At 39.4% G+C, this 72,089-nt stretch overlaps 1 protein-coding gene across 1 annotated transcript; it reads left to right on the top strand.

Moving 5' to 3' along the window:
* The first annotated feature begins 35,028 nt into the window (after positions 1-35,028).
* Positions 35,029-60,488, top strand: LOC147218800 (uncharacterized). Its single transcript, XM_086172761.1, has 41 exons — positions 35,029-35,114; positions 35,268-35,320; positions 35,410-35,484; positions 36,078-36,298; positions 36,408-36,492; positions 37,243-37,637; positions 38,122-38,686; positions 38,910-39,106; positions 39,206-39,595; positions 39,979-40,271; positions 41,003-41,268; positions 41,598-41,651; positions 41,783-41,920; positions 42,007-42,263; positions 42,354-42,438; positions 42,571-42,642; positions 45,234-45,368; positions 45,511-45,767; positions 45,880-45,964; positions 46,100-46,198; positions 46,488-46,622; positions 46,738-46,994; positions 47,107-47,191; positions 47,327-47,425; positions 47,716-47,850; positions 47,966-48,222; positions 48,335-48,419; positions 48,555-48,653; positions 48,943-49,077; positions 49,193-49,449; positions 49,562-49,646; positions 49,782-49,880; positions 50,171-50,305; positions 50,421-50,677; positions 50,795-50,879; positions 51,016-53,178; positions 55,996-56,204; positions 56,349-56,505; positions 56,599-57,020; positions 57,615-57,744; positions 59,065-60,488. Exons 1-41 carry the CDS (start codon positions 35,044-35,046, stop codon positions 59,205-59,207), a joined length of 9,222 nt encoding a protein of 3,073 aa, XP_086028887.1. The 5' UTR covers positions 35,029-35,043; the 3' UTR covers positions 59,208-60,488.
* The last annotated feature ends 11,601 nt before the right edge of the window (positions 60,489-72,089 follow it).

The following is a 72,089-nucleotide window of genomic DNA, read 5'->3' as shown; positions in this document are numbered from 1 at the left end:
TGGTTTGTTTTTTGTGAAACAGGAAAATCTCATTGTCCCTGAAGTCATTGCTGGGATGGCACCGAATAATGGCCGGTGAAATATTGAAACTGTCTGGAACAATATTATGTATTTCATTTCATTAAACATTTCAGTTTAATGTTGCTATAAGGATCCTCCATTTAAGCCCTAAAACCGTCTCGTAAACAAACCTTCACATTTAATCAGCAGAATTTATTCCAGCTCAGTTCAGTTCTGTTTCATTTCAGCTCAGTTCATTTCACCTCAGTTCAGTTTGTTCGGTTAATAAATATTCTTTGAATATTTCCATCAAATTTAAAGAAACTCCCTGACTGTGCTAAAAAATAGGGATTGTGTCAAAAAGAGTGGGAGGATCAGACAGACATCATAAAAACAGAAAAAAAGAAATGAAACTTTAGAAAACAGTTTATATGGCAAGTTACTTGCACAGATAAAATAGAACCCTCTCCAGCATATGAAAGAAATTGAAATAATAACTATGCTTATATTTCTTCAAGGGCATATTGCCACTGCTGGGTGAATGTTGGGGAATTGTCTGTGTGTCTTAGTGCATAATGATAGCTTCTTGTTGGTTGACAGCACAGCATATGTTTCTACAAATCTGATATCATACTGTTTCAATCAGAGATGCTTGAAGACATCTCTAAATATGAAGTCACAGACATTCACATACGGATAAAAACAAAAATGCACTCAAGCAGTGCGTAACCTGTTTCTTTTCTTTACTTATTCTGATATTTCTTTCTGCCATGACCCCTATCACAGACAGACCATTGGCAAGGAAATTATATACACAATATGTATCAGCAAAATATAAAATGTCATAAAACAGTCACAATTCACTACATTTCTCCTTTCTGAAGCTTTCAAAATTCATTGTCCCCGTACATCGAAACATAATAATCAGGTAACTAACCTTCCACTTAATTGTTTACCTTCACTTGACCAAAATTAATCCACTAATCAACAGTGGTCCTCGGAAAATCAGTCTGGCTGTTCAGAGGAGTTGTGTATGGTTGGGTAATTGATAAAAACTGTTGCTACTGTTTCACTTATACATTATCAGAGTACTACATTGTATATCACACTTTTCAAGCATGTAAAAGATGACCACTGGGGCTAGTCATTGCTTTAAGTCCTGTGGTGCTTGTGCATTAAGATGGGAAAAGAATATTAAAAAAGGACACGCAAAATGAAATGAAAAAAAAAAACAGGTTGGAAGCCAAGTCATTTATGTAAAGCAGTACAAGTTTTTCATTTCAACTGTGCCCTGTCGCAATTCTAATTGAGATGAACTTAAACGGCTGATTAAAATGTCAAGGAATTTACACTTCTATGCCTTGTGCTTAATTAAGATGGCAACGGTTCTTGAGATGCAGCCTTTGTAATGGAATTACATCTCAGCAGAGAAGGAAAGAAAGAAAAACATGTGCAGCATATATATTTTATGGTAGGTTTGAATATAGAAAATCTAGTTCATTCATAAGTAGCAGGAATCTGTCAAAGCTCCCACAGGTGAGGTATAATTCCATACACAGACCATGCAAAAGCTCACAATTAAAATATTAGAATGTTAAAATATGTTTCTAAGAGTTTTGACCTGCTTTATGAACCTACAAATTCATTTGAGGGTACGCCTGATGCAAATTCTGATGGTCAATGCGCAAGAATTTATTCAGAAAACAACTTGGAACAAAAAAATACGGAATGATAACAATAAGCCTGACAACACCTCATTGTAAGACCAACACACTCATCATCAGCAGTACAACAAGCACATAAACGCTAGTTGAGAAAAAGATAAGAATAACCCCTGAACGGCTTTGCATTAGGCAGAAGACAGGGTCCATCATCATCGGTGTCAAACCACCTTTCATTCTCTTCTCCCCAACCGCTCATTTCTTTACAGATGGATATAAGGCCAAAGACAAAATGGGTGATGCTTGCAAATTTCATGAAAACCGGTGGGGTGCATGAAAAAGCGTTCGGCTGCCAAAGAGCACACCAGCAGGGGAGAGTCAAGAAAAGATACAAAAGACTGAAGGAACTGGAATAATGTTCTACATTGAATATCATAAAGAACAGAATGTCTCGAATGGTGTAAAACATAAAATTAAATTGTTAATTCCGAACATGTGCCAAGCAGGAAAAATAGGTTAAGAATGACAGTAATGACAATGAGCTTGAGTTGTCAGACTTTAAAGTTTATTGTTAGAATTAAAATCAGCTGTAATGTATATAAGGTGTATTTAAGCATCATATGACATTCTCAACAAAAACAGACAGATTCTTTAATTCAGTTTAGTTAAAGGAAGTAACTGGAAGTGTGACTTCCTAATAAAAAAGACTTAAAAGGATTTCAGAAATTCAAATCATGCTTAGATACTCAATCTGTATTTGTGTTTTGGCTGTAGGGCAGTATTACATAGTTTTTTTTATGAAATTATCATAGGTCTTAGTCATTATTATGTTGATGGAATTCCATATAAGAAAACAAAGGGGTTACACCATTTGTTCTTTTCCTTTTGGCTGCCTCCTTGAGGAATCACCACAGTGAATCAACCTGCCCCATCTAACCATATTCTCGCATCTTGCTCCCTCAGACCAACTAACTTTGTGTCCTCTTTCACTCCATCCATTAATCCTCTCTTTGGACTTCCTCTCTGCTTCCTGATTTTTGCGGTTTAAACCTAAGCATCCCTCTATCAATGTTCTATTAATGTTCTATTAATTAATTATCCGTCTTCTATACATGTCCAAACCATCTCAGTCGGGCCTCTCTGAACTTACAGTCTAACATGTGATGTCTCTTTGATTCTGAGGATGGATAGGCTCATTCCTGAACCTATCCATCCTTGTCACTCCCAAAGAGAACCTCAACATTTTCATTTCTGCCTCCAGCTCTGCTTGCTTTTTCTTGAGCCCTCCTTGAGTCTCACTATTGTCTTGCACACCTTCCCTTTCATTCTAGTTGATACTCGTTTATCACAGATTACCCTTGACATTTTTCAACACTCATCCAACCAGATTGCACATGTTTCTCCACCCCTTTTCCACACTCTCTGTTGCTCTGGACTGTTGACCCCAAGCACTTTAAGTCCTCCACCTTCTTTACCTCCACACCTCGTAGCCTCATCGCTCCACATGGTTGCCTCTCATTCACACACGTATTCTGTTTGGCTGTAGGTACCCTTCATTCATCTCCTCTCCAGGGCTCCCTCCTCTCACTACAGATCACAATGTCATCTGTAAACATCAGGGTCTATGGAGATTCCTGTCCAGCCTCATCTGTAAGGCTGTCAATCATCTCTGCAAACAACAAGGGGCTCCGAGCTGATCCCTGATGTAGTCCAATCTCCACATTGAACTTCTTTGTCATACCTACAGCACACCTCGTCACTGTCTCACAGATGTCATACATGTCCTGCATAAGTCTAACATATTTCTATGCCACTCCAGATTTCCTTATTCAGTACCATCAGTACCATAGTTCCTCTCCTGACACTCATATGCCTTTTCTAGATCTACAAAGATGCGACACGGCCCCCTCTGAGCTCTCTACCAGCATTCTTAAAGCGAATGCTCCATCTGTCCGACTCTTTCTAGGCATGAAGCCATACTGCTGCTCACAAATGCTGACTCCTGCTCTCGGCTTAGTTTCCACTCCTCTTTCCCATAACTTCCTTTTTTTGGCTCATCAACTTTATTCCTCAATGGTTACTGCATTTTTTTCATATTTCCCTTATTCTTAAAAATGGGCACCGTCACAGTTCTTCTCCATTTCTCAGGCACTCTCTCACTCTCTAAGAATCTGTTAAATAATCTGTCCAGAAACTCTGTTGCTTTGTCTCCTAAACACTTCTATACTTCCACAGTTGTATCAGGACCAACTACCTTTACACGCTTCATCCTATTCAATACCCCCTCACTTCACCTGTACTAATCTCTGCTACTTTGTGGTCCATAATAGTCATCTTTTGTACCCGTTGTTCCATTTCATTTTTCTCATTCATCAGTTCTTCAAAGTCTTTTCATTTTCCCATTAGTATTCTGGTAACCATTTCCCTCGCTATCCGTAATCACATAAACCTGCTGCATGTCCTTCCCATCTCTCTCTCTGTTTTGCAAACCTGTATAAATACCTGCATAGCCACGAACATTGAGCATCCCAATTTAAATTTCTATCTCCTTGCATTACCCCATATGTCCGATGTAAGCCAAATAAAAGTGTATGTGAATCTTTCTTGGGGTCTCTCGCACACTATAAAAAATGTAATTGTGTGCTGGAACCACTGCATTTTAATAGTCTCACTAAAATAGTTCTTACATAAAGCTGAGAGGCCAGCAGCAAATCTTGACAGGAGAGCCTGCAGTTTTAAACGCGTGCAAAAAGAGCAAGGAGTACTGACTCAGTGTCAAAGTGTCTCCAGGACTCTTAAGTGGGATCCTTTCCTCACATTCCTCGGATGTCCCTGAATTTCCTTTTATCCATGAGGCAGTGGAGGCTAGGAAGTGAGAGATCACTGTAAATGGTACAAAGGCTTTGAATACAATGCTGAAATCAAAAGGTTTACCTTAAGGTAATAGATGTCAATATCTCAACCCTGTCACCATAAGACTAAGAAAGTAATGCCAAATTTTACAAGGTTGGAAGAACAAAATGTTGATTCCAAGGCAGTGAACGATGAGCCTTGATGTTCATGAGCCTTGAATCTGCATGTTGATGTACTCAAACATGCATACAAAAAAAAATGTGACCGAGGAGCAATTTGGTTGAACAATGCAACCAACAGAATAGTATTTCTCCGTCTTTTATGAATTAGAATGCAGCTTTGTGAAACTTATGAGTGCATTCAGGGATGACTATTCAATTTGAGATGACTGAAAAAAAGCAGAGAAAAAGATTAAATGAAAGCTTGAAAATCAGCAGCCTGTGACAGCTGTGTCCACAGCTCAAGACACATTTGAGGCGATACTTCAGCGCGACTTCAGCAGTTGATCATACCAGAGGCTGCCGAGTGTCACTGCAGCTCTTTTATCATGAAATAATGCCATACAACAAAAAGACAGGTTAGAGACCCATTTTGCCGCTTCCTGACAGGGCACATCAGTGTTAGCGGAGTGAAGTAGCATTCAAGCAGAAAGACTATGCAGTCACACAGAGCTACAAATAACAGTGATGATTAATCAGAATGCACAATATCATAAAAAGAGAGAATGTTGAGCTACCATATGTATTATGGCATACACAGAATATTTACTGATGCAGAGCGAATTGTAAATATATATGTAACACAGGAGTGAGTAGAGAGGTTAGAAAGAGAAAACTGGCACCACTTGTTATATCTTCACATCAGTTTACAATTACCTTAAAGGAAAGAAAATAAAACCCCAATAACGTTCCTTTCCATGGCTATCTGATGTGTTTAACAGATGGATTGAATGACTAATGTGTTAGGGGGGGGAGACAACACAAACCAGCCATTGTCTCCACAATATTTTGCCTGTTGAATGAAAATTCGACTTTTGAGAATGTCTGGGTATTCGAAGGTGACAATATTTGCATTACTACATGATAATCTTCAGGATGGCTTGTGCATTAGCTGATAATTTGAGCTAATTTTTGATAAACCCATTAGTCAGCATTGTGCTAATTGGGAAGTGAAAATTTGTTTGAGTTCATCAACCTTATTGACAATCACATCAAACAATAAGAAATTGCATTCATGCTTATTGCTTTCACTGCAATTTCCTTAGTGAAACTTAAGCTGCACATCCATAGGAACAAAAGTTGTACTTTACTAAGTGACCGCAGATAAAAGAGGACTGTTTGGGGAATCAATGTGCCATTTTAACTTCAGAATTTTTCACATTTCCGTCTCTTGGAAGATTTATGGATTATCATAAAATTTTAATTTTTTAAAGTTACCAGTGATGCATCAGGTGTTGAAGATTAAATAACATAAGTGGGTTGAGCTCTTGAGACTGACATTTGCAGACAACACTTTGGAATGTAAACAGCGTGATTTGTAATGGTGCTATTTTACTTAGATAAAGTACCTACTTATTTCATAATACCCTTTTATTACTGAAAATATATAGAAATAGAAGTCTGGCCGCTGCTCAGAACCTCCACGTGAACAGAAGGGTTAAGCAAGCTTCAGCAGTCACAGAACGATGCTGCACATCAACTTTGAGCCTGGAATTAAAATACCGCAAAGGAGAAGCACCACCAGTTAGGTAAACATGAGCAAATTAGCTCCACTATTATTAAATATGCCAGGGAAAGTGGTCATCAAATGCATTGTTTCTTCAAGCACTGCAAGTTTCTAAAGGGTCTTTAAATGTATGGAGCCACTCCTTCATTTGGAATACAAGACAATGGGATTGTGTGCTAAAGTCAAAGTCAAAGTCAACTTTATTGTCATTACTGCCATACGTTCACATATACAGAGCATTGAAATAGCATTACTCTAAGACCCACAGTGCAAAAGTACAAAAAAATTATAAATAATCTGTCACAGAGAACAACACACAGTTATGCTGAAGTAGATATGGTTAGACTGCTATTTTTTATTTTGTTTTGAAAGTGACTTAAAAACACTGACCACAAATAATGGGAGCTGAAAACTTCTGAATACATTAGTTTTTGTTCATTCATTCATTCTCCATATGGCTTCTGACCTGGGGAAGACGCAAGGTCCGCTCCGAATTGGTCACAAATTGATTATGGAGCCAAATATAACAGACATAAAAACCATTCACTCTTTCATTCATATCCATGAACAATTTAGAAACTTAGTTTACCTATATAGGCATGAGAGGAACATGTAAACACCATTTAGAAAGGGCCCTGTCCAGATTTAATATAAAAGAGCATGCAAATGGCATAATTTATGGTTAGATTAAAACTACATCGAAATGTGTGATAGGCAATATACAACCAAAAGATTAGTTTACTGTCTCTTTGTACTGGGACTACTCCCAGCTTGTGGAGAAAAAGAGGTCAGAGTCACCATTATCCGGGTGGCAAAACTGATCAGCAACCTACCGACATAAGTCATGTTGACAACAGAGAACTAAGACGTATGGAGGATCTGTGAATCAGCCATGATTGAACTGCAAGTATTTATTGCTTCAGCCAAAATTAGTTATTTGGCTTAAACTATAAGATGGCCAATAGCACAGATCATTTAATTCAAATGACTTGCACTGTGTAAGAAATCCACAAATAAAATTTAGACAATTTCCTCAGTGTTATGTGTAAGAAAATTAAAACAGCAGAAAAGAGCCATTGAAGTTGTATTTTACATTTCTTCAATGCAGGATGTAAAACAGTGCCTATGCTCCTATCCATCATCTGCTGCTTATCCTGCTCTCAGGGAGCTTGTCCCAGCTGTCATTAGGAGAGAGGTAGGGTACACCCTGGACTGGTCAATCGCAGGGCCTTATATACAGACAGGAAACCATTTACTCACTCACTCTGGGCAATTTTCCCAATTAACCTGCTGCATGTTTTGGGGACTGTGGGAGGAAACCAGAGAACCCGGAGGAAACCTACGCAGCCATGGGGAGAACATGTAAACACAGAAAGGTTCCCTTGTCAGAATTGAACCAGGGTCCTTCATGCTGTGAGGCGGAAGCACTAACCGCTGCATGACCGTGCCACAGCCTATGCTCCTGTTTGGATGAATATACCTGACACTACTGAAATGTTGTAGAATGACTCTGCCAACTACTTTGTAGTTGGCAGAGTCATTCTACAACATTTCAGTAGAAAAACAAGAAAACAAGTATTTGATACACTACTGATTTTTCAGCTTTTCCCGCAAAGCATGTAGAGGTCTGCAATTTTTATCATAGGTAGTCTTCAACTCTGAGCGATGGAATCTAAAATAAAAATCCAGAGAAAAAGCATTGTATGGTTTTTAAGTGATTTATTTGTTTTTTATTGCATGACATAGGTATTTGAAATATCAGAAAAACAGAACTTAATATTCGGTATAGAAACCTTTATTGGAAGTTACAGAGATCAGATGTTTCCTGTAGTTCTTGACAAGGTTAGCATACACTGCAGCAGGGATTTTGGCCCACTCCTCCATACAGATCTTCTCCAGATCCTTCAGGTTTCGGCAGAGTCGCTGGGCAATGTAGACTTTCAGGTCCCTCCAAAGATTAACTTTTGGGTTCAGGTCTGGACAGTGGCTAGGCCACTCCAGGACCTTGAGATGCTTCTTATAGAGCCACTCCTTAGTTGCCCTGGCTGTGTGTTTCGGGTCTTTGTCATGCTGGTAGACCCAGCTACGACCCTTCAGGGCTCTAACTGAGGGAAGGAGGTCCTTGGCCAAGATCTTGCGATACATGGCCCCATCCATTCTCCCCTCGATACAGCGCACTCGTCCTGTCCCCTTTGCAGAAAAGCATTCCAGAAGAATGATGTTTCCACCTCCATGCTTCACACTTGGGATGGTGTTCTTGGGGTTGTATTCCTCCTTCTTCTTCCTCCAAACACAGTTAGTGGAATTTAGATCAAAAAGCTCTATTTTTGTCTCATCAGACCACATGGCCTTCTTCCATTCCTCCTCTGGATCATCTAGATGGTCATTGGCAAACTTCAGACAGGCCTGGACATGTGCTGGCTTGAGCAAGGGGACCTTGCGCGCGCTGCAGGATTTTAATCCATGACAGCACAGTGTGTTACTAATGGTTTTCTTTGAGACTGTGGTCTCAGCTCTCTTCAGGTCATTGATCAGATCCAGTAGAGTAAATCTGGGCTGATCCCTCACCTTCCTCATGATCATTGATTCCCCGCAAGGTGAGATCTTGCATGGAGCACCAGACTGAGGGAAACAGACCATTATCTTGAACTTCTTCCATTTTCTTATAATTATGCCAACAGTTGCCTTCTCACCAAGCTGCTTTCCTATTATACTGTAGCCCGTCCAAGCCTTGCGCAGGTCTACAATTTTATCCCCGATGTCCTTACACAGATCTCTGGTCTAGGCCATTGTGGTGAGGTTGGAGTTTGATTTAGTTTGTGGACAGGTGCCTATATACAGGTAATGAGTTCAAACTGATGCAGTTAATACAGATAATGAGTGAGAAGAGGAGGGCTTCTTGAAGAAGAACTAATAGATCTGTGAGAGCTGAAGTTCTTACTAGGAGGCAGGCATAAATACTTATGCCACGTAATAATATGCAAATTAATCACTCAAAAATCATACAGTGTGTTTTTCCTGGATTTTTGTTTTAGATTCCATCACTCACTAATCCCTTCCTCAAGCCATCACCGTATCGTAGTGGAGGAGTTTGTGCCTCCCCGTGAATATTTTTCTGTTACCGGGCCTTTATTCTCTTTATGGACCGTTCATAACAAACACCATGTTCAGGCATAAAGGTGTGCACATGTGCACAAGGCACCGACACACCCCAGGACACAGTTTTTTTGACAAACTTTGTGGTCATGTCATCGGGCTGACCACATGCTCTGGACACTTGGGTGAAGGAAGGGAAGGACCCGTCAACTGAACACTACCTTGTGGTGGCTGAGTCTCCTGTAGAAGAGTTTCAACTCCCCCCCACCTGCAGAGCCAGAAATATGTCCAAGGGGAGGTGAGTGGGCCGTGTTCCGTGCCTCTATTGTTGAAGCGGCACACCAGAGCTGTGGCCTTATGATGGTCAACACCTGTCGAGACAGAAATCCTCAATCCTGTTTATGGACACTGGTGGTGACAGATCAAAATAGAGAAGGAGTCCTATCAGGCCTTTCTGTTTGATGAGGACATGGGGAACAACTTCCAAAGGACTTTCAGGAGATTTAGGTCCAACACCCAGTGGTTCATGAGTAGGAGGCAGTGCTGTGCACCATGCTGTGTATGGTGGGGATGGTGTGCTGCTGACCTGCAATTGAGACTCAAGTTGTGGATTCATGGAAGGAGATTGAAAGATGGCTGGGTGAGGCATCAGCCTTTGATGCAGACATTGCATTGGTCTGTTGTGGTGAAATTAGATGTGACCCAAAAGGTGAAGCTCTCAGTTTACTGGTTGATCTACGTTACTGCCCTCATCTATGGTCACAAGCTGTGGGTAGTGACTGAAAGAGCAAGGCCACCGTTCCAAGTTGCTGAAATGAGTTGTCTCCACAGGGTGTTCGGGCTTTCCCTTGAAGATAGGGTGAGAGTTTGGCCATCCGGAAGGGGCTCAGAGAAGAGTTGCTTCTCCAATGCATATTAGAGGAGTCTCAGATGAGGTGGCTCCGCAATCTGGTCAGAATACATCCCAGATGCCTTCCTGTTGAGGTGTTCCAGGCATGTCCAACTGAGGGAAGGTCCCAAAGAAGACCCAGGACACACTAGAGAGACCATTTGTCGTAGCTGGCCTTGGATAGAGAAGTCTTGGCCTCTCTGCCACAGCTGCTGCCCCTGGGTCCCAAATACAAATAAGCAGAAGATGGATGGATGGATGGATGAAATGATGGTGTTGACATAATTCTTTTAAGCCTGCTTTGTCTTTAATTTTTTGTTCTGTTCCCTTAAGCCAACATGGACTTGGAATGAGAATCTGTGACAGTGTATAAGGTCACTGAAAAACTTTAAGAGTGTTTATTAATAGCCCTTAAAGGAAAAAAAACAGAGGCTTTTATTTTGAATAAAGTATGACTTCAGTCTTCCATCTTTATTATTTTATAGGGGCCAGAGCAGGTATGGTGACACACAATGTCAACATGTATTTGGCTTTCCCATTTTCTCCATTACCCATCATCTCAGTTTCAGCCTCAGGAGAGTTATTTTGAGAAATGGCAAACCCAAGAACAAATTCTTGTTCATTGTTATTGGTGACTGATTCAGTTATTCAACCATATGGTTAATGGACACAATCTCCACAAATAGAACCTGAAGCACTGAAAGATTAATTATCAACTCCCTGGTGAACAGTTTTAGTTGCAAGGGCTCATAGCTGGTTCTAGATAAACGATACTTGTAGATTTTATTCCCAAGATAAATCAGCAGTGCATTCCTTGTCTACAGAATTTATCCTGCAGGGGTCACGGGGGTTCCGGACCCAATCCCTGATGACACGGGGCAAGAGATGCACACACTGGGCTGGTTGCCAGTCAATCTCAAGGCCTGATCACACATTTCTATTCTATATAGCATATGACTCACTATGGCTAACTTTATTCACTGTTTTTCATTTCCTGTCAAAAACAATTCAGACCACTCAACAAGGTCTTTCATTAAATTTGCTCATAGCTCAATTTTTTTAATTTACACTGTGTATTTAAGACTAATACTGCATTGATAAATAACTTAAAAACCTAAAATCTGGCATAGCGGTGATGTGGTGAAGGGGGCCTGATTGATAAACTTATAGCATTATAAGTTGGCCACTTTTTGAATGAATGTTGGCAGGCCAAGTTATTTAAAAATGCATACACGCTTGGCCAGTCAGCCCGAGGCTTCATTACGAAGGCTTGCTAAGAACACTGTTTTGGCTTTTAGCCACGTTTGAGCTCATTCTTGCCACTAAAACCACTTTGGAATGAAGATGCATCAAGTAGTTACAATGCTAATCTATCATTCATACCATGACACAACACCTATTTATCATATGAAATCCATGCATTCGTTATTGTTGGATCCTAGCAACAAAACAGTATAATAAATTGATAGATAGACAGATGATAGACCCACTGCCACTTTACCGTAGTTGTCAGGTCTGCACATCCCAGTGATCCTGGGAGTTATGTTGTTGGGGTCTTATGCCCCTGGAAGGGCAAACGGGTCCCAGGTGAGGGACCAGACAAAGTGTGTCTCAGAAGACCCTTATGAAGAAGACAAACATTGGACCATGTTTTCCCTTGCCCGTATGCAGGGGGCTTACCCCTTGAGCTAGCCCGGGGGCAGGGGTCGGTGGCAAGCGCCTGGTGGCCAGGGTTCACCCTTGGGCGTGGCAAGGCACGTCCCGAAGGACTGACATGGGTCCCTCTTCCCCTGGGTTCACCACCCACAGGAAGGGCCAAGGGGATCAACTGCAGTGCAAGCCACGCAGTAGCCGGAGCGGGGGACCTTGGCAGTCCGCTCTTCGGCTGTAGGAGCTTGCTCTTGGAACATGGACTGTCACCCCTCTGGCAAGGACGGACCCCAAACTGGTGTGCGAGGCTGAGAGATTCCGACTAGATATAGTCGGACTCGCCTCAATGCACAGCTTGGGGTCTGGAACCAGGCCTCTCAAGAGGGGCTGGACTCTTTTTTTATTATGGAGTTGCCCCCGGTGAGAGGCTCCGGCAGATGTGGGCACATTGATTGCCCCCTGTCTCGGCACCTGCATGTTGGAGTTCAACCCTCTGGACAAGAAGGTAGCTTCCCTCCACCTTCAGGTGGGGGGATGGGTTCTGACTGTTGTTTGTGGCTATGCACCCAGCAACAGTTCAGTTCACCCACCCTTCTTGGCGTCCCTAGAGGGGCTGCTAGAGAGCGCTCCTATCGGTAACTGCCTTGTTCCAGTGGGGGACCTCAACGCTCATATGGGCAATGACAGTGCGACTTGGAAGGGCGTGATTGGGAGGAACGCACCCCCCGATCTGAACCCCAGCGGTGTTTTGCTATTGGACTTCTGTGCTGTGCCTGCTTTTTGCAGGTGATTCTGTTGGCTTCATCAAGCCATGATCTCCAGCTCTCACTGGAGCGGTTCGCAGCCGAGTGTGAAGCAGCCAAGATGAGGATCGGCACCTCCAAATCCGGATAAGCGGGGAAAGATGGATGGATGGATGGATGGATGGATGGATGGATGGATGGATGGATGGATGGATGGATGGATGGATGATAGATAAACATGATTTTGAAAAGGTTACTGCATTCAAGCAGTTCTAAGTTTGTGTTCTGTGGTCTCCAGCATTCTGTGATAACTCTGTGTGCTACAGCCCCCAGGTTGTGTGGTGAAAACTGGCATTGACACATAGGGAGTGCTGGGCCTGACCAGCTCCTCTGCCACCTACAGTGCTGAGCTTCAGTGTTATCAATGTGAAAGTCAGCACAGAGTGTGGAGCCGATGCTGATGTCATTAAACTGGCTGGGGGGTAAATGAAAGCCATGATCAAGGTTTTTCCTTTTTGCCATATCCCAATGCAAAAAAAACACAGCAAAGGTGATTTGAATTGCTATAACTGCTCTGGTAATGCTCATTTGGCACTGGACAATCTCAATCTGAGGCTAGCTTTCTACATGTTGATTTTGTTTTGTTTTGTCATGTGTCATGAAATGACCATCATTATCAACTATGATATTGAATGGGCTGGTGTTTCTTTGGTTGGGTATGGTAATTTTGCCTAAAAATATGACAGACCAGTTATTTTATTGTCAAGTAAATGGACGTTAAATGTCAGAAAAAGATGTCAGCCACAATATTACTCAAATTCGCCAGAATGTCAAAATTACACTACAGCTGTAAATGTCCAGAGTTTGACAAAATCTCTTCTAAGTATTCAATAAGTAAAATGTTTGCTTTTGCAGCGCCAAGAGCGGCCTTTTCTGGATCAAAATGTGATAAAAGGATCCAAAACTATAGATTCATTTCATGTTTGTTAAATACCTTAAATAGCAATCGGTTACCAAATAAGCTTTGTATTTGGCTTTTCAGTATCTATATTTTAAATGCCTCATTTTTACGGCTCTATATCTGTCAACAAGGAAGGGTGGAGGAGAAGAAAGTAATGAGTCTCAGTTCATTACCAATTACGAGTTTCCAGCTCATAGAAACGTCATGGCTATGACATATCCTTGCCACTTGATGAGCACAGGTCTCTGAGGCTGACAGTAAGACTGCTACCATTTAGACCCACTGCTGTATCTCAAGCCAAAAGTCGAGGCTATATTTGTATTGGTGCTATGTTCAACTGTTTTTTCATTTATTTTTTTTTGTTTTGTTTTCAAGTCATCCATATATCATATATTAAAGTTGACTGAATAAAGTTAGCCATATTTTTATTTATTTTCCAAGTTATCTGTCAGTATTTTTAAATCCTAGCAGCTTGCCCATGCAAGTATTGGAATTTTCTCTTTTTCAATGCTAGATAAAAATAAGGTATATGCAGACAGTAAGAACATGCTGTGGATAGTTAGAGTCCACAAGACACATCTTAACACAACACACATAAACAGCAAGCCTGTGGGGGTCCATCTCTTACTACCACAAAATAAATGTATGCAGCCTGTTGTCTATAACACTGTTACAAGATATCAAGGAATAATAATTAAAGTAACAAATCCCTAGACTTTTTTTTAACGTCCAAACTGTGATAGGGAACACTAATGGCTCCACAGAGTGAACTGCATGAGCTGAGCCTGAGGTTGACAAAGCACAACTGGAGAGCAAGTCAACCTTGCCAATGTTTGTACAAAAAAAAAAAAAAAAATGAACATTTCATCAAGCAGAAATTACACAGAGACTATAAACAGACAAACTGAGGTGTGTTTTGGTGATTTTATTATACAGAAGTTTGACTTTTGTCCTTGATCATTGAAAAAAAAAAACTCAAATTCCATTTTAGACATTCTACCTGTAAATCACTTTACAGCCCTCACTGATATGATAAGCATTTGAAGAATGTCTGTAACATTCATCAGCCATTACCAAGTTGAAAGAGATTAGAGATGTTCGTGAAAAGAGTATTTAATGACAGTTCTATTTCATTGAAAGTCTTCACTATGGAAGCTGGTGTTTTTAAGTCATTCTGCCTTTTTTACATCTAGGTTATTATCAGTTTATACTGAACTGATTTTAGTCTACTTGAAAAGAATCTATCATTAATCTCTGACCTGAAAGCTGCCAAGATTCAATTGCAAGGATGAAACCAGTGAAGAGATTTAGAGTTCATAATCACAAATGTGACCCATGACTAATTATTAGAGAGACATACAATGAAAATAAGTTATATTGACTTTTACAACCAGTTGTTTAAGGGTATTTTGGGCAACAATTTTGTTTAAAACCCACAAATCTACTGAAATGATTTGCTAAGTATTATTTTGGATTATGTGTGTACGTTTTGTTATTCCCATTTAATAAACTGTGAAGCACAGTGTGCTAATGAAGCTGAATGGTAAAAACTGGACCGCTTTAAAATGATAAAAGAAACCTATTCTATTGACAACAGACATCCGAATGAAAAGAAAAGCTTTTGCAAACAGTGGCATTTCTTTGGTTAAAGACAATAAGAAACTATTTGAAATCCATAAGAACGCATCTCATTGTGAGCAGTAATATTGGAAAGAAAATGGTAAAAGTTTGTTGTGAACAATTCAAAATGACAGAAATGCGTTCACATTCTGGAGGCTAATTTCATCTGTTTTCTGTCACAACTTTGGAACCTCTGCTTTATTTTGCTAATCTGCTAATCTTTTGTTTTCTAATTTTTGTATGTGTTTCAGTTAAAGGGGCTGGATAATCTGACAAGGGTACTGCAGTTATGTAAAAAGCGGAGTTCTGCCATATTAAACCTACAACTGACTCAACTAATGTACTTACTGTTACCTGTAGAGGGCAGCACGGTGGTGCAGTGGTTCGCGCTTTCGCGGACACAAATTCGATTATAACAGGCGGCCTTTTTGTTGCTACGTTCTCCCCTTGTCTACCTGGGTTTCGTCTGGGTTACATGATTTCCTCCCATAGTCCAAAACCATGCAGAAGATAAATTGGAAAAATTGAGATTGAATGATTGTTGTACAGTGTTTTCTTTCTCACATTAACAGTTTTTTCATCTAAACTTCTCTTGTGATATTCAAATGTCGGATATATGTAGATATATAAACAGACAGAAAATACACACAGAAAAACAAATGGAAAAAAAAAAATATTACATCAACGTTGAGACTGAGAATAAACTTAACCCTCTCACTAATTGGTGAGAAACCAAATCACTACCCCTCTTAGATGTTATACAAGAAAACTTACAAAAAACATGTAAACTATTCATGATTCTTATTTATTTTATATTTTGTTAAAATGAAACAGCCAGTGGGCTAGCTGTGTAATTTGAATGAACAAAAGATATTGATTACTGTATTGGTCTTGCTTTGGTATCAAAAAGTACAATTAGGTCTCAAAAACAAAATTTCCACTTGAAAACTAAATCAGACCTGCAAAGGTCTGTGCTAAAATTGTAATATTTGCATTTGATATAGTTGCATTGATTTTAAAAAAGGTTTTGAAAAAAGGGGCGGCACTGTGGCACAGTGGTTAGTGATTCGGCCTCACAACACGAAGGCTGGTTCGATGTCAACAAGGGGACCTTTCTGTGTGGACTTTGCAGGTTCTTCCCTTGTCTGTGTGAGTTTCCTCCGGTTTCCTCCCACAGTCCAAAAAATTAATTGGAAGAAATTGGGAAAATTGCCCGAATGAAGTGAGTGAGTGAATGTTTTTTTGTGTATATATGTGGCCCTGCAATTGACTGTTAACCAGTCCAGGATGTAACTCGCTTCTCGTCCGATACCAGCTGAGATAGTGCAGAATAAGTGGAAGAAGATGGATGGATGGTTTTGAAAAAAGGTTCATTGTAAGTTACACTCTCTGCGCATACAAATGGCAGAGCAGAGACACAGAGATGAACTTGAAGGAAGTTGCACTGAAAGCCATAATAAGAAGAAAAAATACTCATTAGAGTCAATCCTTCACTTCAAACATAAATACATACATTTAAATGTTTTCTACAACGGTTCTAAGTAAGTTTTAAGAGTAAAACTTTACTGTCAAAGCAGAACTTAACCGTCACTGACCAGTTGTTTTATTCTGAGGATACAATCTGTCATAATTTATGTGCAAATGATAATAAAAATGTGCCTGTTCAGGGCACAAAGTTGGACAAAGTTGGTCAGACACTAATCACTCAGACTGTAGATTATTTGTAAAGCAGTACTAGTTGGATTGATAAGTACTGAACACTTTTTCATTCATCAAAGTTAACCAATTTGCCTAAAATCAGTATGAGCAGAGCTCATAACCTGAAAATGAAGGTAGTCAATTGACAAATTTCAACAACATTTTTGCACTCCCTTTGCACTGCCGTATTTATCAATAACACATTAGTCTGGGGACAGGCTCCTCATTTAGTTGAAGCTGGTTGTTATAATATCCTAAAAATAACAGTAGACACCTCGAGCTTGTCAGTTGCAAAGATCTTCTTCTGTACACTTGCACAACACCTCTCCAAAACCAATTAGATATTAAAACACACAGCGATTGTGACTGAACATAAAAATGTTCCCAATTCTTGGTGCTTAAAAAATATATGATGTACACCTCGAGATATTCATACTTCAGTGCACACGCACACTGTCTAGGCATTGTAGGTAAATAGGATACAAAGTGGTTCTGTGTAGTGAGTATTGAGTGTTGATTGTTTGTGACAGGGTTGTAGTAAGGCTGATTTCCCAGCTGAGGAATGGGAGCTATGTACACATCAAAAGGCTGTCGGTGAAAGACAGAAAATGGGCACATAGCTTCACTCTTCTCAAGAAACAGACAGCGCCGAACATTTCAGTATTTTGCTTCTATCAGCAACAGCAAACTGAACATTATAATGTATATCAAATATTTTGTAATGCAGTTCTAGTCTATTTGACAGAAAGTGTTCACTTAGATGTTTTATATGTGAGAGCAAAATTATTATTATCATTATTATTACTATTATTATTGTTGTTATTATTATTATTGTAGCGTTTTAGTCAGGAAACACCCAGGTGCCATGTCAGGTAAAGCATCTGTTTAGCAATAGCTGTTGTTGGCCACACCCACACCACACAAGGCTGCAATACAACTAACTGTTGTCCCACTCAATTCCAGGTAAAAAAAACAGAAGTTTTATTGCACCCCAAACCACACCCACATCATTCCCAGCAACCCCAAAATCACACAGAAAGCAAGCATCAACATAAACATCAACATTTATGACTCGCTACATTATTAAGCCGATATTTCGGCAAATATTTACCCGAGATAGATTCAAATTTTGGTGAGATGCGTGAAGAAATCACAGATTAATTGTACTATCGCTGAGATAGATTTTCATGTCTCCTTCATGGATGATGGCACTTGGTCAATGATTAATTGATCCTTGTTTTTACATGATGGTTAGGACACTAGAAGAGCTATCCTCTTGAGATCTACTTTTGACATACAGTATGATGCTCGGACGACTCTATTGTTATTAAAATCTGAGAATGTAAACTGATTAAGTTCAGCTACTCACACTGATAAGGAGTTACTGTAAAAAAAAAATAAAACGTATTGCTTCGGCAGAAATCAATGCAAATGACCGCAGACGTAAATAGAAACAGTAAGTATGGTTATGTCTGACCCAAACACATTCCATACACAAGCTGGGTCAAACATTACAGACCATCAATGACCTGAAAAATATCTGACACAGTTTCTAGGTGAATCTACATGTTCAGACAAATGAACTTGGGAAAAAAATGCCTTATCACTTAAGGCCTCAAAACCCTGATTACTTTAAGAGCGCAAGTCTAATCTAAGTGAATACAAGAAACTTTCTGGACACCCTGGAGCTTTATCAAAACATCACTGGACACCATAACTTATGTTTATTCAGAATGTCTATTGAGCTGTAGTTGTCTTGCCCAGAAGATACCCATGTGTTTCATTTGAGCCCAATGTTTATATAACCAACCTCCATATCCAGTAGACACACAACAGGGACAATGGTAATTGTCCATGGCTAAATTTAGACAAAACAAAACCATTGTGAGAGAGTATGACAATTATGATTTGTATCCATAATAATTCAAGCTTAAGAGATGGAAATACTTTAATTTTGCATAGGCGTGCACTTCTAGAATCTGTCAGGATTAAGTTCATCCTGTATTTATGTGAACAGCCCAGAAGATATTTTTTACTTTGCAATGTGTGCACTCACCCTATAGTCTAAAAACCAAGTACATAAGCACTAAGTGACCTGAGCTCGGCTCCCATATGCCCCTAATATTGTGTGAGAACAGGGGACAATGCAGAGCGTTGTGTTTTGTGAAATTGTTTTCAACCCTGCACTCTTTCTACTAGGCATCTGTTTGTTCTCTGCAATCTTTCAATCAGATGCCAAGCCTCTGAAGTAATGATCAATCAAGTCAGACATCAATTTCATCCCCAATATTGATGCATTTCATTCACTGGACCTCCAACTGATGCAAATTATTCCCATCACCACTCAACATTTTATTTACTTTTTGGTAATTCTATCAACCCATCGCAGTGTGTCGGTTTATTTTCACAGCGGTCTACCTTGACGTCTGATTGCATTAAACATAGCCTTAGCAGATGGCTAAAATAACTGAAGCATAATCTCAGCTACTTAGCATTTGTGTGTGTTAAACAAGTTAGCCAATTATACTGACCAGGCAAAACAAGCAATCTTAGATTGTTAGTAAAAAAAAAAAAAAATTAAATAAAAAAGGTGAGGCTGCTAAGAACTACTACTCTCCACTTTGATATAACTTCACCCCTCAGTGGCCAAATGTGTGGATGCAAACACTTTGGCTCCTTAAGTTACATTTTAGGAGAATTAAACAGGGGAGCACAAAGTTCACAAACAAGTGTGTGTATGCAATGCTGCAGAACAGTGCTATTGAAGATTTAAACAAAAATCCTGGAAGGTCAATATGACACCTTCCGCTAATAATGGGGAGAGGAGATTCATTGCTGACACCACAACAGACCGGTAGAGTCCGCATCACTGCAGGCGCCGCAACAATCCGCCGACTGCAGACTCGATCCTCCGGCCAAACAGGATCTCTGACGCCCTGGCTGTACCTAGAAATTCTGTTCATAAAAGTTATGCGCAGTATCTGTGACAAAGGGCAACCCTGGTGGAGCCCAACTCTCACCGGAAATGGGTCAGACTTAAAATCAGCAATGCAGACGAAGCTCCGACACCGATCATACAGGGACTGAACAGCCAATATGACAGGGTTCAGTTCCCCATACTCCTGGAGCACCCCCCACAGGATCTCCCACGGGACACGGTCTAATGCCTTCTCCAGATCCACGTGACACGTGTAGGCTGGTCGGGGTATAGGGGTATCTATACCCTGCTGAGGGTATAGAGCTGGTCCACTGTTCCAGCGCCAGGACGAAAACCACACTGCTACTCTTGGATCCGAGGTCCAATGACCTGGCAGACCCTCTTCTCCAGCACCACTGAACAGTCCTCACCATGACCTCATACATGCAAATTAACGGCTCTACCACTGAGCTTCATGCAACACTAAATCCCCACACAGAGGAATCAAGCCTTAACAACTCTCTGAGCACATTTGAGATTACTTATATGAAGTAGCTCAATATTAATACTGCTCTTAGCCTGAACTGATTTTTCAGATTTGGAAATAGTTTTTGGAATTGGGTAAGAAAGAAAAAAAAAAAAAAGGATTGTTTTTTTTTTTCTTTCTTTTTGTCAGTTTTACACATACAACTGGCAATGTTACTGAACTTAAATAACTTATATCATAAGTTTTAATGTCCTGTATTACACACACCATATTACAGGCAGCATAACAGGAAACCTATCATTAACCAGACAACTTATGCCTGGTCGAAGGGTATCTTTTAAAGGGAGTCGGACAGGCGAAGTGAATTAGCCAAAAACAGGACAGGTGGGAACAGTTGAACTGCAAGGCCTTATTAGCTGGAGACCGCAAAACCAGGACCTGGGCTGTGGCCGGTAAGTGGGCATGGTGTGCCCAGTGGAGCCTGACTGGAGCCCCCGCCCCGATGAACCATCCTAGAGTGATGGGACCCAATTGGTGGAACTCTCACAACAGGTCCAAACCTGGATCCAGGATATCTTGCCTCCGGACCCACGACTGGTCCTCCATATCCCCCTCCATCACAAGGCATTCCAGGCAAGTGAACTAGCGAAACACAGGGCAGGTGAGGACCGTTGAACAACAAGCCCTAATTTGCCTCGGAGACCAGAACCGGGCTGTGGCTTGTGGTTGGGCGTGGCTAGCCCACCAGAGCCTGACGAGGCCATGGCACATACTTGTATAAGCATACAGCCCATGCTCAGCCACTGCTTCTTTAAAACATACGCACATTCTCTCTGATGTAAAATCCTGAAGATCAGGTTGAGGGTGTACGGTACATATAATTTACATAGTGGGTTTGAACAGTATAAGCCCTGTGTAAATTTTCACAGAGATATGGTTTTCAACAAGTACATGTAAAGTAAATAGAAACTTTTGTCAACAATCTGCGTCAGCAGATCACTTATACATACAAGTGTTTTTGCATAGAACTAAATGCCAGCATTTCATTGCCTGATTATATCAAACCACTGTTCTGAGAAGGCTCACTGTAGAACAGAACAGTATTATACTTTCTATGGGCCTTTGCAGATGTATGTACTGTATATATATACTGTTTATAATAGTACCTCAAACCTCCATCTGAATGGACAGGGTTCAAATTTTTGTGCGTTGGCCAAAAATCAGACAATAACTAAAACATAACTGCAATAGTTTTCTCAAGTGTTCTTTCAAAAGTTGCACTTGATGTAATAACAGCTAATGGAAAAAAAAAATCTCAGTTCATTATGAATTTTCTTTTTTTAATAAAGAGCTTGATTAGAGCTTGATTTTATAAAACACAAGCATGGATTTCTTTTCTACAATTACTGCACAGTTTCATGTGCTGATATATTACCAGCTTTAATAATTACCACAATAATTCTTAATTATTGTACTACAAATACCACAGTAATTTAACTCCATGACCAGATTATTGTGGAACAATCTGCCTCCTATTACAGTTCCATGCATTATTATAAAGTCACCATGCAACAAAGCTATGAAATATGACTGACTCAGGACAGGTTTGCCAAGTTTATAGCGAAGGAGTCAAGCTGCCCTTAGGGATGTGACCACAGCAAACATTGTCCTGACCTTTGTCAACATATGACGTTCACCAATCATAGTGATCTGCATTCTCTCTGTATGTTTCCACAAGGCATCACAAGCAGGTTGACAGAATATTCCAGCCCCATGAGAAGATGGTCACTTTTTAAATGTATATCGCTCCCCCTGTTTAGTAAGTTCTTATTACTCACTGTCCTTGGATCCATGCCTGTCGCTGTTGTCTAAGCATCCTTAAGGCATAGATTAGCGACCTTCTCTTTTGATCTCCTCTGTCTGATCCCTCTCCCCTTTGATTCTGATCATTTTAGATTTGAGTACAATCATTAATCTGATTTTGACTGTATATGGGTCCAGTTCATTAGTCAGGCCCAGCTGTAATAGAGGCAGATGCCTGCTGGGCTATAAGGATTCATCACAGAGCCACTGAGGCCTGAAGAGCACATAATGTAGGACATAAACACAGCTTTGACCATATTCAGGCAACCCCAAAATGTTGCACAAGTATTACTAAATACTGTGTGATAAATACTGTATTATATAATAATAATAATAATAATAATTTATCCTTTATTAATCTCCATGAGGAAATTCATTCTCTGCAAATTAACCCATCATGGATGAAACATGAGTGATGAGCCGCTGTCCACCAGCGCCAGGGGAACAGTTAGGACTTCAGTGTCTTCTTCAACAGCACTTCGACACACTAGGAGGAGCTAGGAATTTTCAGGTCCAAAGACCATCGCTCTACCTCCTGCGTCACGACCCCCGCATATGTAGGTTTATGTAGGCGCATATGAGATCCATTTTAATTAAGCAAAATAACTTTCATGTGTAATTTGGTTTTGGTTAAAGAAAATGTGTCTTGATAATGTTTGTGTTGAGCCCTAGAGGGAACATTACATTTGAGTCAATCAAAAGCAATGTTTTTGACATTACTCTGCATAATTTCCAAAATTACCAGCTTAAAAGATGATTGTCTGTGTTGGATTCTTACAATTACATTGACTATATATCTAGAGGGTCCCTAGAGGGCCTTCAGAGTAGAGCTTGCATGTTCACTCACTGTCGTCATGGGTTTCCTGCAGTTTCTCCGGTTTTCTCCCAGAGTCCAAAAACATGCAGTAGGTTCATCATCTGTCCTAAATCGGCCAGACGTGTGAATGAGACTCAATTTTGGTATGGCTCTATTTGTGGCCCCTAATCAACAGGTAGCCAGTCCAGGGTGAACTCACCTATGACAGCTTGGATAGGCTCAAGCCTCCCATGACCCTGACTGCAGGAGATGCAGTATAAATGATGTTGAAATAATGAATAAATAAAGAATTCAATTCTGCATGTATCTAAATGAATGTGAGTACTGTCTTACAACAGACTCAACCATTATCAGCTTTTCCAGCATAGTGAGAAAGTCAAGGTTTTTAAGTAAAACGCTCTTCACATATTAATATTTAAGTAATTCGATAACCATTTTTTTCCTCCCAGCCTCCTTACTAGACACCTGGCCAGCCGATGGCATTTCCAGTAAATTCTCCTGCCAACCTACTCTTGTGGAATGGAAGTGCTCTCTTCAAATAAGATTTGGACAATAGTGCTATAATATAATTTAGGTTTTCCTTGCATGTAAATTACCATTGAATTCTCTGGACAGTACATACACAATGCAGTGTTTCACTACTCTAATGAATCAAAGCGATTACCCAGTTCCACATTGATTAGAAATATGTAAGACACGATTGTGTCAGTCAAGACTACTTTCCCTCCTACAGAAAAGGCTGACATAAAGCAGATACGAATGAATTATTTTCCAATCATTCTGGACAGGATTTTTTTACAATTGGAAGATAGTGTCTATGGAGGTTCTCAATCATCTAGATCATGATTAATTCTTATTGAAATTTTTTCGCAGAAACTGGATTTGAATTCATTCTCTTGAAGAAGATCATGACATTGAGCAGACGGGAAAGTTTGCAGTATTTTTTTTTTAAACAATGCCACACACTTGTCATTATTAGGTCAACTGACATATACATGAGTCATGCTTACAAAAGAGGAATTCTCCCTCTCTTAGAGGTCAACACAAGAAGCCAATGCAGGATTATCATTCAAGCCTGATATTAAACATCCCTAAATATAGTTATGAGGGACTGAAAAGCAAAATGTAATGGATGAGAAAGTTAAACTTATGTGACCGTGAGGTAAACAGCAAGGTAATTATGCGGTCTGTGCGTAGAGTTTACTGTTTTGAGGTTTATTTTTGGTGGGGAAAAAATAATTCTCCAGACCAATAGGATTCAATCCAATCTCCTTTGTCCTGGCGGACTTGCTATCTACGTTTAAATGGCATGACATTTCTCTGCGTCACTGAAACATCCTGGATGCAGGCTTTATTCTGTCTGAGAACAACTGTGATGCTTTGAAGCCCCTAGTCTCACAGATTATACCATAGAGATGATCAAAGTATTTAAAGTCACAGAAATATGGGTCGAATTCCCTTTAAAATTAAACATGTAAATGTTTTGCCAACATTTAAGTGCAAAGAGCTCTTTGGGGTTCTTGTGATATATATATATATATATACTGTATATCTGTGATGTATATCACACACACACACACACACACACACACACAGTATAAAACAAATCTCTTGAGTTTCTCTAAGTATCTGTGGCTCTTACACATGATTTCACAAGCTGTGCTATTGTAGTTTTATCGTAGTTGTACAAAGTTTTTTTTTTCCTTGGCTTTATATTTTATATGTCTATGATAAAATGATTTAAAGATTTCATGGCATTTCCTGCAATTTGTTAAATGACCCTTGGTCTATCTTTACTACATTGTATCCAAGATGGAGGGAGTCCATAATTGGGCCTAGTGGCCAAATGATGAGCCCATTTTAAATCAATACAACACTGCACCCTTGAAACAGCTTTTCCATTTGGCATTTTAAAAGAACACGTGTTTGCTGGTTGAGCACCAGAATGGCAGCTATTGTTCCTTTGTGCTGCTATGATTGTTTATCGACTTGGTGCACATGCACCTATAGCCATCTGTCAACGTTCAGGTCCACAAGAGACAACCGTAATATCCTCTTCATATCAGGAACGATATACAAGTTGCATAAAATGAGGACCAAAAGCAAAATATATACATAATATGATTAATATTTTATTATCAATACTAGTTTAGATCCAGTAAGGACAGTTAGTTGGTCAATCTTTGCATGCTTCACACATGATTCTTGTGCTATGTATGCAATATGCTTTATAATTTTGGTTAAGAGCTTGCAGAGCTTGCAAAGCTTGCTCTTTCTTGCATTTTCTTTTTTGCCTACAAGGGATGTCCAAACAAAACTCTTGTCTTTGGCAAAAGAACAGTACATGGGTGGTGTACTTCCTATCAAGCTAACACTGACAGTCAGCAGTATCCTAATTATTTTCTCTCGTTGCCCTGACAATGTGGGTTTGAGCTGACAGACATACAAAACTCAGTAGCATGAGCATCAAAAAAAAAAAAAGAATTTGCTTAAAGTACATCAACATTAATTGAAACCTCGATTGAAATATTCAAAGTACAGTTAGGATTTCCAACCTGATGCAAGAATTGAGCAAGGTATTGCAACAACACTGCATGATGGTATTGAGACGTCAGATGACGGTCAACCAAAAGATGAGAATTGTTTCACGCAGAAAAAACAAAACAAACAATTATCTGCATTGCCACAGAAGGGCTGGCTCTGCTGTGGCATCATGTACCATAACATGATGGATTTGCTGTTTTGCAGCAACTCAGATTTAAGGCACGGTTCTCTCAATTTCTACCGATTAGCATCAACAACTATATATTAATGCTGTTATACATTGAGAGAGTGATTAAAAAGATAATAAACACGCACAGCCAGAGATATTAGAATTTGCATAATTAGCTGTGAATCAATCATTAAAAAACACTCCTTCCATGACTATTATTTCTGCGTCTCATGTGAATTCCTTTCATTTCGCATTCAGAGCAACATTATTCAACTTTAAATTAATGCCTTTTGGTTCCGACATCTAATTCCCCAAAATCATGATTAAAATTCTCAAGGCTTTATAAGCCTTATCACAGTTGTGCCATGGTGAGATAATGTGTGTCTATATGACTGACAAAGTTGCTGTGCCATTTGTAGTTTGTCTGATATTTGATGGTTGACATTTAAATGTGGTCCTTTCTACCTGGTTGCGTTTGCTCACTGTTATCTGTTTCAGCTAGGTTGAGCAAAAAGGTTCATAGGTTGGATGCCACAGGCAAAGAAAGATCTTCAAAACATAATGAGGGTTTGCCAGGGTGCCTCTCTGTCAGCTTCTTTTACAGAAAAGGAAGAAAATGGTTCCTATCGCTGCACAAAGCTACCCAATTTAGACTAATACCCTTCTTTTTTAAAATACAAGCAGATTAGGAAGTAATTAGAATTCCTTTTTTAGTATTTCTGTCTTAACATCTCTTAAGAGAAATCAAGGTGCAATGAGGCTGCAGTTTCTTGAGCTGCATATGGGTGTAAGTGTGTGTGTGTGTGTGTGTGTGTGTGTGTGTGTGTCTTTAGATCTTTCTGCATGTATCCTGGCCGTTGTACATGTTTATGTGACATCTGTGATGTGTGTGCGTGCATTTTAAAGCTTAGATTGTTCTTAGATGCTTGATTGCACAGGATTTGGGCTGGCCATGTAACGCTTTTTCTTTTGCTTGATGCTCTGCGACATTGCTCTCCTTATCTCTTTGTCTCTGCCTTTCTCTTCACCCATTTGTTTGTCCATTTTTTTCCTTTCCATTTTTCTCTGTTTCTGTCAGTGTAGTCGCTGTGCACCTCTGCTATGGCGAAACCATGTGGATGTGATTTCTAAAGCTCTGCTGGAGATGGTACCTCATCACAAACTGGTTTGGGCTGGATATTTCAGGCAATCAAAAACTTTGATAGCATGACCAAAGTGATTTGAGTTACAGACTGAAGACTCTGCATCATATTTCAACTATTGGTATATGTCGCATAGATATTATTATATTCAGATCATATTTACATGGTAAGAAAGAGCGACAGAAAACCTTGAGATGGATGTGGATAAATATAACTTTCCCTTGCTGTTTAAAAGAAATAAATGTATCGCTCTCAGTCATTGCAATGTCTGTGAAAGAAAATCCAAAATGTTGCAACCATGGAAGACTCACAGGCCACAGGGATATTATCTGAATGTGCACGAATCCCTTTTACTGCAGGGTGACCTACGTGTATGACATCACCACATGCTACTCGTATGCCACCTTGTGCATATTTAATTGGAAGCTTTCTTCCCTCTAAAATGTTAGGAGACCCACTGGCTCTTGGCCTGTCTTTTCCCTCATCTGAGAGCTGCTGATGTCATTTTTTTCATCTGCTTCAGACTTTTTCTTGTGGAGAAAATCATCTATTATAATGTATAAAATTACAATTAAATATTAAAGCTTTTGAAATGATTTAATTTGATGAAAAAAAAAAATATATATATATATATACTAATTCTTGCTTAATTCAGTGTCAATAAGCTTTTGCTAGGCAGCTGTTTCCATCAAAAAGCTCTAAAATCAAATCAAACAAGGATAAAAAAGTGCCAAGTCTACTTTATCAGCTCCTTTTTCTATCTTTTAACATTTCGACATGTCAAGCCAAAAGCTACAACTATAACAGCATCCTGCCATCACTGTGCATTTTTGGCTTCTGTAACCCAAGCCCACTTCATTATAAAATCTTCAATGTTTCAGGATCTGCTAGTTAATCAAAACTTGTCTCTCTTGCTCTACTAGCAATGTTAATTTTCCATTTATATGTACTGCTTAACTTACACCTTGGTCAAAAACCGACAGCATAAAGATAAATGTAATGGCAGCTGACCAAAAATGTTTTCTGCAAATCTTTTATGAGAAATTAAAGGGCTCTAAAACTTGTTAGGGCACAGTGGCCCTGAGCATCTTTTGACAAAAGGGCGTGTCCTCTAATGGTTCAATTGAAAATAGTAGTTTAAACTGAATATTCTTTCAAAAACATGTTCCCTCCATGTTTACCAGTTTATTCTAAATCCTTGTTTTACTTTAAGCAAATTTAATTTTGCTTTCCACTTATAGCAAAAGGTTGAAGATTTTGAAAGCAGACAGGCAAACACACCATATAGGCACACCTACAGCAAAGCTATAGGGTATTTCCCGTTCATGTGTAGGTGAGAGCACACACACCATCACATTACTCTCCACTTAACACACACACACCACAGTCTGATTCTTCCATCTTAGAAACATTGCTAAGATCAGACCCGTTTTGTAATCACAAGGCAGAGCTCCCAATCCATGCATGCAAGACATCGCAATCGATTTATTGCAATATTTTTTTATCTAGGTTGTCTAAGAAGCAGCCCATGTTCTGACCAGAGCAACTACATTTGAACAAAATACTGGCCTCTTTCCATTGGCTTCCTTTCCAAGCAGAAGCAGGCTTAGAAAATAGTCAATGGCATTGCACCATCCTGTCTATCTTACTTGGTGAAGCCATATGTGCCTCGGAGTGTGCTGTATTCCCAAGGTTCTAGTCATTTGTGTGTCCCCAAGGTCTTGAAAAAGAATGTTGGCGAGAGGGCCTTTTTCTTTGTGTGCACCAACATTGTGGAGCAGTCTGCCTCTTGACATCAGGTAGCCTTGCTCTGGTGATGTCTTCAAGGCAGGACCCACTTGTTTGCAGCTGTATGTCTTGAGTATTGAGTGGTGTTTGTGGCTGTTGACTGGCTTTTTTAGTTGCTTTGTTTTGGTACAGGGGGGCGGGATATAAGTGGGGAGCCTTTCATTGTGGAGTTTGCATGTTCCCTCTGTATCCACATGGGTTTTCTCCAGGTTTTCCAGTTTCCTCAGAAGAAAAATCCCAAAATATGCATAAGGCAAAAGTTGAATGCATCACTCACACAGGACAAGCAGAATAAATTAATTGACTGTTCATTGACTTTGTCTCATTATTACTTTGTGTCCTACTCTTATCCACTGTCAGTTGTACAGTACTTTAATGTAAAGAAAAAAATATTTACTGTATATTTTCATTCATGACTCTGTACAATCGTACATCAATGTACGATTTAACCTATAAACAAGACAACAAGAATAAGATAAAGTAATGGAGTTCTGTCTGACCTCTTGTGTTCTTTTGCAGAACCCTTGCACTCACCCTAACCCTAAATCCTCTTGGGAATTGTCGGGCCTCTATGGTAGCTAGGCATTTCCTAAATGAGACAAATAATATCTTAGGTATAGTTTTGTGGATTTCTATGTAAATACAATTGAATTGTGGCAGCGCACAAGATTATTATCTGTGTCCATGGAGAGAAAAAAAATGATGATATACTGACAAGACATCAGCCGGTTTGTTTCGTAAACTATAGCTATCCTGTATGTATGTGTCTATTTTGACCTTTTTGTGATTGGGAATTAAATGTCTGTGGGTGCTTTAGGTTTCTGGCCTTTGAAGGTTATACAGACTAACCCCCCTGCCCTATTCACTAGTCAACAAATAAACAGCGAGTACAAAGGACAAATGCAATCTCTTTGTCTTGTGGTCTTTCTCCTTTCCTACCTCTTTCATCCCTCTATTCTATTATGAACATGGGATATGTTTGCGTTCAATGCCCGTGAGATGGAGGGATGCTGAAAATGAAAAGAAAAACAATTAGTGGACTGATGGGCCTGTGTGAGGTAATGAAATTGCGTATCTCATTGTAGCGTGTAATGGAGAGCAGTTTGAAGTTAATTGAGGGGAGATAGGACACTGGGCCACTGTCTGCCTGGGTATTGTAGTTGGGGTAAGGGTTTATCAATAGGAAAATCAGTGAACCCAGACAAGCCTAAATTCCTTATCTGTGTTCGTAAATGAGAATAATCTTGCTTTAGCAGATTAGATGGTGAGATCAGTTATTATTGTAATTAAATTCATATTCGTTTTATCCGTTTCTGGGTCAGGGTCATGACTTATCTGGCTGAGCCCCCTCGGACTACATTCATGCTAAATGTCTTAACCAATTCATGGTCAAATGTAATTGCAGGCTTATTTTATTATTTGTTTTTCAGCACGTTTATGGGTGTAAAATTAGTAGCGAATTAAATCAAATGTCATACAGTCCCATCAGCAGAAAAGAGTAGGGTGGCTTTACTGACACGGTCATGATAATAAATGTTTAGAAACTGCAATCATGGCTCGGATACCTTGGCAGTTTTCAGAAAGAGACAGAGTGCCACCATCTGGTGATGGAATAAAGTAGAGTTAATGTTCTGCTCCAATACATTGGTGCATATGTTCCCACGTCAGCTTTTGGCATGTAGTAAAACTGCAGAGATATTTGCATAAGAGTTGTGAACTTAATTCACACCCAGTCATTTCAGTCTCTAGTGCCAAATACACCAAGACAAAATAGCCAATGAGTTTCTGTAATGTATTGATTTCCTAATGCTCACACCTTTGTCCCTGACACGGACGACTTGACTCAACACAGATGTCTCTATTACAAGAGCTCTTAAAAAGTCATTTTCACAAAAAAGAAAAGGAGATAAAAAATGGAATAAAGAGGTGAACAAATAGAGGCTCACTTATTCAGGCTCACTGGTCATTTCCTCTGTAAATTTTTGATTAAAGACAATAAAATACAAACAGCTTAAAATATCGAACATGTCTTGCGATTACGAGCGACAGGAGCACCGCGGTGACACTTTTTCAACAACCTTTTTAAGCTGCCGTGCAGCAGAAGGAAAAGTAATATTCTGTTTGTGAAACGAAACCCCAAGAAGATAAGCCTGCAAGGTTGCATGAAAAAATGACATTGAAGTATGATGGAAGGGCAACTCATGACCTTCTTCTAGTAAAAAATAGGAGCAAAAAAAATTGACAGATAGGAAAGAAAGCAAATTAATCACTGAAACAGTAACTATGACTAGTATGACAAATAATTATGACAAATATGCTACTGCTTTATGAAATTTCCATCATTTTTGGAACTTGAGTTAAAAGGTTTGACTTGACCCTTTGAAATTAAGAAATGTTTTGGCGAGTCAATGATTCAATGAATATTAAATAGACGTAGCTTTTTGAGGCCTAATTTTTTTTTTGATAGACTAATTTCATTTCCTAAGAATGAAAAGATTGCTTCAACCTTTACTTTACCTACTTTGCATTCTACAGACAGGTTTCCACTGCTTTCATTGCCCCTTTAGAGGCAACTATTCATTTTGAAACCCTCTGTGAAAGTGGGTCATTTTTCAGCACATAGAATAAAAATGGCAACTCCTGTTAAAATGTGCCCATAAATACTCTGGGATTTAAAATCTAATATTACAGACCCTCTTATAGAGTTAGGTACGACATCAACATTCATGTTACTTATGTAATATTATAATTTAATGACAGTCACTTGCACTGTGCTGTAATTCTAATGCGTTACATTATTTTCTAGAGTCCTTTGAAGGAAATCATGTACAACTTAAAATACAGAAATGCCTCATATAGTTCAGAACATCAAAAAGCACGATTTATTCCCGCTTCACTGTAAAAATACAACATCAGAAAAGAAGCAATTTCTGTCTTGCGAAGCAATGACTGTTAGCTTGTTCCCGGCTTACTCTAAACCAGATCTTCATTTATGGTGACCCTTACGAACCAGTGGGTTTTGCAATTAACAGTAATAACAATAATCTTGTTCTTAATGACTATCATTCACTTCCTTTATCAAAATAAATGGAGGGACTGGAAGACACAGAGCTAAGTTAAAGTAATATCTGCCATTACAGAGCTGTCCAGCTGTCTATTCTGTCCTGCTCAGTTTTACCTGACAACAATGACCTTGACCTGCAGTTACAAGTAAATCTCCAAGGGCTATGGGCTGCACAGACAGTGGAAAAATAAAACCAAGTCAGACATATGCCACTGTGACCTACTGACCTATGGATAGAAAGAAGATTGTACTATAGGCTGATTTTCTATTTTTCTTTTATAAATGCAATGGTGACCTTTAAGTACAATCCTGTTTGAAAGGGAAGAGGGATGATTAAGGGCTTATAAATATGAGAAACTGAATAATACAGATGAACTCCTCACATACAAATTCACTGTACTGTATGGAACAGTGATGAACTGTGAAATGAAAATCCCATTAATTCTCTCAATGGAATTTTTTACTACTCATATTATGGTTGTCATCCATGGAAGACTTTCATAAGTGGGGAGACTGATAGTATTCACTCTTGTAAAAGAAACAACTCCATATATATGTCAACATTATTATTGGGGAAACAGAGTTTATTCCCGATGTAAAGGGAGATGTACAGCTTTACGCACAGTCATTAAATGTGATGCCAACATCTCTAATTAATCAGGCTTATTGTTGTCTGCCATCATGATGCTCGGCTAAACCCTAAAAGGTCGAACAAAAAGAAAGGAGAGGTGAAATAGGACAGGCAGTTATATACACGTGCTATAGAATGGCACTTTGACTTGCAATTTCTGAGAAATGCAACCACACATGCAACCACTACAATCATTCCATGGAATGGCCAGAGTCAAGCAGCAGTGATTCTTCATTCCCACTCTTAGTCAAGAAAGAGCTTCTAGTAAAACTTTTGGTCATTTCATGTCATTCCATGATTATCTCCCTCAGGTCCCAAACATTACACTTCAGTACAAACACCATTCTCCAAAGCACACAAAGGACCTCACTACAATGCAAGCAAAAGCCTCAACAACCTACGATATTGACAGTATAACCATAGTGCAGTCAGCAATCTAGTAGAGGTTTTGCTGAGTCAAAGCGGAAAACCAAGCCAAGCTTTACCAATGACCACTTTATGAAACATTTAGTTCCCTGAAAAGAACACTTTGCCAAGAAGCTGGTTACAAAATGTGCTTGAGATTTGTGGATAATAACATGTTTAAATAACAATCTGTTGCTCACTCTGGTGTTCTATTTTTGCTTATGACCCTGCCAAGTAATAGTTAGTCATTGATCAGGTCATCCATAGCGTTCCGCGCTTGTTGAAAAGTTTGCAAACTTGCTTTGTCTTGATCTTTGGGTTTGGTGGTTGCTCTCCTTTCCTGCTTCCTGTCAGTGACATTGATTGTTGTCACTTTTATTTAGCCGAATGACCCTGACAAGTATGATGATGAAATTAGATGCCTGTGAGCATTTATGGATTTATCTGTATATGACTGTCGCGCTGAATAGTTATGGGTTTATTATATTTAATAGATAATATATTAATTGGTTGAATATACTAACACAGATGTGTCCTTACATAATAGACATCTCAAAAGTTGAGCGAAGGGAATTAAAATACTTGATGCCAACATTGGCCTTGCCAAAATAGACATAATGCCAATAATCATAGACAAAGCTCTTGTTAGTTATAATGAAATCTGTTCACGGAGTAAACCTATCCTTTAACATAATGTGGTTTCTCTCAAATGTAATTGACTATCAAAGAAGCTTAAAGAAGTACCAGGTGTATGTACAGCAAATGAATAACAGAATGCGACAAAACATTAACCAACTGGATTCAACCATATGTGCTTGTGTGTCTTTGTTTTGATGCCTTACAATTTCAGTTCAAAACACTGACAATGCTTTTCAATACACTTCTGTCAATTAGATGAAGCCTCTTAACCTCATAAAGTCATTGTATATGACAAATGTCTAGTTTATATCACACGCCTTAGACAGTTGAGACATACAAAGATAAAACCTTGACTATCTGTTATGAAATCAGCATGGTGTGTTATTTGATCACTGCAGATTATCTCTGTTGTTAAGATTAGGTTTATGCACTCTCCTTTTTTGTTAAATTCTTGTCTGAATAGACAAGTGAATATTTTCGATTTTCTTACTATAGAGCAGAAATTAGTAATTTGCAACAATGACCTTCTTTTAGTTAGTTTAGTTTTAGAGTATTTGCTCTCGCTTCACCCTTTCTATTGACGCATTCCAACTGGGTTTCAGGAATGTTGAAGCAAGGTAATGTCTTATCACTCTTTCAGCATGTGGTTACAGTAAGTCTTACCCTTTAGCTGGCATGCACTAAATACACCAAATGATAACTGAAAACAGCTTTTTACAACCAGATTATTGGATGAAAATGTTTTAATGTTTTTTTTTATATAGATTCTCAGTGAACATGGAAAAAAATATAAACTCATCACATTTGTGCAGATGAAATTTATTGGCAGTCTGAGTGCCCATACTGGTCAGTAATGTTATACATATATATATATATATTTTTTTTTTTACTTTGTAGTGGGTATTAAACATATAAAAGGACTGGGGTACATTCTGGGAAGAGAAGAAGTTAGATTAATGATATACGACAGGGGAAATCAGATGATCATTATATTTTGGAGAACTAACCAAGCATACAGTATTAGTGAAAACTGTATTCCAACATTACCTCATACTTGAGCCAAGTTTCAGCACATTATTTCTTGCATTAAGACAGATACCTATTGAAGGCATCCTTTTGCTTTTTGGCATTTTCATGCCAATTTAAACATAAAGCACATCATTCATTTTTCACTGGAACTCAGATTGCTAGAAAGCCTTGTAGATCCTTTCAATAAAATCCCAATTTGTAACACATTCACCTTTTTCCAATTCGTCACCATACTTCTTTTACTGTTATGTCCCAAATATTACTCATTAGGTCTAAAAGCGTTTTATGGCCTTAACATCTTACCCTGACCTTGGTAATCTCTAACTACTGTTACTGCATTGTTCCTTTCAGCACTTGTGAAACGTTTTAACGTCACAAACACAATCATTTAATAGCTTACTGTCAGTAAGAGCCCAATGTCCCCACCCACAGGTCTTACCTGGTTGGCTGGGGGGCTATAAAAGACTAACTACCTCTTTCTTGTCCTCAGAGTGAAACAACTCTGCTGACATTTAAAGGGTTATATGTATTAATCCATGGCCCTCAGACGGGCTCCCAAAAAGTTACTGCTTATAATTTCTTCTTGAACTCATCAACGAGAGAGTATTAGCGACGGGAGAGCAACTGAAACGCTGCCATTGAAGGATCAGCCATGCTTTGTGGATTCCACGCAGATTTGCTGGTGACAGTGTCAATACTCTTTCTTACTCTGACTCCATGCAGGCAAGTCTTAAGATGAGTTATTCATATTTAAGTAAATGCAATGTGACAGATTTCGTTAACTTCTTCTTGTTCTGATCCGGTTGTTTTTTGTTTTATGTTAACAATTTTTTTTATTTTTCCACTTGAAAAGTTTTTTTTTTCTTCCCATTTCAGAGCTGAAAGCAACATTTTATCAGTTAATTTACCAGAGCGGAGACAAAACTCAGGTATTGAAATCAGCTTTGTTGAGGGATATTTTGGCCTTTCTTAATAAATTCAAATGAAAATATAAGTAAAATGTCCTCTTTTTTTATAGAATATATGACACAGTGTGACTTGAACAGAAACAATAGTGCAAGCTGTGACTGGACAATAAGACACCATGAAACAGGTAACAATGATATCATTTATTACTGTGATGGTTGTAAATTAATTAAATGTGATGGTGAGGTTAACAGCAGAAGATGGTGTGAAAGGAAACGGGCCAAATACTGGTTCACTTCATTGAAGTTATTACTATATTTACAGATAACTTCTTTGAGGCAACCTTTAATACTATTCTGCTGTTTTAGACAAGGCGTGGAACATTGGTCGATTGCTCTTTTAATCTACACACAAGCTATGACTGTGTCTTTTTACTGCATATCATGCATTGATGTAGGGCAGGCTAATGAAGTTTTATAGCATGACGATTTTATTGGGGCAATCAAGGTAATAGGCCAATCCTTGACGTTGAAAGGTACAGCTATTTTTGCATTTGAATACACTTACACGACTACAGATGTGCATTCTATTCAACTAAAACAACAACAATTGAGAGAAGAATGTTGCATTTTCAATTAAAAGACCCCCCCAAAAAAGTATATGTATATATACACACACATATACATATACATATACGTGTGTGTGTGTTTATGTGTGTGTATGACACAGATGATGGTTCCCAGTGGTTTTATGATATCTTGCAACTTCTTCTACCTGCAGATGGTGTTAAAGTGACACATTTGGAGAGTAGGACACTTGACCTGGGCAAGGCCTGTCTGGAGTTCTGGTACTTGCCCCCACTTACAGCCAAAACATATCATCTTCGAGCTCTACTAAAAAGCAACTCTGGTCTGGGAAAAATCTGGACCGCACCTGTACTGCCTCGGGATGCTTGGAGACAAGTATTTGTGCCCCTTAATATCACTGAATCAAAGACTCAGGTAAAAGGCCATGATAATTCTGTGTGCACGAACATGTATCTGAACTACATTGTGAATTTAAATATTTAATTGTGTGGATGTGCAAATAAATGATCTGCAATTTGAACAGGTTGTTCTTGAGGCCGTCCAAAACCTGTCAGAGGAAAGACAAGTCACACTATTTAACCGGATTGGAGTAAGGAGAGGCCCATGTGGTAAATACAGATATTTTTTTCACCAGTATAGAATCACCACCATGTTTTCCTTCCTGATATTTATTCCAATAACAGACTGCAAGTAAGGATACAGAAATAGGTGTATGTTTTTATCATCAACCGCACGTGATAGTATCCCAAAATTAATGTCACATGATTTCATTGTTGTGTAGTACGTGACAGTGGTTATGTTTTCTGCAAAACATAAACATTTTCAGATAGACTAACATCTCAGATACCTCACTAAAAAACAATTGTTGCCTGTGGCAGAAAAGTGCATCATCCCTGCTGTGTAATATAACAGCAAAGACTAATTAAATTATTCTACATAAAGTTTATGACACATAAATGACAGTAGTCTGTCTCTTGTCAAAGGTATGGATGGCCCACTGTCAGTATCATGGACAATCCTGGCTTTTTTTCAGAATTCGAATGCAGGCATGTTATTAAACCATGATTTAACCAATTACCTGCCAAGTTAAAACTGATATCATAACTCTTTATAGTTACTGACTAAAGTTGACTTTGACTTTTGACTTAAACAATGTTCAAATTCTTTATGGCAATAAAATGCCCCTGGTAATTTTAATAACATTTATTAAACAGATGTTTATCATTTAGAGATAAAATGTGTGTCTCTAGGGAAGTCAGGTAATAGTTTCATTGAAACAGTGGACATAAAAGTAAAGGCTTATTTCCTGACTTTTTGTGATTATAAAATGATTGCATAATCACTCATGTCTCCAACAGGACACCAGTGTGAATCTAAAACCGAATCATGGACGGATGAATCCACTCTTTGCTTTTGTTCTTTGGGCCAACTGTCCTGCTCTCCTTCACCTTGCCCCAGGGGTCAAATCTGTGATTATCAAAAACAAATCTCGACACGTGTTTCTACCTCTGGGATGTGTACTATCCACAGTGACACAGATTGCAGTACATTTGATGGGGTTCTATTCCGCTTCATGGCCCCTTGCACCTACATATTGGCAAAGACCTGCTCCGTTACGGACTGGCCAGTGTTCAGTGTGGAGGTGGTCAATGTGCAAAGTGGGAATTCATCCTTGCCGACTGTTCAGCAGGTCAATATGAACATGAAGCATGTCACGGTATCACTGTTAAGAAGACAGACACATCGAGTTGTGGTAAGTTACTTTGAAGAAGAGGGAAAATAATACCTTTGATATCAATGATTAAAAGGATGAAGATGATATGACCATTCTTGGGGGTAAATTTATTAGTCAAAAAGAAAAACCTTCAAACAGTATATTGCCAATCAACAAAGTGCTTGTGCATGTAATCATTTGTTGAGTTTCTTTCAACTAATTAAGTGAAAATCTTTATCACTTTGCCAAAGTTGTAGGTGTTGTGGTTTTTCCACATTTTGAGATCTGGTTTGTTTGGGATTCTTTTGTGATGACTGTTAAGACAATGGATTGCTTGGAGCGCATTCTATATACGCAACCTATTGCACTGATAAATTGAATGTGTAGATGCATACATGCCCTTGAATGTTATTATGGTCTAATCATTTGTTACTGCCTGTTAAATGACACTTTTTGAAAAATGTCAGATACAATGAATATACACTGCGAGCAGGAAGGAAGTTTACTTTCTATTATCCCTTAGGTTAATGGAGTCTCGAAAAAGCTCCCTCTGACCCTCAACGGCGACACAGTCAACATCAGGAGCAATCCAGCAGCTGTTGAATTAAAAACCAGCTTTGGGCTTTCTGTATCATTAGACAGTGCAGGGGCTGTCCATATCACTTTGCCTTCAAATTACTCTGAAAAAGTCTGTGGCTTATGTGGCAACTTTAACAACCTGAAAGAAGATGATTTCAGAGAACCTGATGGTACATACGCCCAGGATGCTACTGCTTTAGTAAAAAGCTGGCAGACAAGGGGGACCAACTCCTCCTGTGAAACCACTCTAGTACCTCACCAATGTGGCCCACTGGAACAGGCTGAGTATGCCAGTGAACTGTACTGTGGAAGTCTCCTCTCTGTTACTGGGCCCTTATCCACATGTCTGTCAGTGCTGGGAGCAGAGAGCTACTTCAGGGGTTGTGTGGCCAGCATGTGCTCTACTCATGGTGACTTATCCGTGTTGTGCAAGACATTCCAGAACTATGCCAGTATCTGCCAAGAGGCTGGAGTGACTGTACCTGGATGGAGGAATTTTACACTTTGTCGTATGTTACCTATTCGCTAACTGCACTCCTTTCTCTGACTTTTGCTATTAGCATATAGATTTGCAAGATCTTCATTTAGATTTGCAAGATCTTCATTTGGTTAGTCTATTTCATCAACAGGTTCTCCAAAGGTCTTACACAAAACTTTCAAAAAGGACAGCTCTTTTTCAAAACAGAAACGTGATGACAGTTAAAACTTCAATCTACTGTGTTACCCCCACAGCCCTTCAGTGCGGACCGAACAGCCACTACGACTCATGTGCTGTGGGATGTCCCAAAGTGTGCTCCAGTCATGATTTGGCTCGGTCCTGCGGACGCTGTGTGGAACGATGTGAGTGTGACTCTGGCTTTAAACTCAGTGGAGGGAAATGTGTCCTTGCAGAGGACTGCGGATGTTGGATTAATGGAAAACACTATGAAGTAAGTGGCATACATGCAGAAGAAGAGAGAACAACTCCATATTAACCTACTTGTTTGAACAGTTCCATTTTTTGAATCAACATTCTTTTTTTCTTACAGAAAGGAGAAACATTTTTAGAAGGAGAGTGCACACAGCAATGCCAGTGTCTCAATAATAATTATGTGCATTGCACTAAAAATCAGTGTGCGGATAATCAGGTTTGCAGAATCAAGGATGGGGTCAAAGGCTGCTTCCCTTTCAAACCTGCCACCTGCAGTGTGTACGGTGATCCACACTATATCACCTTTGATGGAATGGCTTATGACTTCCAAGGAGGATGTACTTATATTCTGACCACTACATGTGGAAGTGAAAGTTCAATACAGTTCACTGTGACAGGACACACTATGACTAATCCCCTTCAGAACTTTACACAGTCTAAACTTGAAGCTGTGGATCTTCAGGTGCATGACTTGTTTCTCAGACTGAATCAGAGCAGTGAGGTCTCAGTAAGTGAAATCTTTCTTTTGTGTAATTCACAGTTTTCTGTTTTAGTCATTCTGAAGTGTAGGCTATTAATGGCAGTCGGGCTATTCTGAGAATGCCAAAGAGCAATTTAGGGTGCCATTAGGTACATATCCATACATCATTAATGACACATGATAATGACTATAGTAGTTGTTCGATCATTGTATAAGCTATGACTTTGTGTCACTTTGTGAAAGGAAATATTTTTAGTCACTTGAATTTACAAGAATTTACCAGCTAATAATAAAGTGGTTTGACTTTCCCTTTGAAGGTTCATGTAAAACTAACCATTTCATTTTATTACAAAAAAATGATGATGTCTATAGCGAAAGAACTAATGATGACTTCTTTTTTTTTATCTTAGGTGAATAATATTCAAATTGAACTCCCCTATTTCAGCAGTGGTACCTATGGATCAGTAAAGGTTTACCAAAATAATACTTTTATTACCTTGGAGACAACATTTGGTCTCAGACTGATGATAGATGGGCAAAAAAGACTATTCCTGCAGATAGATGAGCGGTATAAATATGAACTTTGTGGACTGTGTGGCACATATTCTGGACAGCAAGATGATGACTTCATGAAACCAGGAGGCCAAAATGCTACTGATCCATTTGAATTTGGAGACAGCTGGAGGGTAATGGATAATACTGAGTAAGTCATCTTTATTATAATGACACAATTTACAAAATAAAAGTAATTTTTTAAATTGTGTTTTATGGATACAAAAACTGGCTATGCAAAATTCTAGACATCAATTTGACACATCCATACAGTTTGTCATATCCATAAGATTTGAAAGAGTTGCATGAAATAAGATTATATCTCATATTTTGATATGTATGTATTTTTTATATCTATGTTTCAATACTTTTAACATGCAAATCAGTATCAACCAATGTATCAAAAAAGATTCAATCAAATGATGAAATGGAAACATATTTGAACAAATGTTAATACTCTGTGACCAAATAGGATACAATTTTTCACAAAAATTAGAATCACTCGAATAAAGCAATCTGCAATTGCATTTTATCCAACATTTACTATGGGTCTAAAATCTGCATTGATTTGTGAATGATTAATATTCTAATTTGTGTTGGTCCAGACTTTCCGCATTATATCACATATCAAGTTGACGAATCTCAAACTTGAAAATTAGCAAAAATATTAAGTCACACTGAGGAAGAGACATATTGATGGAAAACCATTATAAAATCATAATTATTTGAACACTGTAAAGTGTCATTGTGTGCATCCAAGATACATGGGTGTATATTTAAATTGACGATAGCAATAATTTTTACATATACTTTTATAATCGAACATAAGGCATGCATCAACAGGTAACATTCATATACAAACCTCAAATCCTTCTCCTCTAGGTGTGTGGTCCATCCAAATGATCCCAAACTTTGTAATTACGATGAGGAGAATGAAGCCTATAATAAGTGTTACACAATACTGGAAGATGCCTTCAGACCTTGCCACGAAACTATTCACCCAAGCATCTTTGTGAATAGCTGTGTGTATGACTACTGTGCTACAAGTGGGAACAGTTACACCCTGTGTGAATCTATTAAGTCCTATGTCGCAGCATGCCAAGTCGCAGGAGTAAAGCTGCCCAACTGGCAGGCTGGCACAGCCTGTGGTGAGTACATGATATACATGATATGTATGATGACAAAGATTACAAAGGCAACAATAATATGATATTTGACTCACTCTCTTAACCTATTGTTTCATTACTGTTTCACTCTTACTTTACATGGTTTATAATGATGGCTTGTATAGAGACCTTGTTCTTGAGATAATTTGCTAGATGCTTAGTTGGTGATGACGAGCAGCCTATAAATCAAGTCATTCTCCCCAGAAAATGTAACTGCAATACCAAAAAGAATTCGGTCTTGAACTCATCTGCTTTTTTCCTTTGTTTGTTTGCTTTTTGTTTTGTTTTGTTTTGTTTTTGTTCATTTTCAGCTGAAATTTCAACCACTGCAAAGCCAACTTCCACACCAAAACCCGATCAAACATGTAAGAGCAGTTATTGTTGGGAGGATTTTTCTCACAATAACACATAAAGTTACCACAAGGAAGTAATTTCTTCTACAATATTTATTATGACTGTTTATTTATAATGATGTCTTCATATGTTTTTACTATAGCATGTCCAATGGCCTGCAACTTTGAAAAAAACCTGTGTGGGTGGGAGCAGCTCATACAAGACAGTTTTGATTGGACAAGACACTCGGGCCCAACTCCGTCCGATCAAACTGGGCCAAACCAAGACCACACGACTGGGGGTAAAACATATATTACATCATACCTGTTAAGATGCTGCTATGGCTTCATTGTTATTTCAAGAATCATGATGATGGCATTCTTCTAGCTGGTTTCTACATTTTCATTGAGGGAGACAATGTAACCCATGGAGACTCAGCCCGTCTGTTAAGCCCACAATGCTACTATAATGGTCCAGTCTGCCTAAACTTCTGGTACCATATGTATGGATCTTCCAAGGCAATGGCACTAAATATCTACCTGCTCAAAGACAATAAAGCTACAAAGCTGTGGTTCAAACAGAATAACCAGGGATTTCAATGGCATCAAGGAAATGTTGACATCAGTGTCTCAGGTCCTTTCCAGGTAAGTGTGGCAATTTACTAGGTTCATCTTAGAGAGGCTTTTGAAAGCTGCTCTCTCTTAATTCTTTTTTTCACATATTGCTCTCACCAGATCATTGTGGAGGCAATTCGAGGCTCAAACCCTGAATCAGACATGGCAATAGATGATATTTCCATTTCCTCTGGATTATGTTCAGGTGCAACAAAATAACGCACAAGAATTAAATGACATACACAGCCTTCAAATGGATTTGCAACTTATCAAATTTAAATACTATGAACACATAGAATGACAATGTTTTTATGGTGTCATCATTTACGTCCTCCAGTCAACTTCCCTGCCCTGGTGAATGAGATAAGACTTCCACTTACAACTCCAGATGTTCACTCCCATTACCAAGGTCAGTGTAAGGGAAGCAAAATATTTATGGGACTCGAAGTAGGGAAATGCAGACATCATGTGTGGCCACCCATTTCTAATGTTCTTCATTACTGCCAGTAGCTCTGGGTCATTCTGTGTGGCCTCTCTTATCATGTCCAGCCTGTCATTTGAGTGGGTTGGTGCTTAGATGTGTGCCTCCATGTCCTTCTCTATGTTTGCTTCCATCCTTCGGCTCAAGGAACTCCAGGACAGCATGTCAGCCTCGATAGCCTGCTACCCTAGAATTTTTTTTGACCAGACAAGGGCTTTTTGGTGGACTGTTGAATTTGCTCTGGCACATAGAGATGGTGTCAGCCCCAGTATTTATCTTGAATTAGACTAGCTTCTGTTTACTGGCAATGTGACTCTCCATTCTTCCTCTGAGCCTGACTGTTCTGTTCTATCATTTGAGGTTTCATAAAAGCAAGCAGAAAGGAGTTGTCACTGTCAGCATCACTGTCCACATCTTCACATGCCACCACATTGGTCATCTTAGTCTTACACATGTAACCCACCTAAAGGCCACTAGGACTACCACACAGGTTAAGTTATTCAATAAAATGAATGAAGAAAGGAAGGAAGCGTATGTACAGAAATAAGTCCGTTTTATGAGTTACAATTCAGGTGAAATTGTGTATTCATATGTTGATTTCTGATAAAAAAAATAAATTAAAAAAAACAATAAAAAAACAATGGAGATGACAAGGATTGAGAACCTAACAAGAAAGCAAAATAAGTGTAACTGGTCCGCTGTGGCTGCAACAGCCCAGAGGAAATATTAAGTATCACACCTTCACTGCAACCATAAACAAGCAACCTTTTGAGGAATTCACTACACACAAAATATAGCAAGATAACAATGGCAAGTGTTGTTCAATACACAGCAAAGAGGAGCCAACTCACAAGGGCTGTTAACTACACACCAATAGGAGACACAGCATAGACCAAACCAAATGTAGAAGTAAGAAGACAGAGAAATAAACACAATAATGTTTGTTGGTTTCACAAATATAGCTGGAGCTACAGGACAGAACAGCGAGTGCCTGATGGCCTGCAGATTAACGCATACTAAACATCACTAGCTTGTGAGTTTTAAGTATTATAACCTCGAAATAACGGTAAGAAAAAAGACAGTGGTGACACTAACTGTCTTGACTTCTGTAGTTTGCCTTAGCTTTCCATCCAGGTCAGCGCGAGGAAAGTACAGTCCCTCGGGACTGTTGTTCTTAAGTGCCATTTCCCCTCTGTTTCGCGCCGGCATGGCTAAGTTGTACAGGAGCTTGCCTTTGGGCGTTTTGCCGCGTGAATGCTGTTTAAAAAAAAATACTAAGGAATCCGTGCTGTGAGCTACCAGCATCACGTCATGTCACAGGACCATGAGGCTACCTAAAAATTAAAGGGCCAGCATTTCTTGTCACACACATGGCCCTGAAGTGCCCTGCTTTGTTGCATTTCCGACATACCTTCCCATGAACTTGACACATTTGACTATATCCATGGTCCCTGTTGCATCTTGAGCATATGTCTTGCATTCAGTGATGTTTTTGGAAGTTAATTTACATTTAATCTTTTTGACTAGAATGCTTATAAACTTTGGTCACATTATAGTCATTTTTATGTGATTGTTTTAGTCCAGTCAACAATAACTCAAAAAGGTTTTTGTCTAGTTTTAGTCAGTTGTAGTTCAAAAGTATAGTCTTTCAACAAATTAAATTAGGTCAATAACTATTGCAAACTGCTCTTGAGCAGACACCTTGTATTTCCATATTTCAACTTTTCTTTCCAAGCAGTTTTTTTCATGAATCAATGCCCTATTTCATCATACAGGCGTGTCAAAGAGAAGTAATGAAAATAGCACATCAGTAAGTTCAACACATTGTAACACATTATGAGCATTATGACCAGCTATTTTCACCAATAATTGCAATAATAAAGGAATGGTCTTAGACAAACAAGATTTCCACCCAATGGCAAATACATTTGATCTAATGATTATGCATTACTCATGGATAATAACACGGATAATAAGTGGTAACAGGGGAATCTGCTCATTACTCCAGAAAAGAAAAAACGAAAATATTCTTGCTTTGGCAATTGTTGCTTTATTTCGGAGAAACTTGCCCGGCCGTTCTTTGGACTTTGGCAGGTTTCTATTGAGAAGTTCTGGTCTCTGAGATCTGGATGTAGAAAAAAACAAAGAAAGGATAGATTTACTCTATCTCTGTGTACAACATACACCCCCTGCAAAGGATTGCAGGTGAATGCAAAACTAACAAATATAGGTATATCATAAATACTACAATGTTAAGGTAAATAGATTAATCTTAACTATCGGGTGAAATAATTTCCCGAGCATGGGATCATTAAGTTACATTTCATCTCATCTCATCTCATCTCATCTCATTCTCTGCAACTGCTCTCGTGCGTAACCATGAGGTCACTGAAAGACGACTGCATAACTATGGGAACCTAGACAGGCCTACACATGAACTTATACCACCACACATAAACTGTGAGGAAGTAACATGAATCAGTCTTTGTTAATGCCACTTTTGTTGTTTTTCCATGTAGGTTGCAACTTCGACTGTAGCTTTGATAGCAGCCTTTGCAACTGGACGCAAACAGTCACAGACGCCTTTGACTGGACATGGCACAGTGGCTCTACACCCAGCCTAATGACTGGACCCTCAGCTGACCACACTGGTGGTATAAAAAAAATATAATGTTTTTAGATTATAAAGGGGAACATGATAAATATAAGATACAGTTAATATTGTCAGGTAAATATATCCCTCTCTAACTACACTAAATGTTTGTTGATGTTTTTTTTCTCCTTCCCCTCATCTAGATGGGCACTATCTTTACATTGAGGCCAGCAGTGCTACATACGGAGACACGGCTCGTCTAATTAGTTCTGAGTGTTCTGATTCTGGCCCTCAGTGTCTTCAGTTCTGGTACCATATGTATGGCTCAGCAGATACAATGGGCCTCCATGTCTATTTGCTACAAAACAGAAAGGCTAATGCCGTATGGCGGAAATGGAATGATCAAGGAAATATTTGGCATTTGGCTCAGGTGGATTTGACCACAAAGGGACCCTTTCAAGTGAGTCATTTTGATTTGCCATTGAACATATTTCACAATTGCCACTCGATTGGATTGTAATTTAAAATCATAACATGTGACTCCCAAAGATAAAGTATCTTTCCTTACTTAGATCATCTTTGAGGGGAGACGGGGTTCCAATGAAGAATCTGATGTAGCTATTGATGATGTCAAGCTCTATCGAGGCCATTGCTCTGGTAAGAAGGATACTCCATAAGGATAGTTAAATCATACAAGCTTGTTATACTGATCAAATTGTTGCAAAATGTAATGATCCTTTGTCATAAATCCTCTGCAAAACATTTTAAATTGAATATTATCTTGCCTTGCAGATGCAGGTGGTATACAACCAACAAGACCTTCAGTTTCACAGCCTCCTGCACTAAATGTTACGGTTACCTCCCTTGTACCAAGTCTGCCACTTAACACAGGTATATTAAAAGCGGTGCAGCAGCACTTGCGCCAAGGTCTTGCATTATTTATGCTACTTGTTCCCTGACTTTTGGTAATTGTATCTTCCATACCCATCTTTTTGGTAATTTCTCTTTTACTGGTAGGAAATGTGAATATTTGAAGATTGACCAGAAGCTCCTACAGGATGAAATATTTGTTAAAAAGGCAAAAGATACTGATCAATTATGTTTGTGTACACCAGCTACTATAAGTTGCATCAAAATGTTACTTTGTTACTGCTATTTCTTTGCCTTGTTTCCCATATAGCCTGCAGCTTCAGCTGTAGCTTTGACATCAGCCTTTGCCATTGGAACCAGATGATCACGGATGCTTTTGACTGGACATGGCACACTGGTTCTACACCCAGCCTGATGACAGGCCCCTCGGCGGACCACAGTGGCGGTACAGCACTGTCTTTTTGCATCATATTGTAAAGGGGAACAGGTTGCAAGTTAGTTGGCATTGGCTCCCACGATTGAAACTGTATTTGAATCTGTTTTTTCTTCTCCCCATCTAGATGGACACTATCTTTACATTGAGGCCAGCAGTGCTACATACGGAGACACGGCTCGTCTAATTAGTTCCGAGTGTTCTGATTCTGGCCCTCAGTGTCTTCAGTTCTGGTACCATATGTATGGCTCAGCAGATACAATGGGCCTCCATGTCTATTTGCTACAAAACAGAAAGGCTAATGCCGTATGGCGGAAAAGGAATGATCAGGGATATATTTGGCATTTGGCTCAGGTGGATTTGACCACAAGGGGACCCTTTCAAGTGAGTCATTTTGATTTGCCATTGAACATATTTCACAATTTTAACCCGATTGGATTGTAATTTAAAATCATAACATGTGACTCCCAAAGATAAAGTATCTTTCCTTACTTAGATCATCTTTGAGGGGAGACGGGGTTCCAATGAAGAATCTGATGTAGCTATTGATGATGTCAAGCTCTATCGAGGCCATTGCTCTGGTAAGAAGGATACTCCATAAGGATAGTTAAATCATACAAGCTTGTTATACTGATCAAATTGTTGCAAAATGTAATGATCCTTTGTCATAAATCCTCTGCAAACGATTTTAAATTGAATATTACCTTGCCTTGCAGATGCAGGTGGTATACAACCAACTAGACCTGCAGTTTCAGAGCCTCCTGTACTAAATGTTACGGTTACCTCGCCTGTACCAGGTCTGCCACTTAACCCAGGTATATTAAAAGCCACGCAGCAGCACTTTTGCCAAGGTCTTGCATTATGTATGCTACTTGTTCCCTGACTTTTGGTAATTGTATCTTCCATACCAAATATTTGGTCATTTTTTTCTTTTACTGGTGGAAAATGTGAATATTTGAAGATGGACCAGAAGCTTCTACAGGATGAAATATTTGTTAAAAAGGCAAAAGATACTGATCAATTATGTTTGTGTACACCAGCTACTATAAGTTGCATCAAAATGTTACTTTGTTACTGCTATTTCTTTGCCTTGTTTCCCGTATAGCCTGCAGCTTCAGCTGTAGCTTTGACAACAGCCTTTGCCATTGGAACCAGATGATCACGGATGCTTTTGACTGGACATGGCACACTGGTTCTACACCCAGCCTGATGACAGGCCCCTCGGCGGACCACAGTGGCGGTACAGCACTGTCTTTTTGCATCATATTGTAAAGGGGAACAGGATGCAAGTCAGTTGGCATTGGCTCCCACGATTGAAACTGTATTTGAATCTGTTTTTTCTTCTCTCCATCTAGATGGACACTATCTTTACATTGAGGCCAGCAGTGCTACATACGGAGACACGGCTCGTCTAATTAGTTCCGAGTGTTCTGATTCTGGCCCTCAGTGTCTTCAGTTCTGGTACCATATGTATGGCTCAGCAGATACAATGGGCCTCCATGTCTATTTGCTACAAAACAGAAAGGCTAATGCCGTATGGCGGAAAAGGAATGATCAAGGAAATATTTGGCATTTGGCTCAGGTGGATTTGACCACAAGGGGACCCTTTCAAGTGAGTCATTTTGATTTGCCATTGAACATATTTCACAATTGCCACTCGATTGGATTGTAATTTAAAATCATAACATGTGACTCCCAAAGATAAAGTATCTTTCCTTACTTAGATCATCTTTGAGGGGAGACGGGGTTCCAATGAAGAATCTGATGTAGCTATTGATGATGTCAAGCTCTATCGAGGCCATTGCTCTGGTAAGAAGGATACTCCATAAGGATAGTTAAATCATACAAGCTTGTTATACTGATCAAATTGTTGCAAAATGTAATGATCCTTTGTCATAAATCCTCTGCAAAACATTTTAAATTGAATATTATCTTGCCTTGCAGATGCAGGTGGTATACAACCAACAAGACCTTCAGTTTCACAGCCTCCTGCACTAAATGTTACGGTTACCTCCCTTGTACCAAGTCTGCCACTTAACCCAGGTATATTAAAAGCGGTGCAGCAGCACTTGCGCCAAGGTCTTGCATTATTTATGCTACTTGTTCCCTGACTTTTGGTAATTGTATCTTCCATACCCATCTTTTTGGTAATTTCTCTTTTACTGGTAGGAAATGTGAATATTTGAAGATTGACCAGAAGCTCCTACAGGATGAAATATTTGTTAAAAAGGCAAAAGATACTGATCAATTATGTTTGTGTACACCAGCTACTATAAGTTGCATCAAAATGTTACTTTGTTACTGCTATTTCTTTGCCTTGTTTCCCATATAGCCTGCAGCTTCAGCTGTAGCTTTGACATCAGCCTTTGCCATTGGAACCAGATGATCACGGATGCTTTTGACTGGACATGGCACACTGGTTCTACACCCAGCCTGATGACAGGCCCCTCGGCGGACCACAGTGGCGGTACAGCACTGTCTTTTTGCATCATATTGTAAAGGGGAACAGGATGCAAGTTAGTTGGCATTGGCTCCCACGATTGAAACTGTATTTGAATCTGTTTTTTCTTCTCCCCATCTAGATGGACACTATCTTTACATTGAGGCCAGCAGTGCTACATACGGAGACACGGCTCGTCTAATTAGTTCCGAGTGTTCTGATTCTGGCCCTCAGTGTCTTCAGTTCTGGTACCATATGTATGGCTCAGCAGATACAATGGGCCTCCATGTCTATTTGCTACAAAACAGAAAGGCTAATGCCGTATGGCGGAAAAGGAATGATCAAGGAAATATTTGGCACTTGGCTCAGGTGGATTTGACCACAAGGGGACCCTTTCAAGTGAGTCATTTTGATTTGCCATTGAACATATTTCACAATTTTAACCCGATTGGATTGTAATTTAAAATCATAACATGTGACTCCCAAAGATAAAGTATCTTTCCTTACTTAGATCATCTTTGAGGGGAGACGGGGTTCCAATGAAGAATCTGATGTAGCTATTGATGATGTCAAGCTCTATCGAGGCCATTGCTCTGGTAAGAAGGATACTCCATAAGGATAGTTAAATCATACAAGCTTGTTATACTGATCAAATTGTTGCAAAATGTAATGATCCTTTGTCATAAATCCTCTGCAAACGATTTTAAATTGAATATTACCTTGCCTTGCAGATGCAGGTGGTATACAACCAACTAGACCTGCAGTTTCAGAGCCTCCTGTACTAAATGTTACGGTTACCTCGCCTGTACCAGGTCTGCCACTTAACCCAGGTATATTAAAAGCCACGCAGCAGCACTTTTGCCAAGGTCTTGCGTTATGTATGCTACTTGTTCCCTGACTTTTGGTAATTGTATCTTCCATACCAAATATTTGGTCATTTTTTTCTTTTACTGGTGGAAAATGTGAATATTTGAAGATGGACCAGAAGCTTCTACAGGATGAAATATTTGTTAAAAAGGCAAAAGATACTGATCAATTATGTTTGTGTACACCAGCTACTATAAGTTGTATCAAAATGTTACTTTGTTACTGCTATTTCTTTGCCTTGTTTCCCGTATAGCCTGCAGCTTCAGCTGTAGCTTTGACAACAGCCTTTGCCATTGGAACCAGATGATCACGGATGCTTTTGACTGGACATGGCACACTGGTTCTACACCCAGCCTGATGACAGGCCCCTCGGCGGACCACAGTGGCGGTACAGCACTGTCTTTTTGCATCATATTGTAAAGGGGAACAGGATGCAAGTTAGTTGGCATTGGCTCCCACGATTGAAACTGTATTTGAATCTGTTTTTTCTTCTCTCCATCTAGATGGACACTATCTTTACATTGAGGCCAGCAGTGCTACATACGGAGACACGGCTCGTCTAATTAGTTCCGAGTGTTCTGATTCTGGCCCTCAGTGTCTTCAGTTCTGGTACCATATGTATGGCTCAGCAGATACAATGGGCCTCCATGTCTATTTGCTACAAAACAGAAAGGCTAATGCCATATGGCAGAAAAGGAATGATCAAGGAAATATTTGGCATTTGGCTCAGGTGGATATGACCACAAGGGGACCCTTTCAAGTGAGTCATTTTGATTTGCCATTGAACATATTTCACAATTTTAACCCGATGGGCTTGTAATTTAAAATCATAACATGTGACTCCCAAAGATAAAGTATCTTTCCTTACTTTACTTAGATCATCTTTGAGGGGAGACGGGGTTCCAATGAAGAATCTGATGTAGCTATTGATGATGTCAAGCTCTATCGAGGCCATTGCTCTGGTAAAAAGGGATACCCCATAAGGATAATTAAATCATACAAGCTTGTTATACTGATCAAATTGTTGCAAAATGTAATGATCCATTATCATAAATCCTCTACAAAATATGTGACATTAAATATTAACTTGCCTTGTAGATGTAGGTGGTATACAACCAACAAGACCAACAGAGACTCAACGACAAACAACAGTCCATCCACAACCTACAACCACAAATAAACCGATACCTTCGACGACAAATCATTCAGAGCCACAGACAACACTTGGACCACAAACACCAACCCATAGACCCAAGCCTCCATCTGAATCTCTGCCAGATCCACCAACTACTACTATTGACGGACATCACACTAAACAACAACCAACTGCTTATCAACCAGAACCCACAATTGAAGTTCTGCCACAAACTACAGTCAATCCACAATCCCCATCAACAACTCAGCCAACAACTTTAACTGCAACTCAAACACAACCTCAGACATCAGTCAAACCACAAGCACCAACTACAGCAAGACCAGAACCCCCCACTGAAAGTCAACCCCAGAAACAAACAACTACAAAACCACGACCGCCAACTGTAACTCCAAACAAACCTGAGCCTATAACCACTACATCGCAGCACACAAGGGTCAGTTTTCAGTCAACAACAACTACTAAACCAGCCCCCCCTGAGCTACCAACAAATACCCCACACATTACCACAACAGACAGACCACAAGCACAAACTACAGCAAGACCAGAACCTCCAACCGAAAATCAACCCCAGCAACAAACAACTACAAAACCACCACCGTCAACTGTAACGCCAAACAAACCTGAGCCTACAACCACTACACCGCAGCACACAAGGGTCAGTTTTCAGTCAACAACAACTATTAAACCAGCCCCCCCTGAGCTACTAACAGAGACCCCACAAATTAACACAACGGACAGACCACAAGCACAAACTACAGCAAGACCAAAACCTCCCACTGAAAATCAACCCCAGCAACAAACAACTATAAAACCCCAACCGCCAACCGCAGCTCCAACAAAACCTGAGCCTATAACCACTACATCGCAGCTCACAAGAGTCAGTTTCCAGTCAACAACAGCTATTAAACCAGCTCCCCCTGAGCTACCTACGGAGACCCCACAAGTTAACACAACGTACAGACCACAAGCACAAACAACAGTAAGACCAGAACCCCCCACTGAAAGTCAACCCCAGAAACAAACAACTACAAAACCACGACCGCCAACTGTAACTCCCAACAAACCTGAGCCTATAACCACTACATCGCAGCACACAAGGGTCAGTTTTCAGTCAACAACAGCTATTAAACCAGCCCCCCCTGAGCTACCAACAAATACCCCACACATTACCACAACAGACAGACCACAAGCACAAACTACAGCAAGACCAGAACCTCCAACCGAAAATCAACCCCAGCAACAAACAACTACAAAACCACCACCGTCAACTGTAATGCCAAACAAACCTGAGCCTACAACCACTACACCGCAGCACACAAGGGTCAGTTTTCAGTCAACAACCACTATTAAACCAGCCCCCCCTGAGCTACCAACAGAGACCCCACAAATTAACACAACGGACAGACCACAAGCACAAACTACAGCAAGACCAAAACCTCCCACTGAAAATCAACCCCAGCAACAAACAACTATAAAACCCCAACCGCCAACCGCAGCTCCAACAAAACCTGAGCCTATAACCACTATATCGCAGCTCACAAGAGTCAGTTTCCAGTCAACAACAGCTATTAAACCAGCCCCCCCTGAGCTACCAACAAATACCCCACACATTACCACAACAGACAGACCACAAGCACAAACTACAGCAAGACCAGAACCTCCGACCGAAAATCAACCCCAGCAACAAACAACTACAAAACCACATCCGTCAACTGTAATGCCAAACAAACCTGAGCCTACAACCACTACACCGCAGCACACAAGGGTCAGTTTTCAGTCAACAACCACTATTAAACCAGCCCCCCCTGAGCTACCAACAGAGACCCCACAAATTAACACAACGGACAGACCACAAGCACAAACAACAGTAAGACCAGAACCCCCCACTGAAAGTCAACCCCAGAAACAAACAACTACGAAACCACAACCGCCAACTGTAACTCCCAACAAACCTGAGCCTATAACCACTACATCGCAGCTCACAAGGGTCAGTTTTCAGTCAACAACAGCTATTAAACCAGCCCCCCCTGAGCTACCTACAAATACCCCACAAATTAACACAACGGACAGACCACAGTTCCCAACTTCAACTGGAGTAGTAATAAGTAAGTAAAACATTTGCTTATCAAAAAATCTGTTCTACTATTATTCAGATCTTAGAGCTAGCAAAGTTCTCTCTGCAATTGCTTACAAATTAAAATACATGCTTTTTATTTCTCGCTTTTATTTCATGTTAACATGCAAGTGGTAATTTGTGCAGGCTTCAATGGGCATGTTGGTGAAGGCAATAGAGGGGATGAAGTGATGGGCAAATTTGGTACACAGAATAGGAATGCAGAGGGACAAATGGTGATAGATTTTCGAAAATAGATGGAAATGGCGTAGTGAACAGTTTTTTCACTACAGAAAACAGGAACATGGGGCAAGAGCAGACGTAGGAACACACAGGTAGACTATATCTTGTATCAGCAAGATAACCTGAAAGAAATCAGTGAGTAGTTGTAGGTGAGAGAGTAGCCAGATAGCATAGGATGGTGGTATGTAGGGTGACTCTGGTGACAATGAAGATCAAGAAGACAAAGGCAGAGCAGAGGAGAAAGTGGTGGAAGCTGAAAGGGGAGGAGTGTTGTATAGTTTTCAGGGAGGAGTTGAGAAAGGCTCTGGGTGGTCAGGGTGAGCTTCCAGATGATTGGACAACTACAGCTAGTGTTATCAGGGAGACAGGTAGAAGAGTACTTGGTGTGTCATCTGGTAGGAAACTAGATAAGGAGACTTGATGGTGGAATGAGGAAGTGCAGGAGTGTATACAGAGAAAGCGGTTAGCGAAGAAGAAGTGGGATACTGAGAGGACTGAAGAGAACAGACAGGAGTTCAGGGAGGTGCGGCGAAAGGTAAAGATAGAGGTAGCAAAGGCAAAACAAAGGGCTTATGATGACTTGTATGCTCGGTTGGATAGTAAGGAGGGTGAGAATGATCTATACAGGTTGGCGAAACAGAGAGATAAAGATGGAAAGGATGTCCAACAGGTCCGGGTGATAAAGGACAGAGAGGGAAATGTATTGACAGATGCTAGAAGAGTGATGGGAAGATGGAAAGAGTACTTTGAAGAACTGATGAATGTGAAAAATGAAAGCGAGGCAAGGGTAGAAGAGGTGATTATCGTAGACCACAAAGTAGCAAAAATTAGTAAAAGTGAAGTGAGGAAGGCATTGAGGAGGATGAAGAGTGGAAAAGCAGTTGGTCCTGATGATATACCTGTGGAGGTGTGGAAGTGTCTAGGAGAGGCAGCGGTAGATTTTCTGACTAGATTATTCAACAGGATCTTAGAGAGTGAGAAGATGCCTGAAGAATGGAGACAAAGTGTGATGGTGCCTATTTATAAGAATAGAGGGGATGTGCAGAATTGTGGCAACTACAGAGGGATAAAGTTGATGAGCCATACAATGAAGTTATGGGAAAGAGTAGTGGAAACTAGACCGAGAGCAGAAGTCAGCATTTGTGAACAGCAGTGTGTTTTCATGCCTAGAAAGAGTACTACAGATGCAGTATTTGCTTTGAGAATGCTAACAGAGAAGTACGGAGAAAGCCAAAGGGAGGTGCATTGTTTTTTTAGACCTAGAAAAAGTATATGACAGGGTGCCAAGAGAGGAGCTCTGGTATGGTATGAGGAAATCTGGAGTGGCCAAGAAGTATGTTAGACTGGTGAGGACATGTATGCTAGCTGTGAGACTGTGGTGCAGCGTGCTGTAGGAGTCACAGAAAAGTTCGAGGAGGAGGTGGGACTTCATCAGGGATGAGCTGTGAGCCCCCTCTTGTTTGCAGTGGTGGAAGACAGGCTGACAGATGAGGTTTAGAGAGGAATCTCCATGGACCATAATGTTTGCAGATGGCATTGTGTAGTGAGAGCAGAGAACAGGTTGAGGAAAATCTAGAAATGGCAGTATGCGCTGGAAAGGAGAGGAATGAAAGTTAGTCACAGCAAGACAGAGTATATATGTGTGAATGAGAGGAACTCAGATGGAACGGTGAGGCTACAGGGAGTGGATATCAAGACTTTGGAGGATTTCAGGTGCTTGGGGTCAACAGTCCAGAAAAACAGAGAAGAGGTGAAGAGACAGGTTCAAGCAGGTTGGAATGGGGAGAAAAGTGTCAGAGGTGCTTGCGATAGAAGACTATCAGCCAGAATGATAGGAAAGGTCTACAGACAGTGGTGAGACACGCAATGCTGGATGGCATAGAAACAGCCAAAAGAAAGGAGGCAAAGCTAGAGGTTGCAGAGATGAAGATGCTAAAGTTCTTTTTGGGAGTGACCAGGATGGATAGGATCAGGAATGAGTCTATCAGAGGGACAGCACATGTTAGATGTTTTGGACAGGTCAGAGAAGCCAGACTGAGATGCTTCAGTCATGCACAGAGGAGGGATAGTGAATATATTGGAAATGGTTCCAATATATATACATGGAATATATTGGGAATGGTGATTCTGGAAATGGAGCTGCCAGGTAGGAGCTCTCAATGAAGACCAAAGAGAAGATTTATGAACGTAGTGAGAGAGGATATGAAGATAGTTGGTGTAAGAGAGAAGGATACATAGGGTTAGATGGAGAAGGTTGATTCTCTGTGGCGACCCCTGAAGGGAAAAGCAGAAAGAAAGAAAGAAAGAAAGAAAGAAAGAAAGAAAGAAAGAAAGAAAGAAAGAAAGAAAGAAAGAAAGAAAGAGTATAATGTCACAGCCTTGGGGCAAATCAGCTAAATAATGTTAAACATTTTGGTGTGATGTAGTATAGTAAAACACCATATTAGCAATGGATATTATTGATCTGATAGGAAGCATTTTTTGCAGAGCTGTTTAATTTTAACCAACTCATTTTCTAGGTATATATAATACACGAGTGCGCCTGCCTTTTCTTTTATCTCCCCAGTACCCTCTTGTCCAGAGAACGCACATTACACCACTTGCATCCCTGCCTGCCAACCAACCTGTACTTTTTTGCATGGTCAACCAGACTGTGCTGAAAATGGAAGCTGTGAGCAAGGATGTGTATGCAATGATGGCTATGTGCTGAAAAATCATATATGTGTGCCAATCCACCAGTGTGGATGTGTTGACCAAAATGGTAACACATACAATGTAAGTGCCAGTCCAGAAGATCTGTAAATTCGTTACACAAATAATTGCCTTGATATTCAAAGACCTCACTCGCATTCTGAATACTCTACCTTTATTGCCCAGGAATGGCAAATATCAATTTAATTATTATATCCTCTTATTTAGTTCAGTGATATGTGGTACACCAACCACTGCAGCCAGAGATGCAAATGTGAGCGAGATGATTCTGTGGGGGAGATTGACTGCGACAACAAGGCTAAGTGTCGGGGAAATGCTATCTGCCTTAAAAAGAAGGAAAACCAGTATTACTGTCAGAATACAGGTGACATGAATTATTTCATACCACTCTGATCTAACCATGTCTTGTAATATTCTCTGAATTCTGAATAATCCGAATCTTGCTCTTGCTCTACAGGCTTTGATGAGTGCACAGTGAAAAGGGGCACAGAGTACAGAACCTTTGATGACAATAAGTATGACTTTGAAGGAGAGGACTCATACGTGCTTGTGAGAACCAACAAACTGCCACCTAATCTTCCAGATGTTTACATCGAGGTCATGAATACATTCATGGCGGGTGATGATGATCATTATCCTGATCGTGATCACAAGCATGATGGCAGAAGCAGCGATGAAGATGAAAGTAGTCTATTTAGAGATGAAGACGGTGATGATGACGATGATGTTTATGATGACGATGATGACCATGATGATGATGATGATGATGACGATGATGACGATGACGACAGTGAAGAGCATGATCGCCGTGGATCCATGGGGCTGAAGATCAAAGTGTACAATCATACAGTGGAGTTGACGAGGAAACAAAGATTAATTGTAAGTACCATACATCTTAAACAGGGGGATGAATTGATTAATTTAGTTGATAGCGATGCTATGATGGATTCTGCTCATTGATAAAGTTCTTTTGTTCTGTCGCTATAGAATTCTTTTTAATCTTAATTGTTTAACAGTGTTTTAGGGGCAGCATGGGGGTGCAGTGGTTAGTGCTGGTCCCTGGTTCGATTCCAAGGGGCTGGCCCTTCTGTGGGAGAGTGAATGTTACCCCAGTGTCTGCGTGAGTTTCCCCCCCAAAAACTTGCAGCAAGTGGATCGGAGATTCTGAATTCCCCAGATGTATAAATGAGTGAATGGTTGTCGGCCTCTTTATCAAGCTCTGTGATCTACTGGCAACCCGTCCAGGGTGTGACTTGCTTCCCGGGGGAGGTATTCCAGGCATGTCCATCTAGGAGGCGGCCACTGGGAAGACCAAGGACACGCTGGAGAGACTATGTCTCTCAGCTGGCCATTACATTTTTTCTGGAATGATGCAGTATATTGTGTAGTTAAGCCAGACAATGTTCACCCTTTCCTAAATCTATAGCTAGCTTTAGGTCCAATATTACTCCTTTTTTGTATTTGTTTCTCTAGGTGGATGGAAAGACAACATCTACTCCTAGTTCACCAAGTCCTGGTCTAAACATCCGTAAGCGACGCAGTAAGATCTATCTGGAGACTGACTTCGGCCTATCTGTGAAATTTGGTCGACGCAATCGTGCAGGTAATTGAGTTTCCCTAAATTTTATCCCTAAGGCCAGGTAGACATATGTGTGACTAATAGATCCTGCATTGTAAGCATTGTTTATTTCGATATGAGTTTGATTTGAAAATAAGTTTGGAAAGTAAACTCCAAAGCTGATAATTTGTGGTAGGTACAAACCAGTCCCAGGAAGCTAACCATTTTATGCATATATTGGTTGAAAAGTCTTTTCCCATATGGTTTACGATTCATTCATACTGTGGTTTTTATTATTAAAAAAGTCAGTCTCATTTGTGATTAAAAGTTCATCAACTCAGATACTTTGTCATAATAATGAGTCAGCCATCATTATTCATTTCATAATTTAATTGCAAGGTTTCGCTTACCAATCTGATCATGTTGAACCAGAACAACAGGAATATTTGAAAGTAGAATGTCCCATATCCCTTCCAAGAAAACATTGATCTTTGGCAGTGATCCAGATTTTAGTGAAGGTAGCAGATGATGACAGTGGTTACATGAGCAAATTCATTCTTACACTGCAAAAACACTCCATACAAATTTATTTTTATCATGTTTTAAGAAGGGAATCCTTATATGTGTTTGTTTACCTTAGAAACATTGAAACTGGGATTGTACTAAAGAAGGAGTCAGTCATTTATAAGAACATAGGGAGCATCATTCAAGTAGTGTTCCACACAAGGAGTGCGGCATTGGATTTACAAATTTTCAACTGAGGCCTGTGAAGATAAAGAGGCTGTTGCTTGGTGTTTTTAACTCCTTCAAAAGAATTAAAAATGACCCAGTAACCAAAAGATGCAATTAATTTTGAGAAATGTTGAGCCATAAATCCTAGTGACAAAAAACAGTATTTAATTTCAAATCCTTCATGCACATAATAGGGATGGTTTATTAATTGTTACAGTTGCAATAAAATAAAAGTGGTTGCTTAAATTTTGGAGCCAACAAAAACGATGTGGGAGGCTTTATTTTAAAGGTCAAATTATCTTTATTTTAAATTATACCAAATCTGGATATCTGGAAAGTTTACCAGGGTGAATAGTCTGGGGACTGACATGAGGAATTTCTCTCTCAGAGAAAAAGTGCATCTGTATGATGTTGAAAAAAATGACATCAAGACAGGTTAAATTAAATTGAGAAAGAATTTTATTATACTATTGTGCTTGCACATCAATCATTGGCCAGTTAGATCTATTTAAAAAAAAACAACAAAAAAAAACAACTGATTTTTGAATATCAATGAAAGTCAAATATCCTTGACAAGCAGTGAAAAGCAAAGGAAATTACATTCAATTGTTTTTTTCGATATTGTTCCTGCAGAAGTTACTCTTCCACATGTTTATAAAAGAAAGGTGGTCGGTCTATGTGGAAACTTTGATGGAAGAAACACAAACGACTGGATGAAGCCAGATGGCACAATGGCGAGGACTGTCCGGGAGTTCGGAGAGAGCTGGCGCATGTGAATATCAGAAAGTTCAAAGGATCCCTCACACTTAATAACTATTATATTACTATTTGCCTCCATGAAAAAAAAAATGTATGTTTTTTCCATCGTGAGACAAAAACATTGTTAAATCTGCAATGTGAGGTGAAAATTGCCAAGACACAGTGCTTACAGAAAGTTTTGCATTGCTTTCAGCCTTTCTGTCTAATAAGCAATACATGCCTGACCTACTATTTATTGAAATGTGTTGTTTATCTCCACATAGATAATTAGAATTATTATTAGAATTATCTAATGTAACAAAATGTGAACAAAGGTGTTCTCTACAGCCATTTCCATCCTTTTTGCAAAGTCTACCACCATCTGTCCCTCTGCGTTCCAATTCTGTATACCAAATCTGCCCATCACTTCTTCATTCCCTCTATTGCCTTCACCAACATGCCCCCGGAAGTCTGCACCAATTACCACTCTCTCATCTCTGGGGACATACTGCATAACTTCATCTGACTCATTCCAGAACTTCTCCTTCTCCTGAATTTCACATCCCATCTGCGGGGCATAGCCACTAACAACACCTTCAATTTCCAGTTTCAGACTCATAAGTCTATCTGACATTTCTTTCACCTCTGGAACGTTCCCAACAAACTCCTCCTTCAAGAGAACTCCTCCTCCATTTCTCTTCCTGTCAATACCATGATAGTACAACTTAAAGCATGCTCCTTAGCATCTAGCCTTACTACCTTTCCACCTGGTTTCATGGATACATAGTATATCCACCTTCCTTCTCTGCATCATGTTGACCAACTCTCTAAGTTTTCTTAGTTTTCTTTCTAACTTTCCCGATATTTAAAGCCCCTACTCTCAGTCCCAGACTTTTGCCTTTCGTCTTCTCTCTCTGCTTCCAAACACACCTTGCTCCACTCCTTCTTTGACCCACAGTAGCCCAATTTCCATTGGTTCCCTGTAGATCATCGGTACCAATGGCGGTCGTTGCTAACCCAGGCCTCAACCAATCCGGTATAATGTGGTTATTAGATTTGATTCATATATTTGGTTTTGGCAAAAATTTTAATCCAGATGCCCTTCCAGGGCCTATCCAGGCTTGGGACCAGCTCAGGGAGACATTGGCCTGTGCCGCCCTGAGGCTACATTAGATGTGTATGTGTACAAAATAAAATTATCTCTATGTAAGCACACTGCTTTGTATTAGCATACACAACAGTATACCGATTTGTGTCTTTGTAATGAACTGAATGGAATTCAATATGTAATAAATGGTAACTCAAAATGTGTGATCTTAGTGTGCATATCTATGTCTGCTTTTCAAACTTTTCGAACTTCTTCCAATTTATCTTTTTGGTGAGGTGTGGAGTATGATCATGGTGACGCCCTATTATTGCCTGCTGCCTGGAAAGGAAATAATTACAAACCTGAAAAACTTGACGTGATAAACTCAATAGGGTTTGGTATTTTCACAATTGTTTGTGCATGAGTGTGTCTATGTGCATGTGCGTGTGCGTGTGCGTGTGCATGACGATATCTACTCTGAAAAAAAGACAGCAATACAGACAGGAACAGAACAGCCATGGATTGTTTTGCGGTGTCCTTTTTTCTGCTGATTCTGATACCACTATACAATGGTAAGTCAAACCCGACCGTTTATATCATGTTTTATTTGTTTTGAAAAATGAAAAAATCTTGATCATCAATAGCTGTGTTCATGTCATTTCAGGCAATGCCTTTGTGCACATAGTTGCATTCCTAATATGGTTAAAGCACAATATGTAAAGCTTGAACAAAGAGCTTATGAGTGCTCTAAGATGATAAGATCCGTTATTGATTTTAATGTAGTTGCACAAATAAATCCCAGACAAAACAGTATGCTTGTGCATTAACAAAAAGATATATACATATATATGTACATATATGTGTGTGTGTGTGTGTGTGTGTGTTTGTTTTTGAATCAAAAGAAATAATGTGATCTTGTTTGCTTTTAAGGGATTCTGATGAGTTTTTAGGATGAAAATCTGTGTTTATTTTCAAGTGAGTATACAGGACTGTCTCAGAAAATTCGAGTATTGTGATAAAGTTCTTTATCTTCTGTAATACAATTAAAAAAGCAAAAATTACTTTTTCATGATATTCTAATATTTTGAGATAGGATTTTTGAGTTAAGATGTAAGCCATAATCAGCTATATTAAAATAATAAAAGGCTTGCAGTATTTCAGTTGATTTGTAATGAATCCAGAATGTATGACTTTTTTATTTTTGTAATTGCTTTACAGAAGATAAAGAACTTTTACCACAATATTCTAATTTTCTGAGAGAGTCCTGTACAGAGGAGAGAGGCATTGATTTTTTCCTCCTTTTTAGGCGGTGGTAGATAATGATAAACTGTGAGAGGAATGTATATGTATTTGGCACGTGCATATATGTACTTGTAAATGTGGTTTGTTTGTTTTTTTTGTATATAACAACATTTAAACTGGCAGGAAGCACAATAATGCTCATTAATCAATTGAAATGGAATAAGAGATGGGAGTAAATAACCTTATTTACACTCCTCATGGGATGTCTATTATTTTCTCTATTGTAAATATCGGTGTTCGTTTTTTCCTATTTCTGTCAAGATACCTGAAATAAAGTAACTAAACTAGAATTGTGTGTTGTTTTGGTCCTGATGGGCCACTGCCACCTCCCTTAACTGTTTGACGATTGCTCTCGAAAAGTCCATGTCTCAGATGGGAGGGGTCATCTTAAATCCTACATGTAGGTCTCAGAAACTGAGTCTCAATATTCTGCAGACAGAGAAAAAAAATCTGTGTTCCAGGTGGTGATTGAGGTGAAGATGGGTTCAATGCTGGCAGTGTACAAGTTCAACGTCACCCCCTTTGGCAGGATGAATTTTCCTTTTAACTGTTGTTGGCTTGGGGTTTAAAAGGGGGTGATTTGCAGCTTCCCATCAGGTCCTGGCTTATGATTGTGCCCAGAATGTAGACACATACTGGCCTTTTGACATATTATCTTCAACAAATCTAGAAACTTAACTGTCTGACTTGAGGTTTTCAACCACTTTTGATGCTAATATCTCTCAGCTACAGAGTAAAGGTAACCCATGAATATTGTTTACAAGAATCCATGTGAAAGGAGGGGAATATTGCTGTATTTCACTTGCACATTTTGATAACTTATCTATGTGGACAGTGCTCCCAAGTTATTGATGACATATTAAAGCTTACGCCTTGTGTGCATTGTGTAGAATAGGTAGTATCTGTTTGACAATGTGTATGATTATTACATATTTGGTACAACACTTATACTTTTTCTATCTATCTAACCCATACCATATGTAACTGTCCATGAACAATATTTATATTTTTAGTCAAAGTTTTTGTTTGAGTCTCAAGACAGCTTCCATTTGTGCTCAAGTGCTAAAGCTATTTCCTAGTTTGATGATGAGGAGTGGTGCTCAAAAAACATTACTTTATAGTGGTTTATAAATATAAAAGAATAAATAAATATTATTTGAATATCACTAACGCACACACAGCAACCTGTTCATTCTTCTTTTATACTGATGTAGTTTACCAAAAACTGATCATGTAGTAGTTGATGAAGATTCCATTGACACCATCTTGTTTATAGACAAAGATTTTATTTTAAAAAAAAAAGCATGGCATCAAACATGCACCATGGTCTGCCTGGAGAGCATTCAGTCAATGTAAATGTCTCTTTTGACCAGTGTATCCCATCAGGTTATATTTGTGGAGTGTGAGAGTGAAATACCTGTCTGGCAGACCTACTTCCTTATGATATCCAAACAATCCAGACAGAATATTTATCTCACCTGTCTTGGGCAACCATATATAGTATTCCAAACCAATCAAAAACAGAGAACTCTGTAAATTTTGTGTATTTCTATGAGCAAATACACATGGAAATGTCACAACTACAATAAAAGCAATGTCCAAAGTCAGTCACCCATCGGAGCAGTATCTTTTGGCAGTATCTTGCCAAAACAACCAGATGCACATTAATTCATCATGGTGAGCGTCACAAACTCATATTTTAAAATGAGATAAGATACTCCAAGCTGTATTTCACCGCCCTATATCTCCTAACATCACGGCACCCAAATGACGAACAACAAGGGGACAAATTGGATACTTGTCCATCTCTTCGCTTGTCATCACTCCTTCCACATTGTTGTTTATATGTGTCAGTCTTGGTTAATTGTGGTTTTTGTACAGTATCACCCAGCGTTACAATTCCGACCCATCTTGGCATCATAGCCTTCGCAAAAGTTTACACCAATGTGCCAAAGCAAAACATTACGCAAAGTAATAGAATTTGCGGCATTTCAGGCACCTCACCGACATTCTATTTCAATATGTCACGGCTCTTTCTGTTTTGTGACCAAAACAGTGATTCCCACCTCCAGCTGAAGAGGTAATGTCAGCCTCATTGAGAAAGGATCCATTGCTTTTTCCAATCCACATGACAGTCATGTTTGACATTCAATCAAATTGATTTATTTCACTTTGATGCTCTGAACACTACCTATCCTTGCAACTGATACAAAGTCATTTCTGACAACTTTTGTTTTAATGATTTTAGGATTCTTTGTGATGTCAGATTGAAGAATAGTTTTTCAGCTGAAAACAAAGGAAAATACCAGATGTACTTACATTCAGTCCTATTCAATATATAAGCCCTCTTTCCAAATAGTGTGGCTGCCTCAAAGTGAATTGCCAATTCCAAAATACCTCTGTTACAAAAAAAAAAATGCGATTTGTCGAGGGTTCTTGACTGATTTGTTTTTTTCCTTTGTCGTATGAGGTCAAAACTGTGAAGGTCCACCACTACTGTGCTACCCCGGACAAAATAAAACATGTAACAGGTCGTGTTTCTGCGATGAATTCTGCATTGACAACAACTGCTGCGATGACTATACATCAGTCTGCCCTCAAACTGAGTGACGTGTAATGAAATTAGGAGAAACCATCTCAAGCACAACTTACCAGTTTGTCAATGAGTTTTACTGCATTGTGTTTTACACCTGCAGCATTCAACACAACAGAGAGCAGTTCTTCCGCACAAACAACCCCAACTGTAAGAAGCAGCAGCACCACACCATCATTTGGACTTGATACTTCAACAGTTGCTGGCTCAGCTGCTACAGGTTGGTAATAATAACGGTCTCTACTTGAGTTATTGCAGCAATACTTATGTAGAATGATTTGGGTATTTTTATATGGTGGTTTTTGCGCTTCGGCCTCACAGCACAAAAGACCCTGGTTCAATTCTGACAGGGGGCCTTTCTGTGTGGAGTTCTGTGGAAAAATTTGAAAAAAAAAATGCCCAGGTGTGTGTTTGTGGTATGTTTTAACCAAGCACATCAAATCTTCTTGTTAACGTGTTCAATAATGACTGATGCTGAATGATGAGTTTTTGACAGGTGGCAGGGATTTAAAAAAAAAAAAAAAAAAAAAACTGTTCTGTTGATAAATGTTAAATAAGACCTCTTCAGTTTGGGCTAGGTGAAATGAATAGGGAATATAATTTCTAATCATCGCTTTTCAGACATTTTTTCTGTGCAGTTTAGTGAAAAGATGTTGCAAATTGTTTTGGTAATAGTTTTGGAAAATTCCTTGACAATTTTCATGACTTACTGATGTTTTCGTTGCTTTGTCCATCACTAAGACAGCACTTAGCACATAAATCTTGCATTAACAGAAAGCCAGTGGAGAAAGGCCAGTATTGGACTAATGTGTTCAAATTGACTTACTCTGGTCAGCTACTGCATTCTGGACAGTTTAGAGGCCTTGGGCACTCGATATATAAGCCCTCTTTCCAAATAGTGTGGCTGCCTCAAAGTGATTTGCCAATTCCAAAATATCTCTGTTACGAAAAAAAAAATGCTGTTTGTCAAGGGTTCTTGTAGTCTTGCAGCATATCAAATTATTTCACACATCCATCATGTATCCATTGAACAACTGTAAAGAAAGTGGAAAAGCACTTAGTAGGATTGCAGGAATATCCAGGCCCCATCGCTATTCCTATTGCGTCTTTACCCACAATATTATAGAACCTATAAAGACTATGTACTGTATGTTTCCTATAATTATTTTTAACATTATTATTGTTGCTTTTTCATTTTGTCATCTGTATAATAATATGTATAATATTTTCTTGTTGTTCGTATCCCTGTGTCATAAGATAACCTAACATTGCATATTATATAGACAATTAACTACTATTGACACCAATCATATACTTCCGTGTTTTTTAAGTTTATCACTAATTTTACCAGTTGTCTTATACAGCATATACATTACTTAAGTTCATAGCTGATTTGTTTTTTTCCTTTGTTGTATGAGGTCAAAACTGTGAAGGTCCACCACTACTGTGCTGCCCCAGACAAAATGACACATGTAACAGGTCTTGTTTCTGCGATGAATTCTGCATTGTCAACAACGACTGCTGCGATGACTATACATCAGTCTGCCCTCAAAGTGAGTGACGAGTAATGAAATTATATCAACATTTATGATATTCTTCATATATACGGCAAATTTTGGCAAACCAAAATTTGTTGTATGCTTTATGTTCTGTATTGAGGTTTGTGTAAAGACATGTGGAGGTTGTATTTCAGCAACACTTCTTATGACATGCTCAAAAAAGTGTACAATCTTGAAAGAACACACTCTGGATTTTTAAGAACACATTAGGAGAAATCATCTCGAGCACAACTTACCAGTTTGTCAATGATTTTTACTGCATTGTGTTTTACACTTTAGCATTCAACCCAACAGAGAGCAGTTCTTCCGCACAAACAACCCAGAGCTACACAACAGCCGCTGCTACATCAGCATCAAGCCAAACACAAACCAGTTTGACTGTATCAGCAGATGAGAGCACAGGTTTAGCATCCACGATTTCTGATATGGCCGCCCCTACAATAAGAAGCAGCAGCACCACACCATCATTTGGACTGGAAACTTCAAAAGTGGCTGGCTCAGCCACTACAGGTTGGTGATAATAACGGTCTCTACTTGAGTTATTGCAGCAATACTTATGTAGAATGATTTGGGTATTTTTATATGGTGGCTTTTGCGCTTCGGCCTCACAGCACAAAGGACCCTGGTTCAATTCTGACAGGGGGCCTTTCTGTGTGGAGTTCTGTGGAAAAAATTGAAAAAAAAAATGCCCAGGTGTGTGTTTGTGGTATGTTTTAACCAAGCACATCAAATCTTCTTGTTAACGTGTTCAATAATGACTGATGCTGAATGATGAGTTTTTGACGGGTGGCAGGGATTTAAAAAAAAAAAAAAAAAAAAAAATTGTTCTGTTGATAAATGTAAAATAAGACCTCTTCAGTTTGGGCTAGGTGAAATGAATAGGGAATATAATTTCTAATCATTGCTACTAAGACATTTTTTCCGTGCAGTACAGTGAAAAGATGTTGCAAATTGTTTTGGTAATAGTTTTGGAACATTCCTTGACAATTTTCATGACTTACTGATGTTTTCGTTGCTTTGTCCATCACTAAGACAGCACTGAGCACATAAATCTTGCATTAACAGAAAGCCAGTGGAGAAAGGCCAGTATTGGACTAATGTGTTCAAATTGACTTATTCTGGTCAGCTACTGCATTCTGGACAGTTTAGAGGCCTTGGGCACTCTTCTTAGGCAACCTTTATAAAAGGACATTACAATAACAATATCATGATGTCAATAACTCATGGGTTAAGAGCTCAGCATCGTTTAATAAACAGCCAGATCTGATCTCAGCAATGTTTCTAAGATGAAAGAAGGATAATCTGGTGACTTCTGGTCAAAAACACACCCAGGCTCCTAACTATCAGTCCACTGAATAGTCCAAGGACAGAGTAAAATGACAATAGATGCAGCCTCATAGGTTCAATAAAACCATTTCCATATTCTTAAGCAGGTAATTTGCTAATAAACAGTGGTAACAGCAGCCAGAAAGGTTACAGGTTTGTATGTGTGTGTTTTTTCATTGCATTGTCCATCACTATTACAGCACTCAGCACAACAGCAAGCCATTCTACTTCTGCACAATTAAACCAGGGAACCATGACAGCCTCTGCTACTACAGCAGAAAGTCAAACACGCATGGTTGCAACTGTATCAGCAGATAGTAGCACAAGATTATCATCCCAGCCTTCTGACACCACAGTCTCAAATACAAGGAGAATCATCAGCACATCATCAGATGGACTTGAAACTTCAGCATTTGCTATCACACCTGCTACAGGTTGGTAATCATGATTGTCTGTATTAGTTATTTCAGACATACTTATCATGTAGGTTGACACCAACTTGGTGTCACCATGGTGTCACGCAAAAGGACCTCATGATTCGCCTGAGGGCCTATTCCAGCGCAACTTATTAGTGAGTTGAATCAGATTCTCTATCATTAATCACCCGGATCTGTTGTACATCCTTTCCATCTGTATCTCTCTGTTATGCCAACCTGTATAAATCATTCTGCCACTTCTCCACTTGTCCAACCGAGCATACAAGTCATCGGACAACCTTTGCTTTGCCCTTCTTATCTCTTTCTTTACCTCACACTGTATCTCCCTGTACTTCTGTCTGTTCTCTTCAGTCCTCTCAGTATCTCACTTCTTTGCTATTAATAATATTAATATCTATATTTGGGTAAACCCACCCATCACTCTCCCCCACAGCTCACACTGACAGGCTAGCAGAGGAACACACTGCTCTTTCTCTCTCCTTAGCCTGATGTTAGTTTAAAAATGGTTAAAAATTAGAAAAATTTGGGTGCTTACCAGCTCCAGAGATGTGTTTGTGTGTGTGTGTGTATGTGTATGCGTGTATAAGATTATTGAGAGGAAAAAAAAAAAAATTTCGCTTGTCTTCTCAGTCTGTGATTGGTGATCAGATTGATGATTGCCACATGGCTACATGAACATGCTGCTTCAGAACTTAAGGGTTTTGCATCGGCTGTACTTTCTTGAGCCATGTGTGTCACTCATTTCCAATCCTCTCATGAGCATAGACACAACATGCATTGCTCAGCAACTAAATCCAACATTCAACTTGGATGCTACACAGGTGAAGATTGAAACTGTAGCATTGCAAAAAGACCACCACCTTAAAGCTTATCAGGCTGCTATGTGAAGACACTGATCATGTTAATGATTTCTCACAATTATCAACAATGATTCAACAAGGCAGGAGACAGATACATATCAATATGCAACACTTTATTTCTATTAATCTCTGCAACAATTTGCATTTTCAGATAATACCTTCCATCTGTTATCTGTTTCTTTGGCTGTTAGTTGGGAGCCTGACATTGCATGCTGTTCACCAGTGTATTGTAATCTGGGGTGTAACTTGACACTGCAATTCTGATTGAGTCTTTGCAGATGTGCATTAGTGAGGCCTGTTCTGAATTTTGTTCTTGATTAAGTTCATGTCAGAAAAGGCTGCTTTAGAAGGATAGGTTGAAAGAAACAGGCTGGCAAGCTTCACAGCTTACATACACAATGCTTCTGTGTCAACAAGGCATCAAAGGTTTGGTGATGAATATCATTAATTGTTGATAACATAAAATGAAAGGTAAACTGAGTAAATTAGCTGTGTCAGATGTGGATCACACTATTGGCCTTTCACTTTAATCGGTAACCAAGAAGTGGCTCTCCGTTTTGAGAAGGTTGCCAACCCCTGATGTATATGATGCTCTGAACGACACCCATACTTCCTATTGATACAAAATGATTTTTTTGAATTTTTTTATAATGATTTTAGGATAGTTGATGCTGATAGATTGAAGGATCATTTCCTTCAGCTAAGGACAAAAAATACCAGATCTGCTCACAATCTGTCCCATTCAATGTATAACCCCTCTTTCCAAACAGCATGGCTGCTTCTTTCTAAATGAATTGCCAAAATGCCTCTGTTGCAATGTAAAAAAAAATATGCGGTTCTCAAAGTCTTAAATAATTATTCCCCATATCTTTTTACACAGTTCAATCACTGGTACTCAGTTGAGCTGATTCAATTCTTGTAGGATCCGGGGAACTTTCATTATCATACGAGCACACCTTATAGTATGTGGTATGAAATTTGTACCCAGGTTCAGTTCAAACCATAAAAGATAAATAAATAGAAGGGCAAAAATAGAAAAACAAGAGCAGAATGGAACATGTAAACAAGTCAGTGACAATTTAGTAAGGCTGAAGTTAGCTGTGTTTGGCATTAAATCTACCTCTGAAGCAAGGAGGTAGTATTAGTATTATTGTACCAATGATAGTGAAATATCCATTCAGTGTCCATCAAACAGCTGTAAACAAAGTGGAAAAAGCACCCAGTAGGATTGTGGGCATATCAAGGACCATTGTTACTTCTCAGAGCATGGTTTGAAGGCATTGGACACTCTTAAGCAGCAAGACATTACAGCAATGACATCACAATGTCACAAATGCATTTCGGCATATATTCGTAACAAGAGAGATCTGATCTTAGCAATGTTTCTAAGATGAAAGAAAGTGAATCTGGTGACTTTTTTTATATATGAAAGTATCTTGTCAAAGAACACACCCAGAAACCTAACTCTGTCATTGCACTGAATAGTCCAAGGGCATGGTGAAATGATAGTCATGATGAACAGCTTCATATTCAATAATAATCATTTACATATTGTTTGAGTTCCAAAGCAGGAAAGTTGCTTATAAGCAGTATCAACAGCAGCCAGACAGTTCACAGGTTAGCATGTATAAATTCCTGATGACTTTTTAATTACCTTGTATTTCACAACTAAAGCACGCAGAACAGAACGCAGCTCTACTTCTGAAGAACTTTACCAGAGACCCACAACAGCCTCTGCTACTGCAAGAGCAAGTCAAACACACATGGGTGCAACTGTATCAGTAGATAGCAGCACAACCTTATCACAGGCTTCTGACACCTCAGCCTCAATTCTAAGAAGAGGCATCAGCACATTGTCAGCATTTGCTAGCTCAGATGCTACAAGTTGGTAATAATTATTGTCTATATCAGTTAATTAAGACACTAATCATATTACAACCTTTTTTTAATTATTCAACATAATATTGTGACATGTTGTGGGGAGACTGGCCGGCGGAACCCCAGAATCCTTTGCAGCTATGATGGCCTTTAGGAGCTTGTCGGAGTTCTATGTTAGAACTCAGTTGTATGAATAGTCGTACAATGTTCTTGATTTGAGGTGTGACACTGACCTGCATCTTCAGTTATCGTAAAGGGGGCACGTCCTCAGTTTAACTGTTTGCTTCGTCTGTTGGTGGTTGAATTAAAACCCTCTTCTAAAGTGCATTATTCTGAGAGCAATTTCAACCTGGATTCCATTTGTTACTTTGCAAAATGCCAGCTCGCCACAACATTTTTGTGTTTCAGCCAAGCTCATTAAATCTTGATGCATCACTGCCCCACCCTTTATTGGCTTTCAACAAAATGATACAAGCTTTTAACATTTGGCCCCAACATCTACAGCATACAATTGAAGAAATCATCTGTTATGTATCTGAGGTGAAGAAACGCATTCAAACAGGTTGGAAAAGGTACAGAAAAGTGTCAGGGGTATGAGTGATAGAAGAGCATCAGCCAAAATGAAAGGAAAGTTATACAAGATTGTGGTGAGACCGGTCATACTGTATACTTTGGAGACATTTGGATTGAGGAAAACACAGGAAGCAGAGTTTGAGGTAGGAGAGAAGAAGATGAGATTCTCTTTAGGAGTGGCGAGGATAGCGAGTATCAGGGATGAGTCCATCCATCAAACATCTTGGGTTATTTGGAGATACACTATATGGCAAAAAGTATTTGCTTACCTACCTTGACTCACAAAATCACTTAAGTGACATCCCATTCCTAATCCATAGTGTTCAATAGGACGTCGGTCCACCCTATGCAATTATAACAGCTTCAACTCCTCTGCGAGGGCTGTCCACAAGGGTCAGGAGTGTTTTTATGGGAACTTTGACCATTCTTCAAGAGGCGCATTTGTGAGGTCACACACTGATGTTGGACGAGAAGGACTGGCGCTCAGTCTCTGCTCTAATTCATCCCAAAGGTGTTCTAGCGATTTGAGGTCAGGACTCTGTGCAGGCCCGTCAAGTTCATCCACACCAAACTCTGTCATCCATGTCTTTATGGACCTTGTTTTGTGCACTGATGCACAGTCATCAGTCATGTTGGAAAAGGAAGGGGCCAGCTCAGCCAAACCCAGATTTTTCCATCAGATTGCCAGATGGAGAAGCGCGATTCGTCACTCCAGACAACACATCTCCACTGGTTTAGAGTCCAGTGGCGGCGTGCTTTACACCACTACATTCGGCAATTTGCATTGCACTTGGTGATGTGTGGCTTAGATGCAGCTGCTTGGCCGTGGAAAACATTCCAAGAAGCTCTCTTAGCACTGTTCTTGAGCTTCCCATTGGAGCTTCCATTGGACCTTGCCTTACCTTAAATTTCTTTCCCTAAATATTGAAAAAGAAAATACCAATTGAGGTCCCTGTGTATTTTCCTCATAGTGGAAGACATATTTCGGGTTGTAGTTCTTCAGTAGTCTTGAATCTCAGTGTAGTGCCAACAGCGGTCTGGACAGGTGTATTTCCTCATCATAATATCCTTGTTCAGAGTCCTTGTCTATTTGCATGCTTGAGAGTTTGAAGCCATTTAGAATGCCAAGCCACCCACAACATGGTCTCTCCAACATTGTTCTTGGAAGAAGGTAAAGAAAGAGCCATTCAGTATCTTGCCAAAACAACCAGATGCACATTAATTCATCATAGTGAGCGTCACAAACTCATATTTTAACATGAGATAAGATACTCCAAGTTGTATTTCACTGCCCTATATCTCCTA

This window comes from Fistularia commersonii, chromosome 25, assembly GCF_037954325.1.
Source record: "Fistularia commersonii isolate RoL2024-O1a breed Wild chromosome 25, RoL_Fcom_v1.0, whole genome shotgun sequence".
NCBI lineage: Eukaryota > Metazoa > Chordata > Actinopteri > Syngnathiformes > Fistulariidae > Fistularia > Fistularia commersonii.
Note: the sequence above shows the minus strand (reverse complement) of the source record. Positions and strands in the feature narration are given on the sequence as shown.

What these genes read in the sequence shown, in the direction of transcription:
- LOC147218800 (XM_086172761.1), top strand. Translation starts at nt 35,044, where the DNA reads ATGCTTTGTGGATTCCACGCAGATTTGCTGGTGACAGTGTCAATACTC. An exon ending in GAGGAATTTTACACTTTGTC is followed by an intron (nt 38,687 to 38,909) that starts GTATGTTACCTA and finishes TTACCCCCACAG; the next exon opens with CCCTTCAGTGCGGACCGAAC. An exon ending in ACCAAAACCCGATCAAACAT is followed by an intron (nt 41,652 to 41,782) that starts GTAAGAGCAGTT and finishes TTTTTACTATAG; the next exon opens with CATGTCCAATGGCCTGCAAC.